This window comes from Maniola jurtina, chromosome 14 (genome assembly GCF_905333055.1).
Source record: "Maniola jurtina chromosome 14, ilManJurt1.1, whole genome shotgun sequence".
Lineage (NCBI taxonomy): Eukaryota > Metazoa > Arthropoda > Insecta > Lepidoptera > Nymphalidae > Maniola > Maniola jurtina.
In genome coordinates this window covers 1,121,186-1,181,677 of record NC_060042.1, presented here as the reverse complement: position 1 = coordinate 1,181,677, position 60,492 = coordinate 1,121,186, and the positions used below count along the sequence as shown (strand labels likewise).

The 60,492-nt window shown below is 37.0% G+C and overlaps 1 protein-coding gene across 5 annotated transcripts; it reads left to right on the top strand.

The window, feature by feature from the left end:
* Positions 1-479: 479 nt before the first annotated feature.
* On the top strand, positions 480-47,359 carry LOC123871786. 5 transcript variants are annotated; one of them, XM_045915729.1, is made up of 5 exons: positions 28,856-28,870; positions 28,983-29,331; positions 42,163-42,312; positions 46,310-46,418; positions 47,197-47,359. In XM_045915729.1, the coding sequence occupies exons 3-4, from the start codon at positions 42,169-42,171 to the stop codon at positions 46,400-46,402; spliced, it is 237 nt and encodes a 78-aa protein (XP_045771685.1). In that variant the 5' UTR covers positions 28,856-28,870; positions 28,983-29,331; positions 42,163-42,168; the 3' UTR covers positions 46,403-46,418; positions 47,197-47,359. The 5 variants fall into 5 exon arrangements, with proteins under 5 accessions (XP_045771686.1, XP_045771684.1, XP_045771685.1 ...); XM_045915730.1 differs by lacking the exons at positions 28,856-28,870; positions 28,983-29,331 and adding an exon at positions 480-673; XM_045915728.1 differs by having other exon boundaries at positions 28,635-29,331.
* Positions 47,360-60,492: the final 13,133 nt, after the last annotated feature.

The following is a 60,492-nucleotide window of genomic DNA, read 5'->3' as shown; positions in this document are numbered from 1 at the left end:
GCATGCATATCGTATGCATGCTGATTCGCTATCGTTCAGACACAGTGTTCAAAGGTGAATGATGGCCACCGAGGTCATCGGTAGGAAGTAAGAGGATGAGAAATACGGCTGCATGCTAATTGATTGGACATTTGCACACATTTTTTTAAATTTTCGGATAAATATGCTGTTTAGACCCTGCTGGCTTCATCTTGGAGGAAGCCTTAGGGCTCGAAGAAATATTGGAGAGTTCGGGGAGCAATGATGTTGGGATTGCAACCCTTGCTTGATTGACACTGGCTTTAATAGCAATTACTTCACTTCTAGTAAAGATTTAAGTCGACTACCGACTTAATTATTATTACTGATTAAGCTGGAACTTGGAACGTACGTTGCAGTCGGAAGTCAGCCACGTCTGTATAGATGCTTACACATTTACCGAGTGTTACCGACAAAGTCGTTGAACGGGCACCTCACTATTCATTTTGTCTTTACCCACGACGCGAATCGCGATGCAGTCGCGGCCCTAGCCATTCCAAATTTAAAAACTTTTTTTTTCAATCGCGCGCCTTTTCCGTTTTGACAGCCTGTCCCCTTTTGTGGAGCTGTCATTTTCGCGCGCCATATTTTTTTGTTTGTGATTTTTTTTGTCTGTGTTTTGTTTTTTCATGTTGATTGCTTTTTGAGGACAAGGGTGAGTTGTATTCTTCCTTATTTTTTGATATTTTAAAAGTCAACTTTTTATTTTTAAACAAGTTGCCAAATAAATGAAATATTATTATCGAGCCTTCAAACGAATAAAAAAATCTTGAGACCTGTAATTATGAAGGTAAAATGTTGATAAAATGTCGCAATACTAAAGCAAGTTTTTATAGGTAGAGTACAGTTTGATTGATGGTATATTTTTGCATAAATGTGTACTTACGAAATGTACCTAGTTACTTATAATCTTGTAGCGTGTACTGTGTATGTTATATTAATTGATTATTCTTCAATGAGGTTTATTTAGGAAATGTGCGTTTTATAATAATTTAGCTAGGTATAATAAACGAGAAGGAACGAGAGATCTGGATTCTAAGTCACGTACTTTTGAGTTCTACCGTATTTCAAGCTTCAAATTTTCCAAATATTTAGATAGTAAAAAAAACTAGGTACAAACTTTCAGGATCTAGAAAATAGATGTTCTCCATTATTTAGCTTAGCCTGGATTTAAAAAGACACTCCAAAAGCAATTTGAAGTACTTAACAATAAATAGCGAACGTATCTACCTACTTACGCGCGCTATGATTGGCTGAGATAATATTTTCGCACTGCTCAAAAATATGATTTCTGCGCAGGTACAATGGTTTAACTTTTAAAGTGTTAGCACAGACTACAGAAATTTTCTTCTAGAACGAGCCTACAAAATTTCATTGAGTTTGAATTGAGAACCAAACTATGATTATAAGGAATGCGCTGGCAGCGCGCTAGGGTTAGATACTTCTCTTAAAGCTGTGAACTAAATTCATCTACGAGTAAGTACATAACAATCTGCTCTGCATTATTATCAAATGCCAATGAGAATCTTCAAGGATTTTCGCGCTTGCATACTAAACCTACGCTTACAATGCGATTGCTCCACAAATGTCAGAAATAATCTAGATTTAACGAGCAAGACATCGATGATTTGAATAAGTATGCTAGAGTCTTGCAGCTTAACTAAGCTGATTGCCTCCCTGGCACAGTGGTAGGCGCTGTGGTCTTATTAGTGGTAGGTCCCGGGTTCGATTTCCGGTAGGGGTTTGGAATGTTATAATTTCTAAATTTCTGGTCTGGTCTGGTGGGAGGCTTATGGCCGCATCACTTACCACCAGGTGAGATTGCAGTCAAGGGCTAACTCGTATCTGAATTTAAAAAAGGTATAAAAAAGAAAAAGCTATCTCTGTGCCTTTCGTCTAAATTGGTTAAATGGATGGGCCGGAAAGGTAACAGACAGACAGGCACACTTTCATATTTTTATATTTTAAAAGCAAATTTTTTGGACAATCAATTCGAAAACAGGTCGTGTCAGCTTGTCTTTCAAAACTAGGTACCTAGGTACTTATAAAAAAAATACGAATTTAACCTAGATTCAGAAAAGTATTTGAATCTATATAAATCATTTTAGGAAATGCCCAAACCTCTGAAACAAGTTTATTCGACAGGGGACTTTTGATACATTGTTTCGTCGCCTTTAATTACGCTTGTGTTGTCAAGAAAGGGCCAAAGGGTTTCCAAAATATATGCCTTGCAATATGCCGTAAATCAGAAATATGAGCTATATTTACTTTTGACCCTTATTAGGTACTGAACCCAAAAAAAAATACTTTCCTATGTATTAATTTTTGCTAATAGTAAAACTTGTTGAGAGCAACTCAGATATATTTTCGGTAAAATGGCCGGCAAACATATCAACTGCTTGAAGCCGCCATCTTGGGTGGTACCAAATGGTGTCATAGATTGAAAAAAAATCTGTAAGTATTATTCTGATAAAAAACCGGCTCATTTTCAGAAAAGAAAGTTTCTTTTATAACATCTAGGCATTTACTAATTAATGCTCGGGCTGCAAGGTGAACGTTAATGCCTAATAACACCACAATTCCGCCGATATTCAACGCGTTTAACTGAGTGGCCACCCATGAACGGTTAACGTCTAATGCCAATAAAATTGAATGGAGGTTAAAATCATCTAACCCCAAACGGCAATGTGAATGCCGTTGTAAACGCCAGCCCCCCTTCCCCCTTATTGGTTTTGAATATTGCACTTTAAAGCGAAGCCGGGGTGGATCAGCTAATTTTCGTATATGTATAATTAAACTAATTGAAAATATATTGCGTTGCCGACCGTACCAATCTATTAATATTGGACTTCGATAAATTATCGAGTGCCCACTAAACTGCCAGGCGGTAATCGAAAATGAAATATTTAGCAAACCCATAAAATGAAAGGTCGCCGGCTAACATAATAGTGGACTTAGCTTAATAATATGAGTAGGGGTATTATTAAGAGAAGTTTCCCTAGCGCGCTTCCCGACGCTATCCATACAAACTTATTTGGTTCTCCTTTAAACATTAACTATTCAAACAATGAAATTTTGTAGATAGGTACATTCTAGGAACATATATCGGTGTGGTTTACCACCTTAGCAATGTGGGGTATCAAACTTAATAATTATAGTATGTAATTCAACTCAAATGTATGTAATTTCTTTAAGCCAGTGCAACTTTACACTTTAAACTTATCTGGATCTGAAGTGTAGATACATTTTTATACAAATCAGGAAAACTACAGACACAGAATATATTAATTTATAGAGCGTATCTATATTAAATTTCATTGAATTGATTAATATTCAAACGGAAACCAAACCACGTTTATTTGGAGCTCGCTGCGAATGAACTCCTTTTAAGCTTTTATACTCATATGGATAATACAAACGAGAACGTTATGGAAAACTCTCAGGCATGAAGATTTCCTCACGATGTTTTCCTTCTCCATTGATGCAACTGATAATATAATTAATTGCTTAAAAAGTACCAACGCCAAAAAGTTAGAATCGAATCCCTGAGCCGCCAAAACCGGAAACGAAAGCCGACTTCTTTTATATTATAGTCATCAAAAGTAAAATATAAGTAGTTTACCTTTAATTTTTTTACATTCACTATATGGAATCGAATCTCCATTTTTTCTGTATTATAGAAGCAGGCGTTATTTTCCGGAAGTCCATGATATACAAGGAACCAAAAGCTTAATTTGCTATAATCCGCCAAACCAACGAAATCTGTATGGTACGCAGCACCACACAAATTCCAACACCACTCGACGCGCGTTTCGCCCCGACACCGGAGCATCCTCAGGAGATGTAGACCTTACAATGTCTAATTGCAAAACTAATAAAAGTAATTTTCTCCATTATTTCAATAAAATAATTCATCATCACCCACTGGAGAACATGAGTCTTTTTTGAATAGAAAAGGTTTAGACCATAATTCACCACGCTGCACTGTCCAAGTGCAAATTAGCAGACGGGAATCGAATACCATAAGCGTTTACGTTTTATACTAACTGTACTTAATTACTGTCATAACATTACCTCTAAGTAAAGTAATCAATACATAAGATAGCTTAGACTAAAATAGTGGGGTTTATAATGTTAGCCTTTCAAGAACTAATCAGCAGTTAAAGCACAGGTCAAAAGCTCGGTTTAAGCACTTAAGTATGAAATTTAATATTTAGTATACTATGATTATAATAATACCTACCTAACTAGGGTTGCCACTAGGGATTGCAATACTGGATCCGCAATCCAGCAATCCAGCTGGATCCAGCACGTTTTTGGTGCTTGCTGGATCCAGCATCTGACGCTGGATCCAGCGGTGCGGATCCGCAACATATATAACATGTGGTGATGTGGGCGTGGATGAGGAAGGCGGAGGACCGTGTTTGGTGGCGCGCTCTTGGAAAGGCCTATGTCCAGCATTGGACGCATACAGGCTGGTGGATGGAATTCTTTTACGGGAGTCAAAATTTAAAACAGCATAATAAAGAATCGCCACACATAGTAATATTGTGTTAATCACAAGATACCTACCAGTGATTTTAAAAAATTGATTCACAAAAGGCTAATAAAATTCCAATTAGTTTATTATTTCCTTTATGTCTAAAATAAAATGGTGCAAAAACACTAATTTCCGCTCTAGTGCAACTATTCATAACGAATGACACAGCATTAACAACAATAACTGAGGTTTTAATTACAAACGCCCACAATATGTACCTATAAGGTTAACCGCACTTTGGATGCGAATTTGCATCGTACGCAAACGTACGAATAGTGATCGTACGAATTGAGTGCACTCTTTGAGTGTTTCTCCGTCAAATGCGGACGAAGTCGCGGGGCTAGGATAAGCTAGGGAATAAATAATCTGTATCTTCAAGATATTTCTCTTCTTACTCGGAAACTGCAGCTGTCTCGAAAAAGATCCCACGAACCAAATAAATCAATTTTTTGCCAACAAAGATTTCTATAGCTTTCTGTCTATTCAGTAATCCTTAGAGAGAACTAATGAACCAAATTAATAGATCTGGTACGTGGTACCACGTTTTTGGTATTTGGTTCATTAAAGCCAGCCTTGAGACAATCGCCCGGATGGTATTTGACATTCTCAAAAGTTTGCGATTTTACGAGCACTGTTGTATCGTTAAATGGTACATATTGTAATCCATGCAAAGCTTTACTGGCGTCCACGCGATGAGAGGCCGCGGGAAGGGTTATAAAGAATACTAAATATTAGTAAGTACATAAGGAAGCGACAATCACTCCTCCCAGCCAATTTATCGTCACCCGCAATTTAATGGCATAGCTACTGGCGCTGCCACACTGGCGTTACTTGGTTCTCACTTGTTGTCCACGTACACAAACTATACGTAAGCAACGCTGATGTTGCTATTGTATAGAGTTGTCCTTGTCCCGCTTGATTGGCTTCACTCAAGCTTTAGCTATGCTCAGCGTTGTCAGCCCTACAACAGGGCAATGTTCCGGTAGCAGTAATAAGTAAATAAATCACTTCGGTTGTATGGAGCGTAGTGGTGTGCTGTAGAGCTTTGACTAAAACAAAATCAATGCAACGGCTCCCAGAACATGTAATACAATGATTTGGAGAAAGAACGAAAGAATATCCCAAATTCAAATTCGCGCAGCAGTAGCGTTAAACTTACTTCGGACAGTCACTTACACCCATTGATGAATATATCTGGCTCATCACTCATCAGCCACGCACTTTCAGAATTTTTGGTCGTGTTTGTTTGATAATTGTGGTTTCGTCGTTTGAAGTTAAATAAAATTAAAAGTGTTCAGAAAGACACATTTTAAGAAGAAAAAAAAAACATTCCACATGATACTAGTTTGTTTCAACATTCACGCGTGTTTTCTTAAACGTATTATACGTATATATTAAATATTATACTGAAATAAGCTTAAATAAGCACCAAGCTAAGCCCTGCTAAATTAAATTGGTTGATACGAGAGATAAATTAAAACAAAAATCGCTATCGCTTATGATTTCGGCATGGGAAACAGCATAATGGATTTAAGCTTCATCGATTACGATGATACGTTGAAATGAATCATCGTGACCAACACACGATAACTCAGTCATATTATATCGTTGTATTTACAACCAATTTATGTTTACTAGAACGCTAATCCAAATTGAAATTGGTTATTTCAATAAGGAAGGTTGATAAATGCACAAATACACTAATAATACAAGTACTTATTGCAATAATACAATTATTATAATATTGTGACCATCAAGAGCAAAATAGGTACATGACTTTTTTTAAACGCGAAGTTTTAAATAGGTGTGTAGACTAAAAATTGTACCTACCTAAACCTCTTTGTAATTGTTCCAAAATATTTTTTACGGTTTTTGGAAATTCCACCCCAATGAAAGTTAAATTAGTGAAATAAATAAAAATTAGTATGAAAGTCCGTGATTTTCAAGTACTTATTTGCGGTTTTGGTTATTTAAAAAAAACCGGCCAGATGCCAGTCAGGCACCTAGGGTTCCGTTAGCAGGTATTTTTTTAGACATTTTGCACGGTAAAACAAAAACTATTGTGCAAAAAAAAAATCTGTTTTAGACTGAACAGATAAAGACCTTTCATATTATGATACCCTACTCGGTATCGTTATCGGATTGTTTCCTTTACTTGTGTTATAAGGTCTACCTAGGTCAACGGAAAGTACCCTATAGGTTTTTATGACAGACACGACAGACGGACAGTCAGATAACGAAGTAATCCCATACGGTGTCCTTTTTAACCCCCGACCTAAAAAGAGGGGTGTTATAAGTTTGACGTGTGTATCTGTGTATGTGTCTGTGGCATCGTAGCTCCTAAACTAGTGAACCGATTTTAATTTAGTTTTTTTTTTTTGTTTGAAAGGTGGCTTAATCGAGAGTATTCTTAGCTGCAATCCAAGAAAATCAGTTCAGCCGTTTGAAAGTTATCAGCTTTTTTCTAGTTACTGTAACCTTCACCTGTCGGGGGTGTTATAAATTAATTTACACTTGTTTTCTTTTGAGGTACGGAACCCAAAAAAAATATATACAGCTACTATGTAAGGCAACTAGAATCCACTTTGCCCTGGATGTACGTACACGGGTTTTCAACTGCACTTACGAGCGTATAGCGAGCATTTAGAAAGTAGGTAACCAGTTCAAATTCCGATTGAGACGTATTGATACGAGATGCCGATAATTGCTTATTTCAGCCCGATTTGGCTGATTTGGCTCTATCGGGCTTTAAGTAATGGTCTTGTGATTTTGAACTGCCTTTGAGGATAAAGTCTTAAAAAAAAACAAAAAGTTCGAAGTTTTTATGAAAAGCAAACTTATTGAAAAAACTTATAACAATATACCTAAAGGATTGTTTGAATGATAAGAAAGCTTGGGCAAGTTTGCTTTAACAACTCTTTTTACTACATTATAATTTTTTTTATACCTCTATTGAGTGAAAAAAAAAACAAATTGGTTCAGAAATCTCCGAGAAAATGGTGTGCAATCTCTCCCCTGCCAGACACCCTTAAACTTTAACAATTTATTAATGTTTAAGGATGTCTGGCAAGGGGATGCCACGATACTGAGTGTCTGCAATGTATGACGTATTTTCTAATACTATTCCGAAATATAATAATATTCCGAAGAAAATTTTAAAAACTTCCACTTTACACCTACTTTGTTGAAAGATTTTATACACCTTGTTAACAGTTATCTGCCAAAGCCACGATGATCCAAACTTCATAGTCGCTGATCGTTCCTCCCTGTGTTGGGGACAATGCGCAAAGAAACTTTCAGCTTTTATAAAATAACCACGGTCTGGCCCTCACAGGCTCTTTCTCTGACATACAACGATCCTGAATATACAGGGTGTAACCAGAACGCTAGCAAAAACGAAGACAGGTGATAGTACTGATGATTACTGATGAGATACTACAAAAATGCGAAAAAAGTAAATAAAAAAGCCTATATTTTTTAGAAGTTCACAATATATTGCAAACTAGAGGATGCCCGCGACTTCGTCCGCGTGGATTTAGGTTTTCAAAGATCCCCGTGGGAACTGTTTGATTTTCCAGGATAAAAAGTTGCCTATGTCAATTACAGGGACGCAGGCTACCTCGGTAAGTACCTTTCATACAAATGAAGCGGATGGGTTTTTGGGAATTCCGTGGGAACTCTTTGATTTTCCGGAGAAAAAAATAGCCTATGTCCGTCCCCGGGATATAAGCTAACCCTGTACCAAATTTCGTCCGAATCGGTTAAACTGTTGGGTCGTAAAAAGGTAGCAGACAGACAGACTCACTGTCGCATTTATAATATTAGTATGGATAAAACATCTGACTGCCGGTAGAGGTCAACGAACGTTGCGTAAGTGAGCCACTCGGAGTCAATGTCGCGTCGTAGGTGGGGCAATGACACGAATTTTGCACGCTATACATTGCGGGTTCGAAAAATACTAAAACTACAAAATAAGGCAAATTTATTTATTAAGGTCATTGGCATTGGATTGTGTTAAGGTAGTAAAATAATAACGCTAAGACTTTGCTAGCGTCCTGGTTATACCCTGTATATCATGAATTAGAATGTCACAGATAAATACCATAAATGCATTTAATGATAATTATGCATATTATACGAAATTATGAGAAACTGATACGGATAGGTCGATTGTTACCCGTTACCCGCCTGTCACGGTAACCGCAGCTTCCGTGACCGATATTATTGGCCGCAAGTTTAATTAGGTACATTCCGATCATTCCAGTTAAAATCTATTTAAAGTACAACAAGTACTAAATATTAAAAAAAAACAGCTAAGTTCGAGTCGGACGAAGGGTTCCGTGCTATCGTACAAAATATAACATTTTTTCAGACGGTCAATTAATAAATTATTACTTGTTTGACCGATTTTTTTATCGGCTCTTCTCTACTCCGTAAGTATGCGTTGGACCTTAGCTGTAGTATTAACGGAATATTATTTATTAATTTGAAATACCTATTATGTTGTTTGCAAACTGTATAATAATATTTTCAAACAAAAAGGTAAAATATGAAAGCTTTGTAAGCAGCTTATTCGCCCACAAAGTTAAGTGAAACGAAATTAGCCTTTACCGAAACAAAAGTCAAAATCTCAGCTTCGTATTCGGAGGTGGAGGGGTTCGATTCCGGGCACGCACTTCTAGCTTTTTAAGGTTTTTTTTTTATTCAGATACAAGTTAGCCCTTGACCGAAATCTTGCCTGATGGTAAGTGATGATGCAGTCTTAGATGAAAGTCTTAAATGAAAGCCCATATTCCTTTGCTTTGTACTTTGTACGTGGCATCGTACCGGAACGCAAATCGCTTGGTGGCACGGCTTGGGTGGTAACTAGCCATGGCCGAAGCCTCCCACTATACAACGTTACGTGCTTTATATCATTCAGCTTTGTGACATGCCATAATGAGGATAATGACTACTACTTAGTCAAATCAGCGGCTTTTTATCAAACGTAAAAACTAGGGACTAAGGGAAGTAGGTAGTAAGGGAGCTTATATGAAATACACAGATGTGATGTCATAAACGTTTGACGTAATTTGATGCACTTTTTTAGTTAAATCAATGATTTAAAATGGTTAGCAAACTTAAAATTAAAAGAGGACGTGCATTTTTCCAATTTTCGAATACCCTCTTTTTGAATAATTTATTTTTGACAATCATCGTCCCAAATCTGAGTATAATGTTTTCAGGGTTCATGCAGGAGAAACGCACATATACATACATACCTACAATTATTGTAGGTATGTATGTATGTGCGTTTCTTTATTCCACCATAACTTCTGAACATTTGCCAGAACATTTGAATGTATGGGGTATCATTAGAAACCTTACATCTCAAGGACAGGCTTCAGGCTATAATTTTTTTGAAAATAAATTCAATATGGCGCCATTTTTAAATGACATTGTTTTCTACTTTTTAATTAGTTTTTGGCAAGGCAGTCGTTTTTTTAATTTTATCATTATAAAACTTGTTTTGAACTATGTTGCTTTGGGGTAAATGAAGCTTTAAAGTACCTTGTATATTTTTTCTTATTTTTTACGGTTTTGCTACAAAAAAAATGAGTATAAACTCATGCAGACGCTTTATGTGTTAAACTTCGCATGGCATATTATTATCTTGTGCTTTTACAGTCAAAGCTTTTGTATGCGAAGTAAATTGAATCGAATGCAAGTAAGCTTCTTTGAGTGAGTCTCTACAGCTTTAAGTATACGAGAAATATGGCCTAGGCCTTTAGAAAGCTATAAATACGCGTTAGAGCTTTGGTTTAAGCGATTTTCAACTATGCTTTGATCTTTGCCGCTGTTAATGGCTGGGGCTTGACCTTTGATTACAGAATTTTAAATACGGTATTAGAAATGGTGTTTGTATCGATTCTTAGCAACAATGTGAAAAATATATACCATCAAAAATATACCATCTAACTTACAATGACTTCAAATGTGACAAATTGTTTTCATACGAATCTCGTCTCTCTTACTATAAAATGAAATCCCTTAGAGACCGTAGAAAGATTACGGATGTCATTTTTCTGGCAAAACTAATGAAGGGTCTCATTGATGCGCCTGAGTTACTTGAACGCTTGAAGTTCGTTGTGCCCCGTGACTGTAGCCGCTTACACAATCGTAAGACGTTCTGTTTGCCTCAAACCAAAACCAAGCTTGGGCATCATAGTCCGCCATATAGAATGCAGTCTCTTGCAAATAATTACAGAGATGTTATAGATATCTTCTGTGATAATATACCAAGAATAAAAAGTAAGTTAAGTACACAGATAAGTAATTGTTAGAAAGTAGTTTGTATAAGGTTTTTCCTATTTTGTTAGTAGCTGTTCTGGTTTAAGTTTTTGTTCCTTGTTTGTTAAGTTTATTTTGTGTTGCGCTGTAGTTTTGTACCTACATACTTTAATAGTGCATGCCGAGTCCACATCGAGAAGACGCAATTGCGCGCATGTATCTTTGTCCATTTATCATCTTGTATTTTTTTATACCAATTGTAGTCGGTTTTGTGGACTGAATAAAAAAAAAAAAAAAAAAATGTGTATTTCTATTGCCGCTATAACAAATAATAAAAATTTCAAAATGGCTGCCATGAAAATTTCAAAAAAAATGTTATTTCGGTGTGATGAACCCTTCGTGTTCGAATCAAATTGACCGATTTTTATTGTTGTTGTTTACTAAACCACTAAATAATCAGTAAATTCAATCAACGCGTACATAGCTTACAATGTTCGAGCAATCTTAGTTATTTTTATTAGATTACTACAAGTATTTTTATTGGCATACGTGAGGTGTTTTTAAATTGTACACTTAGTGTCAAATCCCACGAAAAAAAAACAGTCAATACGTCTGTATATGGGTACGAAAGTACTATGCAAATATTATTAGGTGTTTCAAATAGATCGAATTTCCAGGCTCCTTGTAAAGTCTGAGCAGTTTTTCCGGTGCAAAAGCACTTTTCGAAAAGAAAATTGTATTGAAAAGCAGTTTACAAGTATCGATGAAAGACTTTAATGAATGTGTTCTACCTGTGGTGATGTGTACGTTAAAACGTAAACATAGACAGTTGGCCTTGTCCACTAGTTCAAAGTCGCTCAACGTGCTATGGGGCGGGCTGTGTTGGGTGTTTTTATGAGGGATAAAATCCGTAACGAAAAAACTCTTAGGATAACCAAACTAACCGACATAGTTCGACGAATTAGCAAGCTGAACTGTTAGGGGCAGATGATGTCTGTCAGAGAACCGATGGCCGCTGGGGCAGACGTGTTCTGAAGTGGAGACCGCGTACCAGGAACCCGCTGGTCTGACAATTTAAGAAGGTAGTGAGAAGTGGATAGATGAGGAAGGCCGAGGATCATGTGGAGACGCGCTTTCGGAAGGCCCATTTTTATTTCAAATACTACTTATAGTCATGACCGACATGACTAAAATTCCCCTTCCCCCTCCAACTTAGCGTAAAGTTTGTGTTAGGAGTAGCTACGACAATAGTGCAACGGGTGGGATTTGAACCGGCGACCTTTCGGAATTAAGTCCGCTCCTCAACCGTTGAGTTATTTTGAGCTATGCCCACCAGTAGATGCAAAATTGCAAACAGGTTGATTAATTGATTATACACGTATTACAGTGCGCGGTAAACGAAAGAATAAATCGATAAATCGCCCATTGCGCAAGTTCAAGGTCAAAGTACATTTTCCTGCCGCTAACTATATGCATTTATAGAGACAAAACCGCAGGTGCATGCTTGTATGTGACAAATCAGTCAATCATTGAATCATTGCGGTCGCACGACCTTCCGTAACAAAGAAAGTGACTGGATGACAAGGAATGTACTCATGCGCGAATTATAAGGCTAAAGGAAATATCCATGACGTCATTATGTGACGTGTACATAGGTGTTTAAATCGCACTTGAGAACTAAATAATATAAAGACCTAAAATACTGTACCAAGGTTTTAGTGGAGTAGCGTTTTTTAGGGTTTCGTACCTCAAAAGGAAAAACGGAAACCTCACTTTGTTGTCTGTCTGTCTGTCCCGTCGGTCCGTCTGTTCGTCTGCCCGTCTGTCATGTCTGTCAAGAAAACTTATAGGGTACCTACTTCCCGTTGACATAGAATTATCAAATTTGACAGGTAGGGTAAGTCTTAGCACAAGTAAGGGAAAAATTCCAAAACCGTAAAGTAGAAGTACATCACAAAAAAAAAATGTGTTTCAATTTTCAAATTAAGATAACTAATACCAAGTGGGGTATCATATGAAAGGGCTTTCTTTACCTGTATATTCTAAATGAGATTTTTATTTATTTTTATGCATAATAGTTTTTGATTTATCGTACAAAATGTCGGAAAATATACCTGAGTACGGAACCCTCGGTGCGCGAGTCTGGTTCACACTTGGCCGGAAGACAGACAACATAGTGATCCAATAGGGGTTCCGTTTTACCTTTTGAGGTGTGGATCCCTAAAAAGGCCCAACTTTGACGGGTAACCGTCGAGTGAATTCCTCACTCTGTTTCTATTTTTGTATCGAATTGCGATGGATTGTCATTAATTTGTTGAAGAGGAACTTGTTTGACATTTCAATTAAATATTGGTATCTGTCAGAGAATTTACTCAATTTTCTGCAGTGAGAACGGAAATTAAACAAAACAATTTATGAAACTTGTTACATACGACGACCTGTCAAACAAAATATGTTTAACTAGATGATACCGGCGACTTCGTCCGCGTCGTTTAGGTTTTTTTTAAAATCCCGTGGGAAGGTGGCTCTTCTTCCAGGCACCTCCATACAAACGTATTACGCCTATTATTCTATTATTTGTAGTAATAGATCTAAAACTAAGCCAGATATCGATTTATCTCTCCATTATCTATGCCCTAAAAAAAATTGGTTTTACATTTATTTTGAAAGTTATGACCCTTGAAAAATCTCTATTTTAGGGCAAAGTTGTCGAGTAGAGCATTATTTTTTAGAAACGTTAATTTTAGAAAATTCACACTATTTTTGGAGATAAGTCAAAAAAAAATTTTTTTGCACATGGATTTTTACTGGCAAAGCTTTATGCATAACCTTACAAGTTACAATGCCTTATACCTACGTAGACTGCTTTTATGGGTAAGTGACATATTTTTAGTAACGGCCGTTGGGAATTTCGTGAGGAAAATACGTTCACCTTTCACTCGAAATTCCCCACTATTAAACGAAGCATAGACTTGCCTATTGTTTTAAAACAACCTTGAAAGTGATACAAAAATGCAGTACTATATAATTAATAAAGTTTACTTATTGCATTTTGATATGTGAATTAAAAATATGGCTTTACCAACGATCTCTATGTGCTTTTTCTTTTTAATGGTTTTTATCAGGTTTTTATTGATTCGCTTTCTTGTAGATACGTTTGGCTGTTGGGTATTAATTTTGCAATCGATTAAGAACCTTGAATACCTAGATTAATTTGCAAATGGATGACAATGCAGTTTAATTTGCTTTCTTCGCTGCATGTTATATTTTTTTTAACTTGCACTTACTAAATAGATTGAATGATAACTTATAAAATAGAAGGATAATTAGTTGTTTCCCGCTACTTCTTGTGTTATTTCTTTTTCCCGAGATTATAATATTATTCCTATGTCCTTCATGAAAAGCATGAAGGACATAGGAATTAAATCACGGAAAGTACAGGGAACCCCGCAGGATTCTATTAAACCGAATCCATGCGGACGAAGTCACGGGCAAAAACTACTTCTGTACTATTCAAGTATACAAAAAAAGACTGACTAACTGACTGATCTATTAACGCACAGCTTAAACTATTGGCGGATCGCGCTGAAAGGCATACAAATATGACGTAGACACCCACTAAAAATATTTTTTGAAAATACAACCCCGAAAGTAAAATAGAGGTTTGGTAGTCCAGACGGACGAAGTCACGTAAAAATTAATTATATAATAAACCAGGGTAGCAACCCTACAGCGTCGTCCCAAGAGATTGGCTCGCCGATACGTAGATCGTTTCAAATAAATCGATTCAGGGCTAACCCTTTTAATTGATGGTGATAAAATTCATCCCCATACATTTTCCTTAACACTTTTTTTAGATAAGACCTTTTTTTCGGGACAATCGGGAAAACCAACTGATTAACTTAATTAATGGCTATCGATGGTCTCTAGAAAACATAAAATATGTACAAGAATTTTTTCAATTCCATTTTATTTATTTTTAGCAGTTTCCAACGAAATCCATGAATTTGGTTTTTTCGTTGTAATTTAAAGTATAACTCCTAAAAGCCATACCTAAAGCAAAATGAGAAGTTATCTTCGCGATCCCTCTTGATAATTTTGTTGTGTTTATGCCATAATTCTCTATTTTTGGGGTCACGTTTTCTTACAGTCACAAGTTTTCGAACTATTTGTTACCTGAATTTTCAAAACTGTCACACGCTAATTCTTCAACAAATATGATGTAATATCATATTATACAGCGTATGCTTGTCTTATTACACAGGAATGAACTACTTATAATCATTATATCTTATTTTATACAAATAATATATAAATTATTATAATTTTATATACAATATTAAATTACAGAGTTCCCGGCAGCTATCGACAAATCATATTAACATTAATAAATTAATTAAATCAGGCCTAGTTTTAATATTATTTATTGCATGTCATATTATGTGAGTTGTGCATATTGCATATCTGAATACTGCATAGTTACAAATCATTGCATCCTACATCACTATTCACTACCCATGTATTATAAATATTAAAATAAATAATATATAATTATAATTATAAATGTGAAAAAGTAATTTTGTTTGCTGGTTTGTCCTTCAATCACGCTGGAACGAAGCAACGGATCGACGTGATGTTTCGTATGGATATAGTTAACAGGGCTCTCTCCGTCACTCGTTTCCACTCGTTTCATACAATCGTAGTTCCAATTTCATTTGAATATTAAGCAACCAAAGTCCATGAAATTTTGCAGACATATTCTAGAAACTAATATCTGTGTCTGTGGTATTTTAGATTTTTCTAAAAATATGTAGTTTTAAAATTACAGGGGCTCAAACATTTGTATGAAAATTTTTAAGACCGCGTAACTTTGAAACCGAATATTTTAACAGAAATCTGGAAAACCACAGACATAGATATTAGTTTCTAGAATATGTCTGCAAAATTTCATGGACTTTGGTTGCTTAATATTCAAATGAAATTGGAACTACGATTGTATGAAACGAGTGACGGAGAGAGCCCTCTTAAAGGCCTGGAGAGTGACATAGGCTACTTTTTATCCCGGAAAATGAAAAAATACCTACCCACGGGATTTTTCAAAACCTAAACCCACACGCACGAAATTCTAGACATCAGCCATTTTATTTATAAATTATTATAATACCTACCTACTTGATAATATAATATACTAATTAATGCCTACTAATTATGTTATACTATAATAATCCCGTTAGGTTCACAGCTTTAAATAATAAATGATTATAAAATAGGCACCATAAATTTAGCAAGCATTCGCAAGTCTTTAGCGGCAAGACTTTTTAGTCCTAATTTGAATATAAAAAAATATTTAAGCTTTTAAAATGTAACCTATCAATTAAGTATGATCTGATATGCAAAGTCGTTTTAATTCCAAACTAGGTAGAATTACTACCTGTAATTACGTGGCGTTATTACATTGTTGATAGTTACAGAACTTGTTTTACATATATTAGTATTAAAAATAATATAATTTAGCATGCATTCCTTTAGCAAAACTTAAAACTAGTTTTCCAAATAAGTATAAGTAGGTACTCGTATGTACTTGATATCGCTTTGCGGAAATTAAATTATTTTTGAAAAAAAGAAGACATATAAATTCTACCCCACCTAGTTATCACCCTACCGACAAAGCCATGCCGCCAAGCGATTAAGCGTTCCGGTACGTAGTAACTGAATGAAAATGGTTTTCAGTGCAGTGAAATTTGAAATGACGACGTTTTAAACTTTCTAATTTTTAACCCCCGAACCAAAAAGAGAGATGTTATAAGTTTCACGTGTGTATCTCTGTATCTGTGTGTCTGTGTATCTGTGTATCTGTCTGTGGCGTCGCAGCTCCTAAACAAATGAACCGATTTTAGTTTAAGTTTTTTTGTTTGAAAGCTGGCTTGATCGAGAGTGTTCTGAGCTATAATCCAAGAAAATCGGTTCAGCCGTTTGAAAGTTATCAGCTCTCTTCTAGTTACTGTAACCTTCACTTGTCGGGGGTGTTATAAATTTTTATTTTACACTTGTTTACAACATTAATAATGTTACAAAGCCACGTTTGAACGTACGTCCGTATATTTTGGAATTAAACACAATTCCGCATATATCGGGGCGTAGTGATTGATAGCAGGAACATTTGCTGGCGGAACGCCAAGGGGGATGTAACGGGGAGGTTTTTTGTTTTGGGCAACCGTAGAGGCCTTTACGTAATTCCAATTTATATGCAATTTTTCAAAGGGGTTTTTAGGGGAAATATGTAATACTAGCTGAAACCGGCTTTCGCTCGGATGGAATTCCGAGATTAATTTCTTCACCATCAGCGTGATCAACCCGTCAGTACCCGTCACTACTGAGCACGGGTATTTTCTCGGGTGTAAAATAAGAAGGTCATAGCATTGCTGGCCCAGTGCGGATTGGCAGGCTTCACACACCTTTGAGAACATTAAAGAGAACTCTCAGCCATGCAGGTTCCCTCACGATGTATTTTTTAAATAAAAATAGCGAGCAAGCGGGTCACCTGATGTTAAGTGATTAAGTGTTAAATGTTCATGGGGGGCGGCCCCCATGAACATTTGTGATGGCGCGGGGGCTATGCGAGTGTGCGGGGCGTCCCCACCCCGCTTGCCATCTCAACTTGTCGCGTACTACAGTAGGTACTCTGATTACATAGCACTTGTGACATTATGTGCATAAAAATTAATTAATTATTGTTAAAAAAATTAATAAGCAATCCTTTAATATTGACAGTTGACGCATGAAGCAAGTTTGGAATTTCGCAACAATTGCTTGGTTGCTATGCGGAAATTAACATGTCTGAAATTAAATCTGTACCTAGTTACTTATGTATAAAGTATTTTGGTTTGGATATAGTAAATAAATAAAAGATCATTAATTGAGGCATGTCTTTTTTTCAATATTTTGGCATGCTCACCAAAATATATAAAAGGTAAACTGTGAAACTTGATATCAACTCACAGCTCAAACTACTGGACTGATCGGGCTATTTGGCATGCAGATGGCTATCACACTTCACACTAATATTATAAAGGCGAAAGTTTGTATGTGTGTGTGTGTGTGTGTGTGTGTGTGTGTATGTTTGTTACTCCTTCACGCAAAAACTACTGGACGGATTTGGTTGAAATTTGGAATGGAGATAGATAGTATCCTGGATTAGCACATAGGCTACTTTTTATCCCGGAAAATCAACGAGTTCCCACGGGATTTCGAAAAACCTAAATCCACGCGGGCGAAGTCGCGGGCATCGGCTAGTTAGGACATAATATTACACATCTGCTAAGAAAGGATTTTTGAAAATTCAATCCCTAAAGGGGGTAAAACAGGGGTTTGAAATTTGTGAAGTCGAAGTCACGGGCATAAGCTAGTATCACATCACACTAATATTATAAAGGCAAAAATTGTGTGTATGTGTGTGTGTGTGTGTGTATGTTTGTTACTCTTTCACGCAAAAACTACTGAACTGATTTGGCTGAAATTTGAAATGGAGACAGATAATATCCTGGATTCGCATTTGCTACTTTTATCCCGGAAAATCAGAGAGTTCCCACGGGATTTTGAAAAACCTGAATCCATGCGGTCGTAGTCGCGGGCATCAGGTAGCTAGCTAGCTAGCTAGGGCCGGGCTTCTAGGATTTCTATTAAGTACATAAAAATCCTAGAAGCCTATGATGTACAGTATCTTCATAATTATTATCACAACAGTAGGCAATAAACCTTTTTAGAAGCCGTTATAAATTGGTAATCCTTGCAAGAACAATAGCGATCGTAATCTCTTTGAAACAACGAAATGAATGGAGTTAGATGCCGTAGGTATGTACTAGTTTACGTGTATTCAAGTATAAAATATAATGAGTGAAGGAGATAACAATGCTAGCAAATTAATACGTGTGAGTGTAACGGCAATTTTTTTGTGGCATGTTTAATTGTCTGATTGTTGAGACATTTGTTTTTAACCCCCGACCCAAAAAGAGGGGTGTTATAAGTTTGACGTGTGTATCTGTGTATCTGTGTGTTTGTGTATCTGTGTATCTGTCTGTGGCACCGTAGCGCCTAAACTAACGAACCGATTTTAATTTAGTTTTTTTTGTTTGAAAGGTGGCTTGATCGAGAGTGTTCTTAGCTATAATCCAAAGAAAATCGGTTCAGCCGTTTGAAAGTTATCAGCTCTTTTCTAGTTACTGTAACCTTCACTTGTCGGGGGTGTTATAAATTTTTAATTTACACTTGTATGTTATTTCGTAGACTAATGTAGTATTTTTAGGGTTCCGTGCCTTAAAAGGAATAACGGAACCCTTTTGGGATCACTTTGTTTTCTGTCCGTCTGTCGTGTCTGTCAAGAAAACCTGTAGGGTACTTCCCGTTGACCTAGAATCATGAAATTCGGCAGGTAGGTAGGTATTATGGCCCGTATCGACGTGATTATAGGATAAACCAATAAACCAAGAAATAAACACACTTTCGCATTATCTTATTACACAATGGTGCGAAAAATCCATACTTATTATTATAAATGCGAAAGTTAGTCTGTCTGTCTGTCTGTCTGCTACCTTTTCACTGCCCTACAGTTTAACCGATTCTGACGGGTAGGTACAGGGTTAGCTTATATCCCGGGGACGGATATAGGCTATTTTTTATCCCGGAAAATCAAAGAGTTCCCACGGGATTCCCAAAACCCATCCGCTTAACCGATTTGTATGAAATTTGGTACCGAGGTAGCTTGCGTGATGCGTCCCTGTAATTGACATAGGCAACTTTTTATCCCGGAAAATCAAACAGTTCCCACGGGATCTTTAAAAACCTAAATCCACGCGGACAAAGTCGCGAGCATCCTCTAGAGTCTAGTTGATAATAATTTAAAAAATTATAATATAGACGTTATAATGAAAATGAATATTCTCATGTTGCTACGATCTTCGCCGCAATTTCGTAATGTTCCAAAACACAATAATCTCACCCAAGCCAATAGTCCTCCGAAGCCGCAGCCGAAAGCCTTCAGTTTATATTAATGAGGGGCTTTAACGATCTTAGAATGAACGTGTCTGCGCGTTTCATAGAGTTTCAGCGACGTGATATTTTATTACAATACACGCCTCGAGGGAGACTAAGGTATATCCCACTTTTAAGCCTCATTTACGAGAGCGCTTTTTAATATCCGTTAACTAAGCGTCCAAATACAAGTGTAAATAGAAAAATAACACCCCCGACAAGTGAAGCTTACAGTAACTAGAAAAGAGCTGATAACTTTCATACGGCTGAACCGATTTTCTTGGATTATAGCCAAGAACACTCTCGATCAAACCACCTTTCAAACACAAGGGAAATTAAATTAAAATTGGTTCATTGGTTTAGGAGCTACGATGCCACAGACAGATACACACGTCAAACTTATAACACCCCTCTTTTTGGGTCGGGGGTTAAAAACAAATCTATTGTCAAGTACCTATCTGTTCACACGTAAAAAAACGTGGACGTGTGAACTGATGCTTTGGGAATACTTTTGTTCTATTTGGACGATTGAGTCAAAAAAGCTTTAAAAAAGCTCTCGTGTATATGAGGCCTTAGAGTTTCTGGAGAGCAGCTAATATTTTGCGTCACTATTAGATTTTTATTAAGTGTTACTGAAGATTTTTTTATTTTTTTATTTTAATTATATGTTGAATGGAGTGAATTAATTTACAATTTGAATTGCAATTCATTTTCTATTCAATTGCCAGTCATATTGTGTATTCTGGAATATGGATAGGTTTATTGTTCCTTATATGGCTTATGGAGCTATACATAAGCTTCATTTATTACATAACATCATCCATTTCCGCAAATAACACTTAAAAAGGTATGAGCGCTACCGTTTTTTAAATCAATCATTGAACATGTACTGTACGTACCTATTCTAAACCATTACTTCGCGTTTTAACCCCCGACCTAAAACGAGGGGTGTTATAAGTTTGACGTGTGTATCTCTGTATCAGTGTATCTGTCTGTGACATCGTAGCTCCTAAACGAATGAACCGATTTCAATTTAGTTTTTTTGTTTGAAAGGTGGCTTGATCGAGAGTGTTCTTAGCCATAATCGAAGAAAATCGGTTTAGCCGTTTCAAAGTTATCAGCTCTTTTCAAGTTTTCTTATAGAGGTTTTTGAGTCGGTGGTTTTTTAAATTTTGAGTTATTATTATGGGTAGTGATACGAAAATATGTTAGTTTGTCATTCAATCACGCCGCAACGGAGCAACAGATCCACGTGATTGTTTACATGGATATAGTTAAAGACCCGGAAAGTGGCATAGACTACTTTTTATCCCGGAAAATCAAAGAGTTCCAACCAACCTCTGTGCCAAACGTCAAACTTGGTTTAGCGGATGTGCCGTGAAAGCTTTTCACAGACAGACAGGCACACGTTCGCATATATAATTTCAGTATGGATGGATAGTATACTCATACTTTCATATTAATATTATAAAGGCGAAAGTTTGTGTGTATGTGTGTGTGTATGTTTGTTACTCCTTCACGCAAAAACCACTGGATGGATAATATGGCTGAAATTCGGAATGGAGATAGATAATATCCTGGATTAGCACATAGGCTACTTTTATCCCGGAAAATCAAAGAGTTCCCACGGGATTTCGAAAAACCTAAATCCACGAAGACGAAGTCGCGGGCGTCAGCTAGTATGTTATAAATGTGGATTAATAATAATTTTTAGAAAAAAGTTTTAGTAACACATATCTTCACGGGAAGAAATCCATCTCCGAAAACATTAGGGAAAAAAAACACCAAATCACACGCAAGAAATAAATTTCCAAACCGGATGGCGAACAACTGGTAGATATAAGTTTTTCTTTGAGCGCCGGATGTTCGACTCGCACGGTTCAACGCCCCCCAGTTAGTAACAGGCCATTAGAACCGCGGTAGGGAACGTCGAGTCATTTTTCTTCGGAACTGACGCGGTGGAAAACGGGGCTAATATTTTTTTGATTATGCCCATTAGCAACGAAATGTTGTACCGCTATTCGTATCACCATCATCATCATCATAGATAGATAGATAGATAGATAAATAAATAGTTTTTTTAACGAATATTAGTCATGCTAATCATGACTAATACTCCCCTTTCCCCTCCAATTAGGCGTAAGCTTGTGCCAGGAGTGGGTACGACAATATTGCAGCGGGTGGGGTTTGAACCGCCGACCTTTCGGAATTCAGTCCGCTCCTCAACCGTTTATAACTTGTGTCTGTCGATAACTTGAGTAACTTATCGGAAGATTAGAGATTGATTAACTAGTAATGTCGGCACCTACGCCCGCTTCACTAAGAGCCCCACGCGTCGTCAAGAATTGGCACACAAGTTTAGTGGACCGTCTAGTGCACTCGCAATAGTAAATAGACGACTACCCGCCTAGTGCCTACCTAGTGCCTAGTGCCGACAGCCTTGCGAAATACGGAAACATCATCTCATGTATCTTATTCCCAATGATACATTACTGTCCCATTGGATTATTTGATTACTGAGTTGAGTTTGTTAAGGGCTCTTCTCAGACTTGAACGCGTTTGGAACCCTCGTAGCTTTAGTTTTAAGTTAACGTAATTAATTATCACCACTCAAACCACTATATCATCAAACTGTATTAGGTATCATTTTTCAAATCTATCAAATCTGACAAACAAAAGGTGTACTTACTTTGAATAAATGATTTTGACTTTGACTACCCATGCCAAATGATTCCAAAGGATTTTTAACCCCCGACCCAAAAAGAGGGGTGTTATAAGTTTGACGTGTGTATCTGTGTATCTGTGTATCTGTCTGTGGCCTCGTAGCGCCTAAACGAATGAACCGATTTTAATTTAGTTTTTTTTGTTTGAAAGGTGGCTTGATCGAGAGTGTTCTTAGCTATAATCCAAAAAAATTGGTTCAGCCGTTTGGAAATTATCAGCTCTTTTCTGGTTTTCTTATTACTTTTATCCCAGGACCACCAGAGGTTACGTATTTTCTGACACAGGAAATATGTACGATTGAGTAGTGTTAGTAAGTACTAAGAAAGCATGCCTAGCCTACGTGCTAGCTTGCTTAGACGGCCAATTTTCAGGTATCTGATAATCAAGGTACATAAAACCATTACTTACCTCACGTAAATTCTCCAAACTGATTTTTACGTATATTTTAGGCAATATCCTTAAAAATATGTCGCCAATACTCCCAGACACTTCCCGCGTCGGCCGTATTGCTTTGCAGACGCTTTAAAGCTCCCAAAATAAGTAATTACTTAACTGCACGTAAATTCTGATGCTCTATTTTTATATATGTCCACCAGACAACTATTTTAAAACCTTTTACAAGAAGACAGACCGATCCAGATCCAATCATCCCCTAAATTCAATTTTAATGCCTCTGTGGGTTTGAGCGCGAGGGCATCATTATCTACGCGCATGAGACTGAGTAAGACATGTATTAGGATATATTGACTTCTCTCTCACTCTCTTATAGTTTACTTATGTCAATTAATTATAAATATATAAAAAAATCAGCTAAAAATTAAAAAAATTGTAGAATTTACGTGAGGTAAGTAATGTTAAAGTAAAAAATGTAACTACTCAATCGTCCACATTTCGTTCGTCAGAAAATTTGTGACGGCTGGTGGCCCTGGGATCATTCACTATTGTAACAGAGGTTCATAATATTATGTCAATTGGCAAATGTCAAGCTGTCAAGATGGACGTTGCTTAGATACATAATTATTTATTTGAAAATAATGTTTTGGAAAACTCCGATACTTTGGATCGTAGGCGCGGAGTTTCTAATTTATAAAATATTATAATCACAGTTAAACGAGAAAACATCAATTCAATTATAATATCCAACAGTCAACCAAAGGCCACGAACAATCAACCCAAACCCAAAGTATAGTCAAACTATTTTTAGGGTTCAGTAGGTATCTGTAGAAAAAAAAGATGTAGTCGCGTAGGTGTGCATGGCACCATTAAAATATATCGTAGGAGGCGATGACCCTCCGCGCGGCTGAGGTTCCCGCATCGTAGTCGCTTTGTCGCGCAGGTTTGGATGATGCATTAGGCGCACCTTCTTTATATTTTATCTGCTTGAACTCAGCTTATTTACTTTGACAAAATACGTTTAAAATTCATCATCATCAGGATCAACCCATCGCCGGCTCACTACTGAGCACAAGTCTCCTCTCAGAATGAGAAGCTACCACACTGGCCAAGCACGTATTGGCACACCTCACGCACCTTTGAGGGAGCATTATGGCCAACTCTTAAGCATGCAGGTTTCCTGACGATGTTTTCCTTCACCACTTCGTTGTCTGTCTGTGTGTCATCTTTCAAGAGAATCAAAACTTATAAATTGGGTACTTCCCGTTTACGTAGAATCATGAAAGGCAGGTAGCAATATCTTATAGCCCAAGCACTCTACTCCTGTGGCCCAAGTAAACAGAAAAATCCGACAACTGAATTGTCATTACATAAATAAAAACTTGTACGGAACTCTTCATGTGTGAGGCAGACTCGCACTTGACCGGTTTTTGAAAGTTATGTCAAATAAAAATTTGACATGCAATAACAAACAAAATGAAATACAAGCCACTTTATTCCTTATTTCATCGGGTGAAAGTCGATTTCAATTTAATCGTAGGTATATCTTGAAAAGCGAACTATTATACGACTACGTAAAATGGGTACATTTTTAAAGCAACGACATGTTAGAAAGAGATATTTCGTTTTGGTCGTGTTAAACTATGTGTCATTCAGATAATTCTTGATTTAGTGATGTTCGGTCAAAAATATTTCATGGAACGTATAATTAACATAACATTGATGTTACTTTTGAAGAGATATTAGCTGCCTTATTGGATTTATATTATTATAGAAATTGGGTTTTAGAATGGCACAAATAAACGGTAATTTATGAGTAAAAGTTTAAAAAGCGTGAAATAAAAATTAAATTAAAAATTTAAAAAACCCCCGACACATAAACCTCTAAAAAGTAAAAAAATAATAGGTAAGTATGTATGGGCCCTTTAAGAATAGTATAAATAGTAAAGTTTTTATCCAAGCGTTCGTTGCGTCGGGGGACCGCTAAAGACTATTCTTTCTACAACAGATGACTTTCATAGTTTATGATAGGTAGCGGTCCCCTGGCGCAACGAGCGCTTGGATAAAAACTTTACTATTTATACTATTCTTAAAGGGCCCATACATACTTACCTATTATTTTTTTACTTTTTAGAGGTTTATGTGTCGGGGGTTTTTTAAATTTTTAATTTAATTTTTATTCATTGGAAAGTCTGGACCACATGCTACGAGGTGCTCTCCACGGCTGAAGCCTCCCACCAGACCAGAAAAGTAATTAAGAATTAAAAAAACCGGTCAAGTGCGAGTCGGACGCGCGCACCGAGTGCTCCGTGCTCGGGTATTTTTTTCGACATTTTGCATAAAAAGAAAAAAAAAATCTGTTTTAGAATGTACAGGTCCTTTCATATGATACCCCACTTGGTATAGTTTTCTAAGAAAATTTAAACACATTTTTTTTTTAATGATGTAACCACAAATTCACGGTTTTCGGATTTATTCCTTCACTTGTGCTATAAAACCTACCTACCTGCCAAACACGATTCTAGGTCAACGGGAAGTACCTCATAGGTTTGCTTGACAGACACGACGGACGGATGGACGGACAGACGGACGGACAGACAGACAGACAACAACAAAGTGATCCTATAAAGGTTCCGTTTTTCCTTTTGAGGTACGGAACCCTAAAAATCAAAACCTTGCCGAGAATCGAACCCGGGACCTCTCACTAATAAGACCACAGCGATAGAGAGGTCATCAAAAGCAAATATTCCTCCAACGTGATATCTTAATGAGTTTATGTAACAGAAACGATAAGCCCCTTAATTAGCCGAGTACCTAGATTGGGTTAATCCGGGTATAGGTACAACTAACTTTATCAAAGCCGACATCAAAGACTGACATGGAATCCGGTACTCTTTAGGTACTCTACATAATACGATATTAGTGTTCTTGGTATCACTGATACTTATTGAATACTTGATGATGCCCGCTACTTCGTCCGCAAGGATTTAGGTTTTTTTAAGAATCCCGTGGGAAGTTCATTTTTCGGGATAAAAGGTAGCCTATGTCTGCCCTGTACCAAACCTCGTCCAAATCCGTTAAGCAAAGACATTTGACGTATGGTTCAACGAATGGGCCGTGAAAAGGTAAAAGACAGACAGTCACACTTTCACATTTATTTTATGTGTAGGTATTGAGTTATTGACTAGATCATGTCTGCGACTTCTTTCGTGTGGATTTAGGGTTTAAGAAAATTCCGTGCAAACGCGTCCATTAACCGAGATAAAAAGAAAACATGATCCAGTTTGCAATCTCTGTGCCAAGGTGGTCAAAACTGTGAAAATGTAACAGACTGACAAGCATTCACATTTATGATATTAGTATGGATCCTATTCGTATATGGATCAGTAGGTGAATTCTTGGTATCATTGATACATATTGAATATTGGCAGGTTGTCATTACTGGAAATCCCTTCAAGGTTGTCTTAAATTTCCGTATAGCCCGGATCCATGCCGTAACTCAAAATTCCATGTTTTACTTTTTTCACTAGTTTTTCTAGTATTTCCAAATAAAAGATAGTTTGCGGTCTTTGGTGGTTTTATTTTAAACTTTCTTTACACACTAAGTATTTATTTATCAAAGATACAATGTAGCGCCAAGATGTCTGAGTACAGAAAACCTAGGACTTCGTCTGTGTTGGTGTTAGCTGGCGGGCGTGCTCTGCCTTTTTGGAGTGTTTTTTTCTTGTTAAAACTGACTGGAGCGCCGGCACAGACGGGGTCCACACTTGTATAGTTTAACTAACTTGTTACAAATAACTACAAACTTGACATTGGCTAATCTTTGTAAAGCCAGACGAGAGAGAAAGAAAACGTAAGTATATATGCATCTCTGACTCGCTTTCGCTGTCACTTGACAGATGTCATATTTTGTAACGTTCGGTTACTACCTGGTACAGGCCTGCGCTTGACTACAATCACACCAAACAAGAGATAATGCAGCCTTAGGTGGATTGCGCCTGCCCAGTTGTAGGTGCCTTACTCTACTTTTAAAGGTATCAATGTTATAGCGGGAAAAATGGAAGCCAGAACTCAAAATGACATGTTATACTTTATATTTAATTTATTTGCCAATTAACTATTATTTCTCTACTAACCATAGCTAGCCAGCCACGTCTAAAAAAGAATAAAGCGCAACACACACCGATAGAGCTAAGTAGACGAATTCAACTCAAACCAAGCTTTTTTATTTTGGAAAAAAATGAGGACTAAAATCATACTTTTGACATGACAGGGTTAAACTGGTGAGTTAGATCTTATTTTTGTGCATTATAGATAAAGTTCATCTGGCGTTTGTGAAACAAACCTTAGACTCTAGACTTCTTATATGACGCTATGCTGTACGAACGATTGGGTGAAACTCAACACGTGCCACGATCACATCGACCCACTTTATTATATTATTAAAAAAAACAAATCATTAATCATGTCACATAATGATACAAACGTTAACAGGGCTCTCTCCGTCACTTACTCCATACAATCGTAGTTCCAATTTTATTTTATTATATTAAGCAACCAAAATCCATGAAATTTTGCAGACATATTCTAGAAACTAATATCTGTGCCTGTGGTGTTTTAGATTTTTTTTTAAATATTTAGTTTTAAAATTACAGGGGCTCAAAGATTTGTATGTGAATTTATAAGACCGCGTAACTTTGAAATCGAATATTTTAACGGAAATCTGGAAAACCACAGGCATACATAATAGTTCCCGGAACGTTTCTACAAAATTCCATTGAGTATGATTGGTTAGTATTCCAATGCGAGACGAACTACGTTTGTATGGAGCAAGTAACGGAGAGACCCCTCTTAATGAAAACTGCTAATTTACATAAAAACATCAAACAGGACTTAGGGCGAATAGGCATTTTCATAGGCTTTTATAAAATTTCCGGGTTTCCCCCACTGTTGTCCCGAATTTATTTCGCGAACCCGGATATGGTATGTTTACAATGATATTTATTATAATAGAGTGGCTAGTAAGAATTTTATCCGACTTGAAAAGGAGGTGTAGCATTCGAGGCGTATGTTTTGGACAACGTTTCTCAAATATTTGCGTCAAATCCCAAAATATTTTAGAAAATGACGAGTTACGTGCTGTATTTTGATTAATAAACTAGATTTGACTTGTATCAAAACTATAACATATTATAAAAAGTTAAACTTACTGACACAACTAATATAAATACAGCTTAAAAGTTGCGCCTAGGAACTAAGACTTTGGTAGGTTTTCTTTATAATGTAGAACTCCTTTAAAGGAGTTCTCCTAATGACTAATGTGCATTTAAATTTTTATTTCCTGTGTTATTGTCTATAACATAAAGATTGTTAAAGGTGGATTTGTTGTCAGAAATATCGCACCAAAATTTTGATTCCAAAGTCAACTGGTAACGAGTATTTATTCGTCCAAGCTGGTAACTAATATTTTTCTCAGACAGCTGAAAATAGAAGAAGCAAATGTAGCCAAAAGAGCTCATGTTGGCTTACTTATAGCCTGTCCTCTCTGTTACAAAATATAAAGTTTACATCGTTGTATGGCTACCGTTACCTCTCATAGAGCATTTTAGTCAATAAATATATAAATATAAATACTTGCAGCATCCGCGAGCTCTTATTTTGACTTCGCTGCCGGCAGTGGCGCCACTACTTTATGTTTTTTTAATTTAAATTAAAAAAGATAACAATTATTGATTAATTCGATCTTAAATCGATTACTTTCGTGTTCTTAGACGCGGAATTCGAACGCGGTGGCGCCATTTTTTGCGGCAAAAAATTTACAACAAAAAATAAACATCGTATTATCGACTGTGTCAATTTAATTACGACTACGAACATTACATTTGTTAATTTATTTCAGTGTTGTTTCTTATTTTATCGTTTAGTGTCGCCGAAAAGTGCTATGAAATAGTGTCTGAATTTTCAAAAAAAAAAAACAAAAAATTAGTTCTTATTTATTGCTGTGTAACAGAAATAGATCATCGAAAACCGTAAAGTCGAATTGTTTCCCATAGAAGAAAAGTTTTATTAAATTACGTAAAAATTACGGGATCCATTAAGCCTGTAGCACCACTTGCCAGCAGATCTGATTGCAGCCAAGCGCTAGTTTATAAATAAGTTAAAAACTATTTTAATGAGAAAGAAGATAGAAATTCATAGAGTTGTTTTGATTGTAGAAAATAATCTGGAACGGGACAGTGACTATTAAGCACTAATTGAAACTGTGAATACGATTGTGTGTTTATAATTTGCCAGTGTTTAAACAATAGGTGCGAACTGCGAACTTCAAGCACGACACACCGCAAAACGGTCGAGTTCAAGTGAGTAAACTTTTCTGCTATCCAAATTGTAGTGTTGCCAGACATCCCGTAGTTCCCGGGACGTCCCGTATTTCAGGCATAATTTTAAACATCCCGTCGGGACAGGTTCTTTTTTTCTGGGCAGGTTTTCACACTTAGGTAAACGTTTCCATCCATTATGCGTGCAGCACCCTTCCCTGGCGGAGTCATCAATCCAGCCCTCCAACTCTCAAAAAATTACTATAGTCTCATTCATTTTAAGAAAATAGTAACTCATGTAACGACATAATACAATTGTTTTGTTTGTAGAAAATAACCTGAATTGAGATAGTGACTATAAAAATACTAATTGAAACTGTGTGAAATACTAATTAAATTGCCGCCGGAGTCATCACTCCGTCAACTCTCAAAAAAATACTTACTACTTATTACCTGCTGTATAGCAGAAATAGGACATCGAAAACCGTACAGACAAAATATTTCCTAAGAACTAATTTTAAATTACCTACTTAAAATCTATATTGATGAAAAAGGGCACAGAAATTTATTGAGTAGTTTTCTTGGTAGAAAATAACCTGAAGTAAAACAGTGACTATGAAAGTACTAACAATTGAAACTGTGAATTAGTGTGTTTATAATTTGCCAGTATTTAATAACAATAGGTGCGAACACCGAGTCCGGGACACCGCAAAACGGTAGAGTTGAAGTTAAGTGAGTTAAACTTTTCTGCTCTCCAAGTGTGTTGGTTATAGTGTTGCCAGGCGTTTCGTCTTTGCCGGGACGTCCCGTATTTATAAATTCCAAGATACTGGGCCACTATTCATCATCATCATCATCATCATCAGCATGTGGACGTCCACTGTTGGGCATAGGCCTTTCCTATAGAGCACCACCACCCCCGGTCCTCAGCCTGTCGTAGAGGCGATGGCCGTTGGAGCCGGAAAGTCCTTGAGTGGAGACCGCGTTTAAGCAAACGTAGTGTGGGACGCCCTCCAGCACGATGGACCGACGATATAAAGCGGCTGGCGGGAAGTGGCTGGGCCACTATTATCTTTATACAATTATTTCACTATGTCGATAGCCTTAATATTTACTGAAATAACCAACTGCGACAGACAAACAGCCGGACGGACGGATGGAGAAAGTCGAAACCATAAGGGTTCCATTTATACCATTTTGGATCGGAACCCTAAAAACTAGGATAAGATGTCCGCGACTTAGTCCGTGTGGATTTAGCTTTTTAAGTCAAAGTCACTTTCAATCATAAGGACTTTCCAGGACCAAACAGCCTATCTAGCTTGCATCTAATATTATCACTGATTTATCTGAAAGAGTAATTCTCCCGTAATTTTCGCTCACTCCGAGGTCTGAGGAAACTTGTAAGAATGGTTTAGTATGAGTAAAAACTGTCTCGATTATCGAAATCGAATTAAAAGTCCGTTTTCTTAAAGAGATTACGCAAATGAAAAGTGAGGCAGCCCTAAATGCACTTGCAAGTTACAACTAGTTTTACTATTAATCTATAATCAATCGATGAACGATATCGCATTCTGGAGCGGAGGTAGCGGATGTCTGGTGACCTAATGATACGCTTGCGCTCAACCGGACCAGATCTTCTTATCACGAAGCTGTGATTGAACTATTTAAGAGTGCTCTTCATAGACGCTCCAAGCCTAGCCTGAGACCATGCTATTGTAATCAACAATGGGGACGATGCCTAGGCCAAAAATAAATTATTTCTTAGTAATTATTAAATGGTTCTTCCAAAGTTCGTAAAATCCACATTCACTGCTAGTTTTTATTTTGCTAACCATTTTTAACTCAAGAGAGTTTCAGGATGTCAAGTGGAAACAATATGTAAAACGATACTTTGGTTTAAATAAATAAATAAAAAAATAACCAGCGACTCCAAAAGAGGGGTGTTATAAGTTTGATCTGTGTATCTGTGTATCTGTCTGTGGCATCGTACCTCCTAAACTAATGAAACGTTTTGACGTTTGATAAAAAGTCGCTGATTTGACTAGTAGTCATCAACCCTATAACGGCCGACAGATACGAGTATCTATCTACTCAAGAGCTAGATAGGTGATGTGTGAACAGCACAATTCAACGAAATCAACGTTTGGTATTACGTTAATTTTTGCAAAATCAAAATCCAAACCCTTCCTTTTGGCTTTGTCGCAGTCGGGTAAAAATAACTGAGGCATGAAAGTGAAAGGGAGGTTTACATACGTCCAACGTCAGATGGTATCAAAACATCTAGATCGTGAGATTAAAACAAGCTTTTTAAGCACTAACAAGACATGTCGTATCTAAACAGATAAGATCGTGGTGTTTTTATCAATCCGGACACCGAAACCGGAAGGCTACCAAAATAAGGCCAAAAGTTTAAAACAGTGCAAAGACTAGCAATGTTGCGTGTGTAGATATCTGTATTCTACATGATACATCTCGTAGAGTGTGGCTTAGGCTGCATCATCACTTGCTACTGGCTAACAATTCTGATTGCAGCAAAGCAATAGTCTGTAAATTAAAAAACTGGCCAAGTGCGAGTCAGACTCGCACACCGAGGGTTCCGTACTTGGGTTTTTTCCCGACATTTTGTACGATAAAGATACGATACGAATGTACAGGTAAAGCCCTTTCATATACCCCCAATTTGTATATTAATCTTACTTTGAAAGTTAAAAGTACTAATAATATTTGTTCCCTACTAATTTTATTTGTTCATGAATACATTTTTTTTCTGATGTAACCATAAAGTCACGGTTTTCGGATTTATTCCTTTACTTGTGCTATAAGATCTACCTACCTACCATTTTAGATCAACGGGAAGTACCCTATAGGTTTCTTGACAGACAGATAGTTATTTAAAGTTATTTTGTAAGGGTTCCGGTTTTCCCTTTGAGGTGCGGGTGATTCTATAAGGGTTTCGTTTCTCCTTTTGAGGTACGGAACCCAAAAAAGGGATTTGAATTTTGACCACGAACAAGCCGCAGTCCTATCCTAAGTAATTAGATAATCGGGCCATTTGTCAAGTACATTAATCCGCCAACCGGATCGATGGAGGATGTCCGGCTGGGTCCGAGAAAACTCGGCCGGGACAGAATTTACATACATCTACAATAATTATAGTACCTACGAATATATTAATTAATAGTACCTACTATAGTATTATTGTAGTATTATTTCCGTAAATCCACGAACAAAGTACACAAGATTTACATAACTTGTCCTCTTTGTTTATGGTTCCAGATAAAGAATACGTACATAAAATTTTAATAAAACGATTATTTATAATCCCATCACACTATAATATTATAAAGCGAAAGTTTGTGTGTATGTGTGTATGTTTATTACTCTTGCACCCAAAAACTATAAGACGGATTTGGCTGAAATTTAGAATGGAGATAGATTATACTGGATTAACACATAGGATACTTTTTGTCCCGGAAAGTTAAATACTTTCTACCTGATTTTTTTTAAATCTACATACACGTGACCGAAGTCGCGGGCATCAGCTAGTTTTTATAATAAAACCATCATTTATAATTTTTGCAACAGTGTACATGAGATACAGCCTGCTGTCAGACAGACGGACGGACGGCGGAGGCTCAGTAATAAGGTCCCGCTCCTTTGAGTACGGAATCCTAAAAATTAAGTACCGAATTCAGAAGAACGAAAAATAAATTTAATAATCAAAATCTTTTCTCATGACCTTAATGGGGTCAATAAAAAGAACAATTTAAGCAGCAGGGCAGAAAAATGTAATATTAGTCCAAACTCGGTCGAAAAGTAATATGTAATTACATATTTCAAGTAGGTATCATTGAAAAAAATCGGCGTTCCGTGAACTGGTCGTCGGAAAGTCGTAAACACCAAATAAGGTAATTTGTGGTATCGATTTAAGAATTTAAGAACTCCCAAATTGTTCAGATACTTTAATGTTAATGAAAGAGTTTCTCATTATGTATGTAGATCAATACGGATGGTGCTCCACTACAAGCGTAAAGCGATACGGAGCGATTATTCGAATTTGCGGATTTTGTAAACTGTATCGATAGGTTATAAAGATAAAAAAAAACTATATTAAAATCGGTTCATTCGTTTAGGCGCTACGATGCCACAGACAGATACACAGATACACACGTCAAACTTATAACACCCCTCTTTTTGGGTCGGGGGTTAAAAATAGGCTGGCTCGAGTTTCATTTGACTCTACGACATTAATCTGATATGAAAATCATATCTTGGAATTTTATTTGGAAGGTTATCTAATTGTAGACACTTTATCAGTTCTCAACGACATTCCTGGGTAAAAGACGTCATACAAATCCGATATTTCAGTATCGCATCGCATCCAAAATGGAAAACTAACCTAAACACTCCGATGCTTGCGCTAACATTATTAAAAAATCACAGTTTGCCATCAAAACTAAATGCAACTCTAAAAGCAATACAATAAAGTTCAAAATCTATTGTCAATTTATCCAAAAGAATGCATTTATAATTGCCACATATTAAGAGCAAACCTGTAACCAGTTAGCCCTTTCAAGGCAATATACATACAGTTGCTAAGTGCTGGGATTATTAAAAAACTGGTTAATTTGAGACATCAATTTAAGGCCCCCGTATTGCCAAGAACGCGTTCTTTTGTGCCTGTCAGTCAATTTTTTCACATGAATTATTTAAAGGTACCTAATGAAAGAAACTTACTTTTCGGTCTGAAAATCTTTTGAGAACAGATCATATCTATTACTTATACATTATTGTTAGGATTAACTCAGGATATAGCATGTTTTGAAATATTATTATTGTATAAAGTCACCGTACCTTTAAAAATTATGTTTTATCTATATTTATATTTAGAATTATTCTCATATAAGTGAACATTGTTCTTCTGAGAAATAAACTATTTAAACCTAAACCTATTGTACCCACTCCTAAAACAAACTTTACTGTTTATTGGGGAGCAAATTATAAAAAAAAATATTCTTCCCAATATCCAATATCCATAGTAGTATATTAATGCGAAAGTGTGTCTATCTGTCTATCTGTTCGTGGACCGATGTTGATGGTCACAGCACAAGCTTGCATTGTATCTAGACGTCTTAGGATAGGTAGGTAAGTAGGTACTATTACTCCGCAAAATTAAAGAGTTCCCACCACATTATGCAGATGTAGTCACGTTAGTTATAGTTATACGTTAGTATATAGTATATAGTTATTAGTTAGTCTATAAAGGTATTTTTTCAAAAGTAATTTGAATAGTAACTATAGTACGCGGGTGGGCAGGGCGTCCACACCCCGATTGCCATCTTGACCTGTCGCGTACTATAGCTATTTCCTGAAAAAGGCATCATTCTTATATCAAAAAGGAGCATTATAAAAAAAACTCATTTAAATGAAAGAAAAACTGAAGCACTGATTTCATAGATTTTTATGTACTTACTGAGTATTTTTTTATCTTTGACAGATCGACAACAATGAAACCTAATTTAACTGAAGACATAAAGGCACTTTTTATCTGTAAAACATAATATAAAAAACCATAGATTAGCTAGCGCTATCGCAAAAGAAGCTTTACGCTTTTGCTTATGAATTAATGGCCAATGTGTGATTATTAACCGACTTCGAAAAAAGGAGGAGGTTCTCAATTCGTTGGAATCTTTTTTTTCTTGTAGACAATCTCTAAACTAAATATAATAATATATTAATAGTAATGTTAATTTATTATTTTTATTTATATAAATTAGACGTAATAATATATTGTGACATCTCTAAACTAAATTAAAATTATATGTCTAAATAATACAGGGTATAACCAGGACACTACCAAAAACTTAGCGTTATTTACTACCTTAACACAATCCAATGCCAGTAACCATTTGCCTAATCGTGCAGTTTTAGTGATTTAGTATTTTTCAAACACGCATTGTATAGCGTGCAAAACTCGGGTCAATGCCCCTCCTACGACGCGGCATTGATTTCGAGTGGCCTATTTACGGAACGTTCGTTGACCTCTAGCATCTGGATTTAAAAAACCTAAATCCACGCGGAAGAAGTCGCGGGCATCATCTAGTAGTAAATTAAAGTACAAAAATATTATTATCTTAACCGTTTAAAGAATGGCTTAAATATACTTACAATGGCTTAAGAGGGCTCTCTCCGTCACTCGTTTCATACAATCGTAGTTCCAATTTCATTTGAATATTAAGCAACCAAAGTCCATGAAATTTTGCAGACATATTCTAGAAACTAATATCTATGTCTGTGGTTTTCCAGATTTCTGTTAAAATATTCGGTTTCAAAGTTACGCGGTCTTAAAAATTTTCATACAAATCTTTGAGCCCCTGTAATTTTAAAACTACATATTTTTAGAAAAATCTAAAACACCACAGACACAGATATTAGTTTCTAGAATATGTCTGCAAAATTTCATGCACTTTGGTTGCTTAATATTCAAATGAAATTGGAACTACGATTGTATGAAACGAGTGACGGAGAGAGCCCTGTTAAATATTAACATTTAACACAGTTTATCGAAAACTATAATCATTGAGGCGGTAGTTACATTACATGCAATTACATGTACATAACATGTTTAATATTTATCCGTACATTATAATATTACTATAATAAACACCTAGTAATTCAATCAATGGTACATTATTTAAATTATAATAAACCTTATAAACACAATTATTATCGCACCTACGTACGCCACGGACATATGAGTAGATGACCTAGGCATTAAAATAATCTTAGAGTAGGTAGGTAAGTTTTTTATTCCAGTAGCTACATAACTCCTAAAAGTTGTAGAGGTACGTGGCAGGGATGGAACATGGACCCCCTGAAATATGAACCAACGTTTATTCTAATAACATAACAAAATTAGATAAACCAACGCCTCCTATAACTCTTACGTAATAAATTAATATCTTCCCCACCCATATGTCAATTAAAGTAAGTAGGCACAATACGGAAACAAAAGAAATTGAAGCATATATTTATACAATACCTACACAACGTACCGACCGAAAATAAGATCTGATTGTATAGAAATGGCAAATGAAATAAATAAACTTTAATCATTTTTCGCATAAAATTTTTCAAACCTTGTGTATATCTCCTTCTTTCTATAAAATTGTGTAAAAAAAACTTGATAAAGTTAATTACTTGATGAAATAACAATTTGAAACATGGATTACGTTATGTATAACTCTACATAAAATAAATTAAAAAAAAGTCTCGTAAATCAATAAAATTGTGTATTTAATAATCATAAAAAAGGAAGTTTCTAATTTCTTTTACAACTATGCCAATTTTTAGGACATTTTTTTGGACTGATTTCTTATTTTATAATCCTGTTATAAGAATGTGCCGCTACTATAATAATATAACAGATATAGACTTAGATATTTTTGATCACAGATTTAATATCTTTGCTAGGAAAGTAGTAAAAATAATTAAGTAAAATAATAGTATAACATTGTTATTTCGTCAAATTCTTAGGGTATTATTTATTGTAGTATAAGTGTACTTATTAAGTGTTTATATAAAATTTAATTTATTAATATAAAATAATAACTAAGCGTGCCTAAAAAACCATAGTCATGTTGTGCGACCATATAGGATTACAATAAGGTCAAGATGTTGCAATTTAAGAATTAAGTTAAAGTAATTATTGTAATCTGTTTTGGTTGACAATAAATAAATAAATAAATAAATATTTGAATTTCAGTATCTTGAATTTAATTTAATTTGATGTAACCATGGTTGAGTTCGTTTAATAGACTTCCAAAACAGGATATTCCGTATTTTCGTAACCGCTATCAGTACCTACCCAAAAAGATTGGCAGTGTGTACTTAGTGTATAAGTAGTTAATAATTTCTATACAGTCAGACTTTACCTTGTTTTTGCTCATATTATATGCAAATCGTCGTGTCCTGCAGCCTTATCAGTCATTCGATATGATAATAGGCATTAAAATATGCAGCACTAATACACTGAGTCTAGACTAGACATAATTTAGATTATCTAGGTTAGTTTTACATAATCTGTGCTAGCATATATTAGTGTGTGCCTTAGTTTCCTGGATGAGGCCATTGGTATTATTAAGACAAGATAACAGATCCTTAGACAATTATGCTGATACAGTGGACCCCCGGTAATCCGGCCCCTGTCTAATCCGGCACCCTCTGTAATCCGACAAGTTTATTTTATTATTGAACTAGCTGATGCCCGCGACTTCGTTCGCGTGGATGTAGGTTTTTTAAAATTCCCGTGGGAACTCTTTAATTTTCCGGGATAAAAAGTAGCCTATGTACTAATCCAGGGGTTAATCTATCTCCATTCTTAATTTCAGCCCAATCCGTTCAGTAGTTTTTGCGTGAAGGAGTAACAAACATACACACACACATACATATACCTACACATACACACAAACTTTACCCTTTATAATATTATAGTGTGATGTGATGTGGTTTACTTTTGACATATAGAATATTATCGTTGGATCTTTAATTTGTCGGATTACAAGGTACTCTTTAATAAAAAACGCCGGACTATAGGGGGTCTTAGGCAGTACTCTATAATCCGACAAATTCGATAGTCCGACACTGCCCTGCAAAACGTTTGTCGGATTACCGGGGGTCCACTGTATTATGATTTCGTCTCCAGTCATTAATGTTCCTTACTCTATCTCCAGCTTCCATCAACTAACTACCTCTGTCTTTCCATTCTGTTCTTGTTCTTGTTCAAGAGTTTGTATGCGACATAATAGTTAAAAACCGCTGGTGCTTCTCGGTAGGAAAGCCATTCCGAACCAGTGGTAGATGCATGGACGATTCAAAAGTACCAACTTGTGAAAGTTTAATTGATTAAAAATATTTTTTTTAAATATATATTTAGACTATAATTGTCCGCGACTTAGTCCGCATGGACTACACAAGCTTCAAACCTCTATTTTACCCCCTTAGGGTTAAATTATCAAAAACCCTTTCAAAGCCTCGATAGCTCAATTAGAGCCTCGATAGCTCAACGGTTGAGGAGCGGACGAATTCCGAAAGGTCGGTGGTTCAAACCCCACCCGTTGCACTATTGTCGTACCCACTCCTGGCACAAGCTTTACGCTTAGTTGGAGGGTTAGCGGGGAAAGGGGAATGTTAGTCATGATTCACATGGCTAATATTCTTTTTTTTTTTTAAAAAAAAGCGGATGTCTACGTCATATTAATAGCTATCTGCATACCGAATTTCAGCCTGATTCGTTAGTCAGTCAGTCACCATTTCCTTTTATATATATTTAGATTATGTCACGCGGAAGTTGCAGGGAAAGCTAGTTTAAGATAAAGGTAAATATGCTTTTGTGAGAAAAGTAAGGACATCGCGTGACCTGACGTGACAACCCTGACGGTGACAACTCAAGGGAGCGCCAGTCAAATCAGTGCGCGTGTATATTATTTAAGAAATAACTCTCATTAACATCCTTGTATAAAAAGTAATAACAGCTTATAATAAACGTTACAAAAGTACAGAACATAACAGGGTCAGTTTTTTCGCCGCTACCTCTTATAACTTGTGCCATGTGATTAATTACACATCTCAAGTTACATCAACCGTAATAACTGTACCCTCTCCCAATGTGCTACAGTTTCAGACAGGGCCAGTTTTAAATTAGCGTTTTATTCGTAGCCCGCTACCTCTTATAGCTTGTACCACGTGACTAATTGCACATCTCAAGTTACAATAACCGTAATTACTGTTCTTGCTCCCAATTTGCTACAGTTTCGGACAGGGCTCAGTATTCTATTAGCATTTTATTCGTAGCCCGCTACCTCTTATAGCTTGTACCATGTGACTAATTGCACATCTCAAGTTTCAGTAACCGTAATTACTGTACTTGCTTCCAATGTGCTACAGTTTCGGATAGGGCCAGTTTTTTAATTATTTATTTTTATTCTAAGCCCGCTACCTCTTATAACTTACACACATCTAGTTGAACGTCTTGTGTTATGTTAACTGTAATAACTAATAACTGTACTCGCTATCAATAAGCTACAGTTTTGGACAGACCTGATTTTATATATTTTTTTTTTAATCTAGCGTGCGACCTCATAATTTGTTTCTTGTGACTTATGTCACATGTTATGTAACGTTAACAGCTGTACCTGCTACAGTTTTGAACAGAACCAACTTTAAGCCCGCTTCCTCTTAGTACCATGTGAATAATTGCATATCTCAAGTTACATTAACCGTAATAACTGTACCAGCTCCGAATTGCTACAATTTTGGACTGGGCCAGTTTTAAATTATCATTTTTTTTAACCCGCTACCTCTTGTAGCTTGTACCTGTGAATAATTGCACATCTCAAGTTACATTAACCGTAATAACTGTACCAGCTCCGAATTGCTACAGTTTCGGACAGGGCCAGTTTTTTTAATTACCTGCCACGCTTTGTGAAGACTTCTTGATTACTCGTAAACTACCTACACTTTTCTTAGTTACTTGCTACCACTTTTGGTAATGGGGTAACCTAAAACCTAACTGGGGTAGAAATAGTTCTACCACATTGAACTCTTGTTTTTTAACACGTTTTTCTTGTCATATTCATACATTCAAGAAGGGAGAGCTGATGTATATTAGTGTGATCGAGATAGGCAATCAAAAAATGAATGACGTTCATTTTCAAGAAACTCTGCACACCTATCTGCGAAACACTGTATTAAAAAATTTAGCAAGTGCGAGTCTGATTCGCATGCAAAGGGTTCCGTACCGTAAAAAAATAACAATTTTTAATTTTTTTCGAGATGTAAGCACAAATTCACTGTTTTCGGATTTTTCACTTTACTTGTGCAATAAGACTTAACTACCTGCCAAATTTCAAGATTCTAGGCCAACGGGAAGTACTAATGACAGACAACAAAGTGATCCTAGGGTTCCTTTTTTCATTTTGAGGTACAGAAACCTAAAAATGAGACTTTTGTCCTCTGCGGACAACAGTCCCTCGTCTGCTCAGGCCCTAAGTATATTTTTAATCATATTTAATGAGAAAACTTTTTCATTAAATCTCTCTCTCTCTCCCTTTGAATCTCTAGTATTTTACGAAACAATTAGATAGAAATCAGTGAAAGTTTAATTGTAATCGGGAAGGCTCTGCGTTTGTCTAGCGCAACTATCAGGATTTGCAATTCGATGATGCTTTTGTAGTTTGTCTACCTACGCTAAGCTAGGGTTGCCTCTACAAGTTGCATGCTACTAAAAGAATATACTTACTAAGTATACACAAGTGTAAATTAAAAATTTATAACACCCCCGACAAGTGAAGGTTACAGTAATAACTAGAAAAGAGCTGATAACTTTCAAACGGCTGAACCGATTTTCTTGAATTATGGCTAAGAACACTCTCGATCAAGCCACCTTTCAAACAAAAAAAAACTAAATTAAAATCGGTTCATTAGTTTAGGAGCTACGATGCTACAGACAGATACACAGATACACAGACACACAGATACACACGTCAAACTTATAACACCCCTCTTTTTTGGTCGGGAGTTAAAAAGAAATGTCGCTAACTAGTCAAATCAGCAACTTACTTTATCAAACGTCCAAATGCGCGCTTAGCATGTGATTTTGTATGAGACAGTGAACAAGTGACGTCATGAACATTTGACGTTCTTTTCGAAGTTTTGACTTTTTTAGGCGTGTTGAACATTTCGAGATATGGAAAGGCCAAATCCTAAAATGGGAAACCAAATCCAAATCCCAATTGCAAAATCCAATACTTATTCAAACCGAGCAATCGTTTGCTATGCACAATCTGAGATTCGTTTCCTCTTTTTCTTACCAAGCAAGCGTTCGGCAGTGTGAAAAAGATGAAGCAAATTTAGATTGGGCAGTTTCTAGAAGGAAAGTATTTTACATTGAAACAAAATTACACTAGGAATTTTATTAATATAAGGTCTTGTCTTGGCAGACTTCACACATTTTTGAGAACATTATGGAGAACTCTCAGGTATGCAGGTTTCCTCGCGATGGTTTCCTTCACCATTAAAGGAAGTGACATTTCACTGCTTAAGTGTCAAAACTCAAAATAATTTATTCAAATTAGGTACTATTGTACACCTTCTCATACTCAGAATTGTTAGATTTGTAAGATGATTAGTGGTGACAATTAATGACGTAAACTTAAAACTAAGGCCACGAGGGTTTAAAACGCGCCCAAGTCTGAGAAGACCCCACAACACACTCAGCCGAGTAAAATCAAATGTCTACTATGCGTATATCATTATTCCAAAACAAAAGTGTCAGCCCTATGCCTACGCTCGAGTTTGGCGAAACTTGATTCCGAAAATGCAAAACAGACTTTTCATTAAAAGCCTTTGATTAAAGGCCTTTCGCTTCAAACTGCTGTATCCATCGCGAATGATCATTTACAACAAGCCTTTTTTTATTATAAAAAACTGGAGAATTAACAAGGAATGTTTGATGTTTTAATTTTTAGGAAAGTTCTTGTTTATTACCCGACCAGCTGATGCCCATTGCCCAGGACTTCATCCGCGTGAAATTAGATTTTTAAAAATCTTTTGCTCTCACGCCTGTGTACAAAATAAAAAGCCGAAAAGAAATATACATACAAAAAAGTAAATTAACTTACATACACGTTACATAAATACATATTTGTACCGGGCGGAGGATTACACCCCGGCAGGGGAGACCAAACGGCCGGGGGTCAGGGCTACTATCCTAGCCAGCTTCTATTATTATTTATTACGTTTATTACATTGAAGGATTAAACTAACGGATGAGATTTCCGGCGTCACTAAATTGTGGACTATTATCAATTCCAGATCACCATGTCACAGAACTGCAAGACCACATACACGGCGGCGACAACACGCGACGCCAACAACAACACGCTGTACCATGGCGCCGCGACGCCGGGCTACGGCGGGCGGGGCTACACGCCGCCCAGCGTCAAGAGTAACGGCAACTATCAGGTACACTTCCCTCTTCACATTCTGCACAATTCTAGATCACCATGTCACAGATCTGTAATACCACATACAGTCCGACAAGGCTCTTTTGCCGTGTGGCCAAAATCGGAATGGTGCACTTGTTGATAGTTCGCTGTGTCGGCATAAAGCGACAACTGCGCCCTCACTCGAGTGCCAAAAGAGCCTTGTCGGACTGTACACGGCGGCGACAACACGTGACATCAACAACAACACACTGTATAAAATGGCGTGGCGTGTAGCCACGCCCGCCGTTCACAATTCAATTATGTTGGGGTTCCAAACATTTGTACCAATTTTTAGCTCTATATGCGAATTATTGTAACCTTGAATGACTATTTTGACCGGACTATAATATAATAATTTCTGTCCCATAGTGAAAATGAGCTTTATCGTGCAAAATTAAAAATTTCCTACAGATTTTTTTAAAAAAAACCTCAATTAAGGCGCACGAAGGGCATATTCTATTAAATAGATCAAAATTGGATAGACCCAAAAAAACTTCCTTTCTGCCCACCATCTCACCAATATAATCATCTTATCATCTTATTTACTTTTGAGGTAATGCTCAAACTTGATACACATTGCATTACACGCCACTGTTGTACAAGCATCACAATCAAGGGTAATCAAAAGCCTTTCTCCGCTTCCATAAACGACAAAATTGCCTCTCTCGATCTTAATGGTGCCTTCTCGATCCAATTTACATCAGTTTCGGAATTCTTTTGACCATTTCATTATAGATGCCAATTTGGACTTATTCGAATGGGATTCCTCTCTCTTATTTTCTAAGTAAAAACTGTTTTTACATAATAATATGGTCATTCGTGGAGGTTCAAACTAAAATATAAAAAAGTCGACCAAGAGAGTAGTAGGTAATAGGTACGAGTATATTCCTTGAATACGACTGTCCTGCCAAAAAACGATATGAAAAGTAAAATTTTCACATTTTAAAATGGTGCCATACAATCGCCTTATTTAATTTTTTTTAAAGATTAATAGCAAGTTTCCATCGGGATGATGAAAGGATTCTAAAGATACACATCTGCATGTCACACACGGGCTAGCGCGGGGGCTGTGCGGGTGTACTGGGTGTCCCCACCCCGATTGCCATCTCAACCTGTCGCGTACTATAATCATCCGCAGCTTATATTATGATGACCCATATTTCGGACACTGAAATATTTAACCTCAGTAAACAAACAAAAATGTAACTCCCATTCAAAGCGAAATAAAAGTTTGGCGCGAGAACCACAATCATCATTTAGCCGAGAGCAAAAAAAGAAACGAAGAACGTAGGTAACAGAATTAGGTGGGTGCTCGGTTATTAGTGAGGTTTACTGTGTGGAGGAGGTTCGGAGTACCCTAATGACCGCAGCCTGCTTTGAACGGGAGCCAAGGTGGAAAGAGACCAATATAATTCTTTTTTTAATCCCTCACTTGTAGGTTGGCCATCATACACAGGTAAAAAAGGCAACTAATGTAAAAAAACCAGTGAATTAAAATAAAACATTATGAATACTATAATATCCGAAACAAGCGCATTTATGTAAAATCTTCTACACTAATAACTAAAATAAGTTTAAATTTGGCATTTAGTGTTTCTATTGACTGTTTCTTAAATGGACTATGCAAGAAAACCCGCTCCCTCGTCCCTTAATTCAGCTTCCCTTACACGACCTTCGTTTCAGTATATACCAAAATCAATTTCCCCAATTAGCCCCTGGCCCGTGCAAAGAATCTTACCCGGAAATCATTTATAAACAACGCTTACAACTACGCCAGGTCGGCTGTTAAAAAATAGGTAAGCTTAGTGCTTATGCGATAAGAAAGCTTAAAATCACTTAGCGGGCGATGGAGAGAGCTATGCTTGGAATTTCTTTAGGTGATCAAATCATAAATGAAGAGACCAATAGGGACCAGAGTAACCAACATAGCTCAAGGGGTTGCGAAACTGAAGTAGCAATGGACAGGTCCACGCAGGGAGCCGCTGGGGTCAGGCGACGCAAGATCATGGCGTGTTGAAGTTCCTATGTACCTATGTCCAGTAGTGGACCTATGTCCAGTAGTGGACCTATGTCCAGTGGTGGACCTCTGTCGGTTGATAATAATGAACATGAAGGCTTACGCCCTATATACGATAGTAGCAAGGGCGTCCAATTGAAATAGGTTCTCGGTTTCAGTTTCAATATCGCCGTGATAAATGTAAAACCAAATTCCTAAACTGACCTGTCGTATTTATTTTCGTTTTGAGGTTTTATTGTCAAAATATTATTCTAAAGCCTCTAAAATCCCACAAAGGATTTATGTCAAAGGACAGGCCTTTGATATTTCCAAAAGCCTATTTGAATACAGAATTTTTTGATGGAAAAATAGAAAATCCCCGTAAATAAAATCCGTACAATTTACACTACGTACGGTTACGAACTAAAAGGTACTAAACCTCTAAAGCTCTAGGGTCACAGGGTGGAGTGAAATCCGAAGGGTCGTGGGTTCGTTCTCGACCGATAACACTATTGTTGAAACCCCAATTAGCGCTACCATATCCGATCCTCAGCCTTTCTTATCCAGCCACTTCCCCCGGCCTTCTTTATATAAGGTCCATATTCTTCAACTTGCTAGTTGAAAAGCTTGGGCTATGTCAGTACTATGACCTTGATTCTTCAATGGGTCTCTTTATTTCGAAATAAAACGAAAAAATGACACTGACTGACTGATCACAGTTCAAACTTCTGGACGTATCAGGCTGTGCATGCAGATAGCCATTACGTAGCCATCCGCTCAGAAAGGATTTTTGAAAATTCAACCCCTAAGGCGGTAAAATAGGGGTTTAAAATTTGTTTAGTCTACGCAGATGAAGTCGCGGGCATTAGCTAGCAGATATTCTTTGAAAAACAATCATCATGGTCGCCCGACACACATGCAAGCATTTTTAAAAAGAGCACAGCCAAAAAGTTTTTGCTTTCTCAACTAAATTGCCGTTTTCTGGCCTATTTTCCAACTGCCGCTGAAAAATGCGGGCAATTCGAGTTTTCTCTTCAACATATAAAATTGTCACGCCAAGAAAACTGGCTTTCAGCTTTTTTTCTATTTTCTAATTGGGCCTCGTTAGATGCTTCGGGTTCTAGTCAGGTATCTCAGATATGTCGCAACTTGCAGCCGGAACGAAAGTGAACAACTCTGAAATCTTTTATAAACGAAAATTTTCTTTTTATTTTCTGTGAACATTTTCAATTTACAGTATTTAGTATACTTTTGACGACCCAAAAGATTGACCGATTTTGATGAAAGGTACAGAGTCAGCTAACATCCCGGGGATGGACATAGGCTACTTTTTATCCTGGAAAATTAAAGAGTTCCCAAGGGATTCTAAAAAGCCTATACTTACGTTTATGCAGAGGTAGCTTGCATCCCGGAAATTGACATTGACAACTTTTTATCCCGGAAAATAAATGGTTCAAATGGGATTCTTAAACCCCATATCTTTAACCAATTTATACTTAATTGGTACAGAGGTAGCTTGCATCCCGGAAATTGACATAGGCAACTTTTTATACTCGCACACGAAGGGCTCATACTTGACGCTTTGTTTTTCATGGGGGCTATTTTGAATTTTTTATTATTTATTGTTGTAGCGGTAATAGAAACCTACCCAGTAACCTACGCATTTTGTGAAAATTTCTACTCTCTACCGACGAGATACACCCCGCTGACAGATGTACGGACGAACAGCGGAGGCTTAGTAATAGGCTCCTGTTGGCACCCTTCGGGTACGAAACTCTGAAAAAGATGGCTTGCAATATTTCTATCGCATATTTGACGAGGCCCATAGAATGTAGGCATTATTAGTATTTTGCGTAAAGACCTATTTATAGGTTACCTACAGTGTACATGCCCACATTATAATGATCAGTTATAAAGTATTTAGGTATGTTATCATACATTGTTAGATCGATCTAACCACGCGTGTGTTATTTTGCAGCAAGTGACAGCGAAAGTGTTATTCGGCAGCGTCACCGCGATCAATGACCTCAAGCAGCAGAAGACCGGGCGGGACGAGCGGCGGACGCACTAGCGACCTCTTGTGACAGGTGACAAACACGTCTACTTAGAAGTTCCTTCGTAATGAAATAGGTGACGCCACTCGCAATTATCAGATTACGTAGTAATGAACTTTCTCGCTAGATGGCAATGTATGTTTTACGACGTAGCTTAACAAATTACAGAACACATCGTGTTTACACATTAGCGTGTAGCACACAAGTACAAAAGTATTTTACTAGATGGCGCTATCAATAATTTTTAGTTCTACCGTTCGACATTAGAGGGCGATTTCAATAAAAGTTGTGTTCAAAGTTTTTCGGACTATCATCGTGACCAAACCATCCACACTATAATATTATATCCTCTCATCAGTGAGATAGGGTTTAGGACTTGGGCCATAGTCCGCCACGCTGGCCAGTACGGATTGCCAGAATTCTCTCACCTTTGAGAACATTATGTAGAACTTTCAGACATGCAGGTTTCCTCACGATGTTTTATTCCTCGTACAATCAATTCACATAATACTGAAACGTTACAGGTTTAACCCGGGATGGAACCTCCAACCTTCCGAATATGACACGGACCTCTAACCACTATAGGCATAGAAAGCTCTGTTATAAGGCCCGGTATCCACCTAAGGGGAGAGGAGAGATGTATTCAGGTCGATCAATCAGATTCATGATAGGTGACGCGAAAAAATTATCACGTCACCTTTTAAAAATCTCATTGGTTGACTGTACACATCTTCTCTCCGTATAGGTAGATATCAGGCCTAAAGTTTTCCTATAACTTTTTCGATAACATTTTGTTTTGTATTTTTTGCAGATTATGATTGTGATAAGAAGAAATGATGGAAGCTAAGGTGTGATCTCGGAAGACAGAGTTATATTATTCATAAAAAATATATTTTTTGTATTAATTTTTAGATTTAGTTGAAATACTCGAATATTTTATGAAATAAAATTTAATAAATAATTTTATAAGTCAATTTTTTTATTGTTTAAGTCTAATTTTCCACAAGAATTACATCTAAGTATTTTCACACTTTTCTATTCAGTTATTATTAGTAAAACTGTTTTAGTATTTACTTATTTAATTCCTATCAGAATTTTTACTCACCATCACTTACCATCAGGTGAGATCGCAGTCAAGGCTTAACTTTTATTGGAATTAAAAAAAATTAACGTCTAATTCGATATTTGGTTTTGAGTCAACGTTCTACACCAATTATTATCAAAATTTAGTCTACGAGCTAGAGACCTGTGACACGCAGACAGACAGACAGACGGAACAGACAGCAGACCTAAGCATTAATAAGGCTCCGTTTTTACGAGTACTTTTTGGGTATAGAATCCTAAAAACGTTCATTTACACGCGCCAAGGGACACTTTTATTTTTCTCTTCGCGTCTCGGCTAAAATATGCATAAAGGTGCTTAGTTAGCATCACTCTTGTACCTAGCTATTGGTAAGTATTGTGTCATGTATAATTCGTCACTTTGAATTAGGCTAGGGTCGTCACGTACAAATTGCAATGGGCCTTGGAACTGCCATAATAGTTAAACCGACGATATTTTAAGAGGTCAGCATGCTAGATTTGATTGCTATGTCTTCATGTACCCTACCTACCTCGTTTTTATCATCATATCTGCTTGTGGAGGTCCACTATTGAACTTAGACTTTTGTCAGTGGGTGCCACCACAAAGAGTCCTCAGCGGGTTCCGTACCTATCTGAAAGGTGCTAACGGAACCCTACTACTAAAGTCTCCGCTGTTAGTCCGCCCGTCCGTCCGTCTGTCCGTCAGCAGGCTGTATCTCGTGAACCATAATAGGTAGAGAAGTAAAATTTTCACAGATTGTGTATTTCTATTGCTGCTATAACAACAAATAAAGAGAATTCCAAAATGACCGCCATGTGCAACAATGCATTGTAGCCAATTAGTGAGCAAACTTCAACCAATCAGAGGTGATTGCGATCGTGACATTGTAGTTTTCTATCGAGCTGCAGGATAGAAACCTCTCATTGCAACGTATGGCATCTTTCCTATAAGTGTACCTAACTGTTCTTTAATTACAGTTAGGCAGTTAGATATTACTTATTAGCCAGTAGGTAGGCTGAAGACTGCTGAACTGTACCTGTGTCGCGCATCCACACTCCACGGGGATCCTCGTGTCCTCAATACCTCCCAATAGATAGGTAGGTAGGTATCAGGCAGGTCTATACTAATCTTATGGTCTATTCAATCCAAGCAATATTTAAAATGTATTAGATTTTGAACTTCGAAGAGCTTTATGAGATGTATCTCAAGAAGTTATCTTGATACATCATACAGCTGCTGTAGTCAGTAGGTATTATTTTATGTATTTAATACAGGTCTCTTCTATCTACTTAATGTTGTTTGCACATTACGTCATACTCGCCATAAGTTTCCCAGTTCTATATACGACGCAAAATTAAACCTAAACAGTAATTCCAGGGGGGTGATTCGCTAACATGATAGCCACCGGGCTCATTTGACATTGGTTGGCTCTACATTAATGCTTCGCTGAGAGATATCAAAATATTTTTTCGCCAAAAACCTTGAATGGATTAAAAATAAATGACAAATGAGCTCGGTGTTTATCATTCAATGCTAGACACTGAGTTAGCGAATCAGGATCATAAACCAGATTTGTTTTAGATTCTTACTTATCAGTACTGGTACCGTCAACGCATTAATTTTTTGAATTTATTTTTAGTGACACTTAATTTTGCGGTTCTTGTGGCAATATGTGTTCCTTGTAGCAACATTAATTAGTTCAATGGTTGACCATTTGGATTAAATAAAACTCCTTACCTATTTAGTAAGATTCGTACAGATAAAAGTGTATTTACCTGTTACACGTAGACTGTAAATTTTTGGCAGTTTTTTATTGATTGTTTACAAAACATGTCTGATACAAAATAATTACTAGAATCTGTATAATTTATTAATTTATTAATACACATTGCCATATAAAAACGATGTGACCTGAAAGTCATGAAATTACGCAGTGAAAGGTGATTTTGCGGCTTTTGTTCCTATTACGGCTCTTGCGGCAATGTGCGATCAACTTACACGGTAGTTTCAATCTAAACACGAAATGACACAAAAACATGACACAATGACAGTAATTGTGAATCTGTGATTGTGTTTTTTGCCGCGGTTTGCGCGGGTCTTTAACCGGGGCTCGAAATCGCTTACGTCCGCTCCGAGAATGGATATCTCATGATTGAGCCTTCGGCGGACGCGGCCATTCACACCGAACGGTCATTTTCTTCCGTAGGTACTTATACTAATATCATAAAAGCGAATGTGTGTCTGTCTGTCTGTCTGCTAGCTTTTCACGGCCCAACAGTTTAACTGATTTTGATGAAATTTCGTACAGAGTTAGCTTACATCCCGGGGAAGGATTACATAAGCTACTTTATATCCCAGAAAATCAAAGAGATCTTCTCAAGAATCAAAGAAAATGGATTCTTTAAGGTCCATTCGTTTAACCGACTTATATTAAGTTTGGTACAGAGGTAGCTAGCATCCCGGAAATTGACATAGGTAACTTTTTATGCCGGAAAATCAAAGAGTTCCCACGGGATTTTTAAAAACCAAATCCACGCGGACGGAGTCGCGAGCACCATCTTTAAATAACCTTTGTTTTACATCTTTATGGACGGTAGGTTTGCGCTTGGATGCACATTCATCCACAGTCCACTGTGGATGAATGTGTCTCGTGGAGAGTGGTGTATGCCCGTGAGGACTGCCGGTGGAACGTATGTACGAGGACCTCCGCTCCGTGCCTCCCCAGGTGCGGTGATATCCATGAGGATTTCCCCACGAAAAAAAGGTTTTCTAATGTTACATTCGCAAACAAAAAACCAATCGTCGTTCTTGTAAGCTCGTTCGCTTCGGTGTAAGCAGCGGTCAAGAAAGCTCATTTCGCTACAAAACAAGCAACTTCTCGAGATCATCGTTCGGACCGAGGTCTCATAACTGTACTCTTGCGTCTTGTCTCCCGATGTTACGTAACTAGTCCCAACCCGACTGCCCTCAACATACCACGCAGTATCAGGGACAAAGTACACGAAAAAAAATATAAAAAAAATTGCATCGCTACATCATAAAACACCACGTGCAACTAACGAACGTCATAAAATACGCAGGAACAGTTACGTTCGAAATTCAAAACCAGTTCCTCTTTTTTTATACACGAGATCAGTGACTCTTTACCAACAGTGCTCATCTGAATTTTGCGAAGGGGAAAAGTATAATATTTACTTTTGAGCTCATAATTAATAGCTTTTTTGGAAAATAGCACATTATTGAACTAGTGTCATAATGTCTTTATAGCTGTTATTGGATTACCACAATGGAAGTTTTCAGGTCAGTTACTTTTTTGTTTACTTTTCATGAAAGAATAGAAGGTACCCGATGTCGGTACTTTAAAAATCCCGTGGGAACACGTTTTTTGCCAGGATACAATCTCTGTACCCGTAATAATCGTTTATTTTTTGTTTATACGGATGGGCCGTGAAAAGCTAACAGACAGACAGACAGACCCATTTTTATTTCCCTCATTGTTATGATTAGACCTTGAGTTTTTAATGAGACCTTCGCTTATTTTATTTTTAAGCTTTGTATGCCATGTAAGCCTTTGTAGCTTAATGGTTATAAAGGCTAAACAAAAATGGGTGTAGGTTCAAATCTTACGGTGTTCTTTGTCTCAAACAAGATGGAACCCACTAGCGTGTACCCTAATGGGGGATGTTACACTATTAATTATTATTATCACGCGAGGAAATTTTGAGGGTATTGACTTTGCCATTATCACATTCTATTATCTATCATGTTCGAACTTCGATTTAAAAATAGTACGGTCTACTTACCTATCTAACTCTGAAGATTCATTTCAATAATTTGCCGTTTGTCGTAAAAATCCTGGGCCCATGGAGTCTCGTAAGCATTCACCGCGGTTAATTCTTCAGCTGGACTTCTATCAATTTTTTACGCAGAGGATCAGCCTGGCTGTTTAGCGTGGAAATGTAGACAGTATTCTCGAAATTACATGGCCATGAATCGCACAGTAATTTAGTTAAAGTTATTATTATAACATTTTCTTTAAATCAATACTTAAGCTTATTTTTTAATTTTTACAGAAACAAAGGAATTCTTATACTTCTAACAATACTTATTTATAATACCTATGGAAATTCGACAGCTTCAAATGAAACTAAGATCGAAAATACAACCCACAACTGTCCATTTACAAAAATAATTGAAGATATTTTCAAAATTAGCAACAAAACCAGTGCAGCAAATTGGAAAGACAAAAAAACTGATAATCCAATTAATTCCACCAATAGTTTATTGAACACTGATAGAAACATCAGTCAAACAATTCAAGATGAACTAGTGAACGATATTATTGCATCTATTAAAAGAATAGCTAACCTGACTATCAGTGAGAGTAAACTGGATGAAGCCATAATATTAAATGTGCCTCACAAAAACAACACTAAAACAACTACAGATAAGAAAGTAAATACGATTATAAGTGGTTTAGAAGACAAAATAGATGTATCAAATCCATCAACTCCTAAAAACAATGACAAATATAAAATGGATGATCCAATCGAATTTGAAAACCCAACGAAACCAGAAATTGAAAAACCATCAACACCAAGTCAAGATAGACCTAATTACGTAGAAATACTAACAGTAGAGCCTAATAATACAAGCGTGAACAAATCTTCTAGCATTTTTGAAGTGTTAAAGAATATAATGCCAATGCTAAATGCTTCTGTGACTAAAGACTTGCACAGTATTACAATTATTGAAAGGAATCAGAATAAAAACCACTCGTTTTCTGAAACTAAAAACATATCCACAATCATAGTCAAGTATTGTGATAAAGAAAACTTAACTAAAGTTAACTTAACTGAAACAAAACAGCCTGAAGAGGATGTGAAAGGTATTCCTCTGCAAGAGGACTATGATGATTATAAAGGAGATGATTATTTCTATTTTGATGATAGTGTTCAAGATAAAATGACAAACATTACTATAGAAAGTCGCAAAGATGTACTGGAGGCGGCTGAATATGGAATGATGAAGATGCATGAGCTGTATAGTGTTTTGGAGCCAAAATTATATTCAATGGGTGAGTTTCTTTCTAGTTTTCTGATGAAAGTTAATTTACATACTATAACAGAGGTTAATGTCGCATTAAAAGGTAATTTTACGGTCAATAAAATTAGGGTGAGGGCTTTATTTTATCCTTAATCTCATATAATAATGACAAAAAGACGATTCAGGCTTACATGTAAATGAAAAACTCTCACATAGAACAGGAACACATTATAATTATTATTATCAGCATAATACAAAGCTACTACAGCAGGTAGTTAACTCCAAAAAATCTTTGTAACAAAATCGATACGTCCAGCTGTACAACAGATGGTTAAAATAACATTAAAACGTGAGATTTTGCATGTAGATTTACTCTATAAGGGAGAGAGAAGGGGAAGAGAGAATGGAAAGGTCACGACCCTCAGCAATGAGGACGAGATAGAAAGTGTTCCTTATCTCTGTTGTCCTTGGTTCCAGGTCTAGTGTTAGACGAGAAGGACCCAGCCCGCTACGTGGCAGCATTCAACGCGCCTTCTGAAGACATATCCCGCTACGCCAAATACGGCTATGCCTCACTCCAAGCCGCTTCCAAGCTGAAGGAGCTTATAAGGTAAGTTGCTAAAATGGGCTTTAAAATTGGAAAACAGACAAAAATAAGTACAAAACTTTATCGCTTGATTGGTTAATATTGAAATAAGAGCCGTTTTCCTTAGATTGCTTAAAAGATAAATAAATCGGAGAAGCTTTCTTGAAGGAACGCATAAGCGACGCAATGACCTTCGGGGGTTAGGTTTTTCACTCGTGCCATGATATTTGACATGGACACATAATGTTAAAATGACGCTTCAGAATGCATTTTTCACGCATTATACTTAGGTATTTGTCAAAAATTGTATCGTCGCGTCGCTAAATAACTTATCGACAGATTACAAATAGAATTACTAATTTCGACCGCTAGTCAAACGGTATGTCTGTAGCTAGATGGTCATAAAAGGTAAGTCTCTAAAAAGGGTTATAAAATTGCACCTAGCGGTAAATCTTGCTGATATTATAGCTCTTTAATGCACATCAATGTGGATCGGTAAGTGGATTATTTTTAGTCTTGAACGCTTGAAAGGGCACCTTGTAACGGTGTCCCAACTTCATCTAAGCTTTTATGGAGACTTTCCATGAAGAAACGTTTAATTGACTCGTCGATGCATAATCCGGTGTTTGACAAGTAATCAAATCAGTATCTTTTTATCAAGTGTCAAAACACGCGCTTAGCATGCGAGCTTCTATGAAATACCTACTTGCATGTGATTTTTAACAATGATTTGACGTGCTTTTTTAGGTTAATCGATAATTTAAAATGGTTATAACAGTTAAAACTAACAAAGGACGTGGATTTTACGTATTTTGGAAGAGACTCTATTTAAGTTCCTAAGAAATAATTTATTTTTGACATAGGCAAATACCGTATTTCTTATACTTATTCCGTTTTTAGGGTTCCGTACCTCAAAAGGAAAAATGGAACCCTTATAGGATCACTTTGTTGTTTGTCTGTCTGTCTGTCCGTCCGTCCGTCCCTCGTGTCTGTCATGAAACCTATAGGGCACTTCCCGTTGACCTAGAATCATGAAATTTGGCAGGACGGTAGATATTATAGTACAAGTACAGGAATAAATCTGAAAACCGCGAATTTGTGGTTACATCATTTAAAAAAAATGTGTTTCAATTTTCAAAGTAAGATAACTGTACCAAGTGGGGTGTCATATTATGAAAGGGATTTACCTGTACATTCTAAAACAGATTTTTATTAATTTTTATGTATAATAGTTTTTGATTTATCGTGCAAAATGTAGGAAAAAATATCCGAATACGGAACCCTCAGTGCGCGAGTCTGACTCGCACTTGGCTGGTTTTTACCTATTAGAACAACATTCCAATCTAATATTACTATACTTAACACTTTATAGAATTAGAAGTTTACATAATATAGTTACAACCCGAGTTTCTTGCTGGTTCTTCTCGGTAGGAAAGGCATTCCGAATCAGTGGTAGATGCTTTTGACGATTCAAAAGAACTTGTAAAAGTCTAATTGAATAAAAATATTTTGAATTTGAATAGGAAAGTTAATAAGCATAGCCTCTTATTTAAATGAGCGATCAGAGACACTCAGCAAGCAATGGAGAGAACTGTGTTTGAAGTTTCTCCGTGATCAAATCAGAAATTAAGAGATCCGTAGGAGAGCCAGAGTAACCGAGATAGCTCAAAGGGTTGTGACTTGTGAAGAAGTGGCAATGGACAGGGCACATAAATTAATCCTAACAATAATGGCCTCAAAATAAAACCCGTGTTTAATGATTATGTGATTTACATTATGTTATAATTTATAAGCCAATCTTATCTTCTAATACTAAGTAGGTATAACCATTTATAAATGACATCCTCAGTACTTAACCTTACTAAGTATTAAGCTATTTACATATTTATAAGTAGCATCCTCTCAATACAACTTAATACAGCCTCATATTGAGTATGTAATTATAAATTCAAATGATTCTTTGGACAGGAAAGCGTTAAGCCGGCGGGCCCGAATGCCCTAGGCAAGTAGGTCAAGCTGAACATCTTATACCCATCAAATGTCATATGACGAAATCTTCACTAAAAATTGTCGCACTCAAACTTCCAAGGTTTGCGATGCATTGGATGGTTCAAAGGTACCTACTTGTAATAATATCTAAGTATCTACTTACTGGAAAAAATATTGCTTTACTTAGGTACTTAGCTTTTGCCCACAATTTAATCTAATTTAATTGATTTTGATTTAGGGGTTTCAATCGCCTTGGAGCTGTTTTTTTTTTCAATACAAAATTATACTTATATTTTGTTATATAATTTCACTATCCTCTGGGAATTTTGAAAAATCCAGCCTTATTCCTTATCTAGGTATAGATACCATAAAGGGAACCTCTGTACAAAATTTCAGCTTTTAGTCTAAGGATTTGGGTGTGTCAAACAGTGAGTAGGTAGGTAAGCAAGGACTATTCTTTTAATAATACTCTTGAGCTACCCATACTTTTTTTACGTGAGGAAAATCTGTCATAGATACCACTAGCCACGGGGAGCACAGTGGTAATGTCGGACTCCTACCGACTAAAAACCTCACGAAGTTCCATGTCAACGCTGACGACGGAGCACAAGAGACCGGCAACACTTCGTTACTCCGTCAGCGGATGTCCGCCGCAGCAGACCCACCGCTGGGTCACTACGTGCCCCCAAACACCGTTAGAGGTCTGCCGGGACCACCGCACGCTATCATCCACAGGTCCTCCCGAGGGCTAGGGTTCGCGGGAAGGGCAATACCCTCACCACCTTCCCCATCCTCAACATCTCCCTCGGCCGTCACCCAAATGGACAGACGAGACCGGTGGGGCAGCCAGCCATACTAGGTATGGCTGGCTGCCCCACCGGTCTTAGCTTAGCACAAGAGCTTAATTATCCTAGATCATTGTAAAGGGAGAGCGAGGTTCGTGCATAGTTCTAAAGAAGCTAAAGATAGGTACCTCTAGCTTCTTTACCTCCTCGAAGACATCTGAATGTGTGGACACAACATCACAATGTCAAGCAACTGAATCAATTTAATTAAATCACGCAAAAACTGAAACCATTATGAAATGTAAATGAACATTTTAATTTCACACCACATCAAAATGTTTGCGACACCGCCGCATCAGTAGACAGGGGTAAAGAAATAGTCATTAAGGAGTACAAATGAAATATTTCATTGCAAATCAAAGTGGATCATTAATGCAAATGTCGATGTTGATAAGTGTTAGCAAATGGAAAGGAAGATAAATTAAATCCAAAAAACCTGATACCCAGAATGAGGAAGAATAGGAAAAGTCCGCTAAGTTAATCGAACACACCATAACAAGTGTAAATTAAAAAATAACACCCCCGACAAGTGAAGGTTACAGTAACTAAAAAAGAGCTGATAACTTTTAAACGGCAGGACCGATTTTCTTGGATTATAGCTAAGAACACTCTCGATCAAGCCACCTTTCAAACAGAAAAACTAAATTAAAATCGGTTCATTAGTTTAGGAGCTACGATGCCACAGACAGATACACAGATACACACGTCAAACTCATAACACCCCTCTTTTTGAGTCGGGGGTTAAAAACGCGAGAAGATGATGAATAGGAGAGACAAAGAACCAAAGAAACGCAGCTGTCTTCCTGAAGCAATACCTCGTGCAATACCGGAAAGCCGTGAGCGGAGACATCGAAGAGTGGAGGAGCTTTTTAGTCCGTACGTCACTGCGAAACGCCTGCAGTGGAGTCGAGCATACCAGATGGTATCCATGAGGATTTTCCTCAACCACATTAAAAAATGTCTTGATAAGTTAATTAAGTAAGTACTAGCTGAGGTCCGCGACTTCGCGTAAATTTAGGTTCTTTAACCTGTGGGAACTCTTTGATTATCCGGGATAAAAAGAGTTTATGTCACTCTCCAGGTCTTCATCTATATCCATATAAAAACTCACGCCGATCCCTTTCTGCGTTGCGGAGGGGTTGAGGGATAAACCAATAAACCAGTAGACTAACACACTTTTGAATTTTAATAAAATATGGTATGAGTAGTGATTATAATGGGTATCACTCACGATCTTTAATATCTCTATCCTCAAGATAGTTTTAGCTCTAAAATAAACTGTGAATTCGTAACGTGTCTTCCAAAGCGACAATGGCCACTAAGAATGACCATTGTATGCTCGCAATGTCACGTTGCGCAAGTGACAATGAAATACCGAAATGTATACTAGGCGCACGATGAAATGGCACCCTATCAACATTCTGAGCAGTTTCCTCTCAGTGTCAATGCGATAAAAAATCGGTCAAGTGCGAGTCGGACTCGCCCACGAAGGATTCCGTACCATCGTCCAAGAACTAACACTTAATTTTTTTTTACTTTCATGGCAGCCATTTTGAAATTTTTAGTATTTGTTGTTTTAGCGGCAATAAAAATACACATTGTGGAAAAATTTCAATTCTCTACCTATTACGGTTCATGAGATACAGCCCGCTGGCAGACAGACGGATGGACAGCGGAGTCTTAGTAATAGGCTCCCGTGACCTTTAATTCAATTCAATTCAATTTATTTATTTGCTTGTTATTGTCAAAAATTTACCTACATAGCTATTGTACCTACGTTTTTTAATTTATAGAGTAGCGCTTGGCTGCAATCAGACCTGCTAACAAGTGATGATGATACCGTTATAATTAGGTACATACCTACATGAAAATAATAAAATATTTAGACATCCTCGACAATTTCCTTACTTCATAAACTGTAACAGACATGAACTGCAATAAACATAAGATCTAAATCTGGTAAAGATTTGGAAAATCCAACTGCCGGCGAGACAGTGTCTCAATATGGCCACTCAGGCGTAGAAACGTCTTGATTTCCTCACCGAACTGAAATTAGGTACTGACTTGGATTTTACGTGGATTTTATCGAGTTGAAGCCTTTCTAAACTATGCTATGTTACTATATCCTTTTACAAGTCTTTCCTTAGTTATATAAAGTTTATAAAGTAATCTAGTCATAAAGTGATATTTTCCATTCCATTCCATCAGCATGTATGCGTCCACTGCTGGACATAGGTATTTTTAAGAGCGCGCCACCAAACATGGTCCTTCGCCGTCCTCATCCACCCACTCTCCGCCACCTTCTTCACGTCATCGGTCCAGCGGGCTGGGGGTCGTCCCACACTGCATTTACCAGTACGCGGTATCCGCTCCAGAATATATCTGCCCCATCGGTCTTTGGTTCTGCGACAGACATGACCTGTTCAGTGATATTTACTTACCTAAATATGTCTGTCCGTCTGTTTGTCTGTCCTTTACTTTTTTATGCCCCATCCGTTTTCTGATTTTGACCAAAAGTACAGAGACAGCTTGCATCTTGGAGATGAAGGCTGCTTTTTATCCCGGAAAATCAGAGTTTCCACAGACTTTATAAAACTTATATCCACGCGTCCGAATGTTACAGTAGATTAGAGTAGATTTTAAAATTTTTAGCAGAATCACAATTGATTTTATTAATTAAATCTTTAGTTTTTACTAACAATAATTGATTATGAATTCCAGTTTAATGCTTCATTATCAAAAGATCTTTGGTTAAAGTCTCAATCAGTATTGAGACTAGGTAGAAAGGTCCAAAGAAATGAAGACATAGTCCACGTAATATGATGTTATGCCAAATTTGGCAAATGCCATTACCATTTACCTATACCCGGTACGTAAACGAAAGATATTTTGTACATATATAGAGCGTTGAACGAGTTTTCGCTTTCTCCAGGGAAAGTGGAGGCGCGGGCGGAAACTAGATTATGCAGTGAACAGGAAATAGGCTATTTTGATTTAAATAAGTAGGTATAACAGTTACATAATAGGATATGACGAATTTATATTTACGTCCGGTGCTGTCCAAAAATCTTTACCGTTCGGTATGGGCGGTTTGAAGCGCAGTGTGGGACGACCTCCAGCCCGCTGGACCGATAACCTGAAGAAGGTGGCGGGGAGCGGGTGGATGAGGAAGGCGGAGGACCGTGTTTGGTGGCGCGCTCTTGGAAAGGCCTATGTCCAGCGGTGGACGCATACAGGCTGATGGAATGGAATGGAATGGTATGGGTGCCTCCACAAAAGGCGAAGAGAATCTTGACTTCTTTAACCATTAGCCCTCTCTGTTTTGAACAATCTCCTGACTCTTTGCAATGGTCAACAATATCTATGTACTACTCTAACAACGGAGAGAAGTTTATATAGGGCTATTCAGCTGCCTTCGCGCGTTACTTTGCCACCAAGTTCATTCGACATTGATTCATCATCATCATGATCAACCCATTTCCGCCCCACTACTGAGTACGGGTCTCCTCTCAGAATGAGAAGGGTTTAGGCCATAGTCTGCCACGCTGGCCCAATGCGGATTGGCAGACTTCACACACCTTTGAGAACATGGAGAACTCTCAGGCATGCAGGTTTCCTCACGATGTTTTCCTTCACCGTTAAAGCAAGTGATATTTAATTGCTTAAAAGTTAGTGGTGCGTGCCAGGATCGAACCCCCGACCTCCGATTAGAAGGCGGACGTTCTATAACCACTAGGCTATCACAGCTTTTACTAGGCTATCACAGCTTTTTGATTGGTTCTAAGTATATTGATTGCTGCTTCATTGAGCGATATAAAATATTTTTTGTTAGAAAACCTTCAGTAAATCCATACTTAATATTATAAATGCGAAAGTGTATCTGTCTGTCTGTCTGTCTGCTACCTTTTCACGGCCCAATAGTTTAACCGATTCTGACGAAATTTGGTACAGGGTTAGCTTATATCATGACGGACATAGGATAATTTTTATCCCGGAAAATCAAAGAGTTTCCACGGGATTCCCAAAAACCCATCCGCTTAACCGATTTGTATGAAATTTGGTACCGAGGTAGCTTGCGTCTCTGTAATTGAAATAGGCACTATCCCGGAAAATCAAACAGTTCCCACGGGATCTTTAAATACCTAAATCCACGCGGACAAAGTCGCGGGCATCGTCTAGTTAAAAATAAATGTCAAACAAGTTCGGTTGCTATCATTCAGTGTTAGACACCGAGTTAGCGAATCAGTAGGCTGGACGGTAATATACTATTGCAGATACAGTAAAATTAATTAAGTTAATATTATAAGACATTAGCAAGGCCAATTCAACGTTCCCTCACTATAACTACAAGAACAATTAGACAATTTAGTTTAACTCAGACAATATAAATCTCATCAAACGAGTGCAAAAACCACTAAGGATTGTATTATACTTATTATCTCATTCATTTGGACTGTTTTAGGTCAGATGTCGTATCTTTAAACTCTCACGTTTATTCATTAACATTAACCTATAACAATCTTTTTGTTTATGAAGTCATTTAAAGCTTCATACTGT

Bases quoted from the DNA above. Each gene is read 5' to 3' on its own strand.
- LOC123871786 (XM_045915730.1), top strand. From the start codon at position 42,169: ATGTCACAGAACTGCAAGACCACATACACGGCGGCGACAACACGCGAC. The intron at 42,313-46,309 runs GTACACTTCCCT...GTTATTTTGCAG, and splicing joins AGAGTAACGGCAACTATCAG to CAAGTGACAGCGAAAGTGTT.